The 72,089-nt window shown below is 38.4% G+C and overlaps 2 protein-coding genes across 4 annotated transcripts; one reads left to right on the top strand and one right to left on the bottom strand.

Annotated features, from left to right (window-relative positions):
* Positions 1-14,426: 14,426 nt before the first annotated feature.
* On the top strand, positions 14,427-50,056 carry LOC124154098 (fatty acyl-CoA reductase wat-like). 3 transcript variants are annotated; one of them, XM_046527612.1, is made up of 9 exons: positions 14,427-14,591; positions 36,381-36,808; positions 41,135-41,383; positions 42,705-42,850; positions 43,810-43,919; positions 44,618-44,876; positions 47,606-47,917; positions 48,012-48,269; positions 49,507-50,056. In XM_046527612.1, exons 2-9 carry the CDS (start codon positions 36,500-36,502, stop codon positions 49,604-49,606), a joined length of 1,743 nt encoding a protein of 580 aa, XP_046383568.1. In that variant the 5' UTR covers positions 14,427-14,591; positions 36,381-36,499; the 3' UTR covers positions 49,607-50,056. The 3 variants fall into 3 exon arrangements, with proteins under 3 accessions (XP_046383568.1, XP_046383569.1, XP_046383570.1); XM_046527613.1 differs by lacking the exon at positions 14,427-14,591 and adding an exon at positions 33,088-33,188; XM_046527614.1 differs by lacking the exon at positions 14,427-14,591 and adding an exon at positions 33,133-33,239.
* LOC124154100 (serine/threonine-protein phosphatase 2A catalytic subunit alpha isoform-like) lies at positions 50,044-54,044 on the bottom strand. The gene is made up of 2 exons (XM_046527615.1): positions 52,609-54,044; positions 50,044-52,498 (listed from the first exon to the last, which is right to left on the bottom strand). The coding sequence occupies exon 1, from the start codon at positions 53,654-53,656 to the stop codon at positions 52,727-52,729; it is 930 nt and encodes a 309-aa protein (XP_046383571.1). The 5' UTR covers positions 53,657-54,044; the 3' UTR covers positions 50,044-52,498; positions 52,609-52,726.
* Between the last annotated feature and the right edge of the window lie 18,045 nt (positions 54,045-72,089).

Here is a 72,089-nt window from a genome sequence, read left to right as displayed (position 1 = left end):
ATTGCCGTGCCGAGAAAAGATCGCCTTGCGTCTCTGAGATAGTGCAAGAAATTTCCACCGTTCCGCAATATGAACAACTATAGTAAGCTCACTTTTTACTTAGTCATTATGAGCAGATATAGCTACACAGGTGTCAGATATAATAATGGTCGATGAATTTATTTATGGCTAAAGAATTATCAAGGCGAGAATAATTATTATGCATTAGCACCTTCGAGAACTGCCCATTTGTAGTGGAAAAGAAACAACAAGTAATCTTCCATAGAATACAAATGCACACGGTACGTATATTCACTTAGAAGCGAGGAGCAACCCTAAGAAAGGTTTGTATTACGGTTGTGGAATACTAATATTTTTTTTATAATTGCGATCGATTAGTCGAAATTTCGAAAATACACTTCACATCAATGATATCAGTCAATCTCATCGCAGTTGAAGGAAGTCATTCCACTTACCGAAGGATTGCAAAGCTGTAATTTAAGTTGAATATACCAACTACAGTATCATCTTACGTGCCTACTATACTTTGAAGAGTATAAGAAGATTACAACGGCCTAATTAATGGTAATTTACACATTCGCAGGAATAAGGGTTGAAGGTAGTTGACGTTTCTAGCTATTCCCTTCATGTCACAAAACTTGTACGCTTCTCAGCTATGTCATTTCGTCACTTGCCAGCAGAAAAGGAAGCGGGTATTGATGAGGAAATATTATCACTTCTTTCACTTTCGAGGTCCCCTATTTTAGCGAATTTTTGTTAAGATAAGTTACAGCAATTGAATGCATGCATAAGAGTGGAGAATTCCCGAAAAATATTGCGTAATTCATGAATATAGAGAGAAGGTATGAAATATTGATTCCACAAAGTTACTTTTTAGAAAAGAGATAGTATGGTTCATAATGGGGTGCTCTCATAAAATTTAAATAGTATTTTTACATGTATAGATAACTAAGTTAAAGTTATTAACGTTTGCAAAATATGACTTCATAATTCTCAATATTCTTGTTGCTACAGGGCTTCAAAGTTGGCGAAAATGACTAAATTCTTACGCACTACAAGAACGCTCTGTGAAGTCAGAATGCGAGCAATGAGGTTCGCTCTATGGTAATAACAAACAGCAACGACGATAACAAACAGCAGCGAAGATACTAATTCATAACTTGAAGAGTGTGTGAAAAACAGTTGTGAATTGATTTTAATTAGATAAATAGAATTTAAAGATTTTACGGCATACGTAATTCACACTCCCGACTGACTCCGACTTCGTAAAGGCGAATCTTGGGAACATACGTAAGGCAGGTTAATTCATGATCGCGTATTTCTTCTCCGGCAATGAAGATTTCTCTGCTCGAAGTTGAGAAGCCACAAAATTAAAATGTAACATAAATTAAATCAACTATCTCGTTCGCTAGTAATCTAGAGCTTGGAGAATAAATTGTACTGAGAAAAAGGCACTAAGAAACACATAGGTTTTTCTAAAACTGGGAAAAATGGTCAATTGGCACCACGTAAACGGATTGTTTACTCGTCTCTGACGTCACGCTCAGCAGACATGGCGATGGGTCCTTTGGAGCCCAAGATTACTATACAATTTTCAAAGAGGAATTTTGCGAATAATACGCAGGTTAGAGAATAACTGCTTTCGATATAATTTTCAGTGTGGCGGATATTTTTTTATCACATAAGTAAACATACACTTTCAGTGGAATTCCCAATTGAACTTTAAAATGGGAGTGAGACTGCGTGTGAAAAAATACTGCCTTGCCCGTGACGTTATTTCTGATTGGCATGAGAGATTCAAGAATTTGATCATGACGTCATGATCACTCGGTGATTGCGATCATAGCGACCATGATTGCGACGATACGCAGCTAGACTCTCACTTGCTTCCATCGTTTGTGCTCTACGGTGATCGGTAGTGAACGGAAGTTTTCTTCGCTCACACCAGGAGCGATAGATCGGTGCTTTAACGTCAAGTCGCTCAGTTCCGTGACCTCACGCCACTCACTAACACATTCAATGCTAGTGTCTTGAATTCAAGGCAACATTTTCAGATGTGTTTTGGCCAACCACCTCCCTCGGTATTTGCTGCTAGACCTGGTGATTTTTACATTGAGAATACCGAAAAATGTACAGAAGCAGTTCATAATTTCCTTTGAATTTTGAGTCCTTCTGACCAATATGTGGCTAATCAGAACCTTCTCTGCCTTAACTGTCTAAATATGTCTTCAGTAGGAAGTGAAAAATTATAAATAATAATTGGCAAATTTTTACTGATCTCACCTTTTTCCTTTTTTGAAAATTTTCACTGAGCTCATCTATTTACAACTACTGTCATCACAAAAAATTACCTTGCCTTGTTAATTGCTTTTATACTTATTTTCAGCATTAAGTGTTTTAATTTGATATTGGAGGCGATCGCTCGGTGCGGCTGAGTTCACTACATGGCTCAAGATGGCCAAATGGCGTCGCAATAACCGCCTACATCGAAAGCCTCCTCACCAGGTTCCTCTACGAGCCAAAAACACGCTTCAGTATTTCAGGGATCCCAACGAATAATTTTACCGATGTTCACTTTAAGTCATCATTACTAGACTGAGAATCGGTCGTTGCGCCCTAACACATTCCTATCTCTTCACCAAAGAGAATATCCCACCTCGATGTGGCTATTGTGCCTGTCCCCTGACTGTGAGACACCTCTTGAAGGAGTGTGATGAGCATCAGCTTACACGAGACCGGACAGGCGTCAGGGGCAACCAAGAATGTGTTCTGGTTCTGGGCGATGACCCTGGCCGCCTATGCCGCGTCATAGAATTCGTTAAGAAAACTGGTCTTGTGAATGCGATTTGATTGGCTTGACGTTTACATCAATATTGTCAACAGTGGCGCACTAAAATGAAATATAATTTGATTGCGCGTGGTGCTAATGACCTTAGCTGTCGACGCACCCGTAACCCCAAACCTACTACTGTTCACTTTAAGGGTCCTCTAAGCGATGGTATAATTTTTTTTAACTCTTTCAAATCCATTTATCGATTACTATTGCACGGAGTCACCATGGAGAGTTACAATCCAAGTAGTCTATGGCAGACTCTACTTCCACATAAAATACTTTTTACAATATTGTTTTACATGATTCTTCTGATAAAATGAATTTTCCGTGATTAGAGGGCGAACTCCAAACCGAAGTAACAACCTGAAATTAATAAAGTGACAAGTATCTCACCATAAAAACAGTATTTTTTAAGCCAATTAAATTGCAGGAGAGATAAAATCATCAAAAAACTGAAACATTATATGAGCAGGAATTTAACGAGCAAATTTCATATTTGACAGCAGAAAGAGTCTACTGCCACTGGAACTACCAACTTAAGGGCAGAGAAACATACAGCGCAATGAATCAGCCACAAGTATAACGTCATTACGTCCTTAATGGTCTTGGTTTCGTAAGGGAAAAGTTTCGAAAATTATAAATGGGAAAATAGCAGAGACTGAGTAATAGAAAACTAACACTGTGTAGTTACTATTAGCTTGATATATGAGTGCAGTTGACGGTCTCGGGTATTCATGACTGCATTCCTAAATTTTCGGCCAGAGTTGCAGTTTCCCTAAAATAATGTCCTACCCTATGCGCGGCAGGCATATATCAGGACTATTAATTTTCACTTTCTTTTCTTTCCTTATTACTCGTTTCTCCATTTCACTTTCCGCTTTAACATCTCATTAATCGGATTGCCATGAACTTCTATACAAGCGGTTCTTAGCAGTGGTAATTAAAAAATCAAAGGTCACTGAACTACACGCGACTCGGAAAACAAAGAGAGAAAGATAACGCTGGGGAAAGTTTCGAACTTCACCGTGCTTCTTTTAGTAACAGAGATAGTATACGGGACTATCACTTCGACATGGTGATTCTAGACGGAGGGCTACCTCTTCGATAACCAAGTATTTTACATAAAATATAAGTTCATTTACGAGGAAATATTTATTCTGCTGAAGGAAGATAATGAAAATGCTGTATTCCTGGGAGATGAAATCAAAAAATACACCACTAAAAGCTATTGTATGGACTCGGAAAAGCATTAAATTGTGAAATGAAAAATATGTTAGTCATTCAATCCCCTCCAAAGTTGTATGTTTTAAGTGATTTCAAATATTACCAAATATTAAACTATTAGCTCCAAACCTTCAAATGCTGAAAAGATTGGTGTCATAATACAAATAATACCAAACATAAACTGTCTTAATTTCACTGTTTTGCCACGTTTTAAAATAGAAGTAAGGATGAGATCACAACATCAACGCATGACTTTCATTGGAAAGTGAAAATTAAGAGCAGAATTAAGCTCTTAGGTAAGAGTATAGAATTCGTAAAGGAGTAATTTTAAATGCCAAAAAATAAAAGGTCTATTTCTCCCTGTACGCTGACCCTCAAGTGAAATTTTGAAATGCAAGGGAAAATTTCGACGGGTACTCTGCGTTTTGAGACAGTAATTCCATCATTTATGGCACTTCCGTCTCTTTCTACGCGAGCCAATTACGATTTACTAAGAATTTCTGGCAACGAGTATATCCCGCAACTTTGTTTTCAACGGTTTCGTCTGGGTTTGAACCGGATAGTCTCCAACCAAAATCTCACCACTAAACATACCACGTCAGCATACAAAATGATAAAAAAACATAAAATCACGGTCAATTGAGCCGCTGGAGATACACGTAATATGGCCACTTCCCGAAGGATAGTAGGTTCTTATATTATTCTAATTCCCATCGTATTAACAAAATTAACTAACGATTTAACGCATTCAGAGATAATATCATCATCGTTGAAATATTATTGTGATCACGCCCACTCCACAGTTTATACTCAATACTATATGATAGTGAATGATATATGATACTCCATACTGAATGATTTACGTGCAACTAAATTCTGCACTATAGATTTCGCCACGCCGAAATGTTCTTATTTTTATTTACAGTTAGGACCCAACTACTGAACGACTGAAGAACCCATTAACCCAGAAAGTGTGCATAGTTACGATAAGACTTTGTAGACTCTAAGAAGCTTTGAAAGCGTTTTAATGAAAGTTTGTCAGCCCGGGGAGACAAAAGGAATTTGGATAATCCCGTACTACGATACTAACAATACGGGGGAAGAGAGGGGAGAGTTAGGATGAGGGTACGGATGGACGACAGAAACTCACAATGATTATTATTTAAAAATCCCATTTTTTATTTTTTCACCCGTTTACCTTTTTATCCCTTATTTTTACTTGTTCACTCCATTTTACATGAATGTTTAAGCAACGGTTTCATTGGATTTTATATTGGCGCTTGTATTTTTCACAAAAACTCCATTAATAGAGTTGAAATATAAGATAATTATCGGATTTTATCTAAGTCAGTGCAGACACAGAAAAATTCCTCGCATTGGTTAAGCATTAATATGAAACAACCTCTTCCAATATACCGTAAGCAGGGTTGATAAAAATCATGATTTTTTTTTAAATCATTTTTGTTGATTTTTTTATTTAAATCGGATTTAATTGATTTAAATCGGATTTTATTGATTTAAATGAGATTTTTACGACTCTCCATTCATCAAAAATTCAGTTATTTGCAAAACTAACTATTTGGGCAGCATATGGGAGAATGATCGTTTGCAGAAACAATAAGAGGCAACATACTCTAAACTTAATACGACATTTAGTAAATCAGGGGAGAGAACTATGGAAATGCCAATGGTATCAAATTAAAAATTACACCAGCATAATATAAAATTGCCATTGGAAGTACCAAATGTGCTATATTATGCGGTTCTAAAGCATATGAAGTTTAGAAAAATTCTGAAATTGCAACTTTGTATGGTGCCTACGCTTAGAAGTTAAATCAGAAAACAATTTTTTTTCAACGTATACACTAGTATTCTAACCAAAGCCATTTTTTTTTATTTTCATGTTACATGCATTCCTACAGATCATTTCTATTTAAGAGCCACCATTGTGCTGATAACTGTCGATTCATTGTATTAATTAAGAAATAAAAATCAAAATTATACACTTACAGCCTCCTTTTCTTGACTCTTTAAAAATCAAACATATAGATCACATTATGATTTGAATCACCTGATTTTCAAAAATAAAAATCAAGTGATTTAAATCGTGATTTAAATCATGATTTAAATCAAAGTGATTTAAATCAATCAACCCTGACCGTAAGTCGTCTTGTTGAGGTTAGAACTAATTCCATAGACTCAATAAGGGAAGATAGAGAAAATTTTAATAATCATGTTGGGTATCTATGCCTTGAATTTGAGGTAATCAGCTGATAAATGCGTCGTGTATCTGGGATCATCAATCGATATTATATGTACACACGAGTCTTGTATTGCAGTTATCGGAACTTCGTGGCCACATCCATTTCTAACCTCCAAGAGAAGGATATCTGTTCCGAGTTCAGTAATTCCCCGTGGAGTTTCCCCCGAGATTCCACGTGGGAGTCATTATAACTCTATTAAGAGCGTAACTTGAAGTATTAAGAAGTAGCGATAATAGTAATGGTCCCATTTTGTAGGAACCTGATAGTTTCTGCTCGTACACCGGGAAGTTGAAAATCGGTACACAAAACTATATGAGGGTGAAGTTGCATAGCAGTCCACGAAAGTCGCAGTTCTTTTTCGACTTGGGGTCTTGTTTCAATTTCATTTCACCGACATTTCGCTTCCATGCGTCACAATGACCTACCCCCACTTCCTCTTTTCACATCTTTCTCATACATATTTAGAGCCAACTCATTGCCAAGTTTTCTTTCGGTATGGACAATCACTGACTGACTTGATATTCATTAATGGGAATATTTAACGACATGAAGTACTGGTGTCTGACATCAGCAACAAGGGCAAACATCATCAGTACTCATCGTCTGGGTTGCTTATCCTTGGGTTTTCATTCTGTGAGTGAAATGTAATAAGAGCAAAACTATGAGGCTTTATCAGTAATTAATTTTAAAATATATCATCAAAAACTCTGGATTTTGGTTGATGGCTTCATAATATTTGTTTTGTTAAAGAAATTTCGTAGTCCAGAGGTGAGTACAGAGTACTATGATATAAGGTAGAACAACAGGTCTAATACCGCAATATACGGCAATTAAAAAGTGAATTTAATGTGAGGATGAGGTGATTAACAAAAATCACCATGCAAACCTACCTTCACGGGAAGAATAAATATAATAATAACAAATTAGATAATATATAGACATACCAGATGATATAAAAAGGTGAGTAGTAAAATTGATCTAACTGTTATATCCTGTCCTCGTAAAGTATAAAAATTTCCCTGCTAACTTAAGCTAATTAAAACCCTCCAAATTTACTTTAAGATATACAAAAATTAGTATTAGTTTGCGCAACCCGTTACTTTAAAAATTTTCAACATTAAACATGGGAAGAAGATGCATTACATAAGTAGCAGTCTGTCATTTCATTGCGTAAGCCGGAAGACAATAAATTCGGCGCAAAAAGTGGAGAAAATGGTTAAACAGACGAGAGATGATCAGCTGTCATAAAATATTCGACATCCACCTCAAAAGCATGACTCCTGGCGGTTTTCAAGAGATTTAAAATGAACACAATGACTTGTCATCACTAGACTTATTGTTGTGACGATTAGCCAAAGTCTTAACTGGTATTGCCTGCCTAAAACCAACAAAAACTAAATCGGAGGGACGCTCTCGACTAGCAGCAGCGGAGACTGAACAACGGCGAACAACAGCAACGGCTGAAGGAATTTCCTTCGAGTTCAAAGCCACGAAAATGTCTCCACACGCCTTGTTAATGATCTAAATTTTATAAAATTACATGAAATACCGAAGCTAACTTCGCTTAAGTCCAGTTTTAATGAGAAGATATATAATTTCTTAATTATGAATCCATAACAAATATTACACCTCACATCACGGGTGAACAACCACTCCGAGCGACTGGAATGAGCGAGTGAGAAAGGAGACTTAAACGAGGAAACACACCCCATATCAAACGATCGTATCTATTCTTTGTGTCGACGTATTACTTCCGTAAAACTTGCGTTACCATCTTGGAAATTTCATGTCGTATAAAATACACCATTGTCGACACACGTCTGTTTCTAAAATATAAAATAAATTTCATCAGAGAAAATACTTAAGAAAAATCTTAAAATTTGAAGAGGAGGCAAATATTGAACAGGATGTACTTAATATACCATGAAAATTTCAAAATAATGGAGTAGTGCATCACCAAAAAAAAACAATTGAGGTGGAGGGATATGTCCTATTAATGAAGAAAAAAGTACCGAAGAGGACCGCAATCTGGATGGTAAATATTCAGAACAACCTCTAAATAATGTGACAAAAGGAGATAATCACGGATAGGAACACATACTGCAGAGACGAGAGTTCAAACCTAAATAAATTGTGTGGCTTATTTTCTATCATACCGCCCGCCACGTGCGGGCTAATCACCAGAGTTTAGAAACCCGTTCCAAAATTTACTTGATTTCACCATTTCAAATAACGAATGAGCTAAGCAAGTTTTTAGTCATAATCATGCCACTGAAAGCACAATTAAGGAAATCAGGAAAATGTAGTGATAAGTAGACCTTTTTTATTTTTTTCTTTCTGGGGAACAAGAATTATAATAAATGAAATCGTAAAAGACGACACCATTCACCCGTTAACACTGTCAGTAACATTTTATGGAAACTCCATCACAAAAGTAGCAAATGAATTTATTTGCATCAAATTTCCGCCAAATACTTACTCAATTACCATAATTTTTATATTGAGAGGATATTTCATTACAAGCAAGTGCTCCACAATGATGGAGCACACAGAAGAACTTGAGGAACGCCAGAGATGACGGCACTTGAGAGGGTTAAGTTAAAAAAAAATATGAAATTATTTTGGCAAGTAACAATTAAAACGGAGGTGAAAATATCATATTCAACCACATAAAAAGAATTTTCACCATTAAAATGCAATAAAACATTTTATGAAAAAATTTCATCATTAACCACGTGGTAAAGTTAACACAATTTTCTGATAGGCGATCATGACGGAGGGAAATGGGATCATGGAAGTACGCGCTTTTATCCTCCATCGAATTTGTGTGAGCTGCAAAGCTAAGTATTCTGCGGCTATTTCCTGAAGTTTTCCAATGACTACATACGCCATTTTCCAGTGATTCCATAACCTCGGGACTCCGCCAAATTATGCGAATGAACACGTTTACTCGTGGCACAGTATGTCCCGAAGCATTGTACCATACTGCACCCCAAATCAATCAAAAAGTATACGAAAGAGAAGGTATATAGATACCTTTGGACAATTAGTTGATGCACTCAGCGTGAATTCTGGGTTGTGGGCTTAAGCCCTGATTAATACAAGCTACGAATTATCCGTAGATTCCAGAAACAGTCGACTTATGAACCAATGCAAGTACAATTAGATGATCACGCATAAACCTAGCCGCTGCCACGACAAAATTCTTAAGCCTGAATCACACGATCATTTTATCATCATTTCCGAGTGATCACTATCGCTATCACTAGAGTGATCACTCGCAAATGATCGTCGCCGGCAATTGTTTTTCGCGATCACGATCGCGATGAGGAATCCCATCACTATTTTTATCATTCGTCCGGTCGTTTTTTCCGTCGCTGAAACCGTCACTAAAGCCCCATCAGCCAATCAGAACGCATTCTTGTACGGAGCGATTGCAGCGCAACGTTTGAAAATCGTGGGAACGATATAGATAAACAAACACGCTATATATTTTCAGTATGCGGGTCCTATAACAACGAGCTGTGATATCGAAAGTGATGCGAAAGGCGACGGCGGGAGGGACCGTGTGATTCAGAAAAATGATCACTAGAGCGATGACTTTTCCCGTCGCGAAAAGCGATCGCTCTGGTGATCACTTTTCGCGACGAAAGAAATGATCGTGTGATTCAGGCTTCAACATTGGATTCTCACCCGGACAATGACGAGCCATCGATACGAGTTCAAATACTTTTTACGCATAAATACGAGCTCTACTTGAGAAACACAACAACATACTTCAATGAAAAATTTCTCGGGTTTCCCACCGGGTGTTGTACTGGGTTAATTCTCCCAACGTTTCAACGTATGAGTTTACCATCGTCTTTAGGGGTTTACTCTTTATGATACTTTTAACGGTACTCATTTATTATTTATTCATATACTTGGTTGCCCTTACTGTTGTGTGCAGATGTAGCGATTAATTATGGCATTCCAGGCACTGAAATCCACGTCCCCTCTGGCACTGAAAACCAAACTCCTACTGTACACATCATCAATGAAATCGCTTTTTTCATACGCCTCTCCACTATGGCTACATGCCGCCGCTGCGCATTTGAAACGTATCCAAACATGCGAAAATAAATGAATTAGAAAAATAATAGGAGCCCCGTGGTTCATCAGTAATCGCCAAATTAGAAATGACTTAAAAATTACCCCATTTTAACTTTCCTTAAGGCTGCAGTTGAAAATTTCGAATATTCCTTTAATAAACCCAATAATGAACTACTTAAGAAACTATGGGATTACGTAATTCCTACCAAACCAAAGCACAAAACACCCAAATGAGCCCTTAACCCTTCCCATATTCCCTTACCCACCTAACCCCCGCAATGTACGGTCTGAAACTTCAAGTAAGAAGCCAACTATAGTATAAGAAACTCCAAGAATACAGCTGATTGGCTGGGAGCTCGGATTAACGCTATAAAAGAAAACTCCGCTTGGCTTGGCTTGGAAGCCTTTATCTCTTTTTATCTCTCCTCCAGGCTAATTTTTTTATCGCCTCCTTTAGAATTCCCAGAATATATGAACGGCGAACAACCAAACATTAAATTCACAATGGAAGTTAAAAATCACCGATGCCTCCCCTTCTTGGACATCCTTATTGAACGAAAAGAAAATAGGAATTTAGGACAGAGCGTATACAGGAATCCAACGCACATTGAACTATACCAAAATGCTTCCAGCCATCATCACCCGGCACAGAAGAAAAGCGTCCTGACAACCCTATTCCATCGAGCCGCAGTCATATCAGATGAGGCTCACTTGAACCAAGAAAAAGCACACCTTAAGTCCACCTTTAGAAACAACGGGTAAAGCCAACGTGACATCCAAGCGGCATTTAAAAAGACCATTTTAATAGTGATTCAATAGAAGTATTTAAAAAAACGATAGCCACAGCCATTCTCCCGTGCATTTCCAGCATCAGCGACAACATAGCCCGGATACTCCGACAACAAAATATAGAAACAATCCACATACCTTTCACCAAGGTTAAAGCCTGCATCGGGACACCAAAATATAACTTCCTCAAAACCTCGGGAGTATACAGCGTCCCATGTGAGTGCGGTCACGTTTACATTGGGGAAACTGGCCGCACAATCGAAAAAAGTCTGACGGAGCATGAAAGATGCATTCGCGTGTTTTATCCATTGAAGTCGGCGGTAGCCGAGCATTGCTTGGACCTCGTTCATAGGGTGGCCTTCAAAAGTACGAAGGTTTTATGCGGCACTAGTGACTATTGGGATCGAATTGTAACGGAGGCGATTGAAATTAGCCTGGAGCATAAACCGATATAAAGACTTCAAATCAAGCAGTGCCTGGAATGTCATATTTAATCGCACCATCCGCACACAACAATAAGGGCAACCAAGGATATGAATTAATAAATTAGTACCGTAAAAAGTAGCATACAGAGTAAAGCCCTTGGTTAAAGTTGGTTAAAGAGACGTTGGTAGACTCAGCCGTGGAAACGTCGGGAGAATTAACACAATACCACACCCGGTGGCTAACTCGAGTAATTTTTCATCAATCTATACGCCGGGAAAACCTAAAATTTTACAACATACTTCAACTTTGAAAACAATTCGCATCGAAGAGATCGACTCTGGTCAGTATTGTCGAAAATAAAAACGGAAGAAAACAGGAAACTGTTGAGGGATTTCCCGATTCTTTCCTTATTTTCCTCTCTGCATCTTCTGTATTCGAACAAGAGCAGGAGCCGGAATTTTGAGCGCCATTAAGTAACAATTATGCACCGCGGGCAGACCGCCGGAGTCACGGAGGGAGGTAGAACGGGTTCTCCCTCATTTCCTGGTGCTTGACTGCGGCGACCAATAGGAGCGTCCTCATCCAAAAACATTCCCCCTCTAATCTTTGCCCGCAAAACGAAAGTCCAGTTCACGTCCAGGAGCACTCTTGCGCCTCTACTCAACCTCAACTTTGGGCTAGAAGGACCGTACGAGGCAGAAAGCAAAAGTAACAGAAGGGACTATCCGGTACGCGTGGATCGTTATTACGTTGGAAATTCTTTTTCATATGCTTTTTCTTCACTTGACTCGTCTGTTTGCTGGTTTCGTCGTTGGACTCATTTAGTTGATTTTTAACCCACTTTCCATTCTCGGATCGGCTTGAAAGTTTCAGTACAGTTCAGAATCAGATGACAAAACATTCGTACACTGTTTACAAGTCTTCAGAGGCAGTATGAGCCTCAATATTTGATAGTTAAAATTGGAAGTTAAATCACTGACACTTGCCCTGAAGCCGAGCTGAGGTAAGTATTTAGTGATTTCATCCTTCGCCAATTTAACCAGTGTCACCTGGCGCAACGGTTAACGCGTCTGCCTAGCGAACAGAAGATTACAAATTCGAATCCTGGATTAGGCGACTGATTTCCTTGAATATTTAAATTCTATTTACCCGATTATCAATGGATAACCATAGAAACAGTAGGGGAGAGCGGGGTAATACCGTGCACCATATTTTAGATCCGTTGGAGAATGTAGCGAGCGCTGGGAAGAACTGCTGTACATCGGAAGAAAAGCTGAACCGATAAAGACAATCTGAGAGCTTCTGCCTTTACGGACGTGTATGTGACGAAAGTTTCTCTGTTTTTCCAACTTTTCTTATAATTTTAAAGACTAACTCGAACTGAGGTGAGTGAAACGTGATTTTAGTGACTATATTCAAACTAGTGGTTTTGAATAGCCCATATCACGGGCTATATTTTAATATCAAACACAAGTCCTCTATTGTCCTTATTTAACGCTAGGGTTGAAAATGCTGCGCCATGTCGTTTTGGGGCAATTTCGCATACCTTGCATGGGGCAATACCGTATGAACATTAATCATTAAAATGTTTACGTTTTAAAATTGTTCATGTGAATTATGAAGGACCCCTGAATGGTTGAGTTGCCAATGCTCCCAAATACAGGCGAAACTCGATAGTCGGAACACCTCAATAATCCGAACAACCTTCTTCCGTCGTGTCGTCAGTTTGTCCGGGCTAATTATGGATTTTCATATTTTTATGCTACAATAAAAGATTTAATCGTAAATAAAAAAGGATTTTTGAATTTTGGTTTTATGTTAGCTGACTTTTATTTCAATAAAGATCGTAGGTTGGTATTATTTTAATTTTAACGTAAGCTAATACGCCATGTTTTATTCATTTTGATGATAGAATAAAACTTTAAATTACATTTTCCATCTTTGATTTTTCCCTCATCAGTTGGGGAAATACCATGCACTGTAAGTGTTTTGTAAAATGGATATAACACTCAAAGTAAGTTACGTTTTCAAAACATGGAGCAAAGAGTTGGTAGGAAATCGAACTTCGTTCAAAATAATATGATTGTCTCTTTCATTGAAGTTTTCAATTGAAAGACATAAACTTAAAATGCTTAATCGTACGCTATTACCCCGCTCTCCCCAATACAATTTTTCTATTCATCACTTCAAGTCCACCGATTATTGCCATCCATCCAGTTAGCGATTGCATCCCTCAATGAGCGACCCTCCCTAAACCAGCAAATGAACCAGAACTCTAATGACGTAACAAACTCATGAAATGTGGGCGGCAACCTACACATTTATTTTATGTAAAAGACTGGTAGAACGGGCGAACGAGGAAGATATTTTTCCGCGCTAACTCATTTTCCCCTTCCATCTCCGGCAATAAGTTAATGAACAGCGAATTCTGAATGATTTTCGGCCCAATTGTGGTCCACTGCTCCACACTCCCGAAAATCTTTGACCCCGCTCATCTTCACGGGGTGGCATCCAGCCACGCGCACACCCGACGAGGAGGTACACACATTGACGGAAATACAGAGAGCCGAGTGTATTGGTGGGAAACGGGGAGGAGGCGCTGATGGCGTGGTGCGTGGTTAGGGGGAAGTCCAGGAGGGCGCGCGATGATAAATAAGGGGTGGGGCGAGGGGGGAGGGCGGAGAGTGATAGGAGGGGAGAGGGACACCGCCGTCGGAGAGAAGGGGGAAGGTGTGGGAGACATACAAGAGGGGAAGTGGGGGATGATCACCTTGGTGGCTATGCTTTATATAAAGCGAGTGCCACACAAAAAATCACGCCATTCTAAAGGGCGACAGTGTGGTGGATGAGAAGACTTTGTGACTGTGACCAGTGCGGAGATCTTAACAAAGAGAGAGAGAGACAGTGAGTGAAAGAAGGAGAGGAGATCACCCCAGCTTCTTCCCCACTGGAGAGGACGAGAGGTATGTGGTGGTGGTCCGGATATCTATTTACTTAAGAAGTATTTTTGCGATAGCAAACAAGTGCGAACGAAAAGGAGAGTGTTACCAAAAGGGGATTCGCGGTGGAGACCATTGTGGAATATATATGTACACATCTCTTCCGAGTGTTATTGGAGGTTCCACGACTTTTCCCTCTCTTTGTGCCAACAATCGGACTGTTTGGGACACGGGGCGAAGCTGAACCGGTCCCACGTCAACCCCTGTGGTACATTCCATAAAGACCTTCGTGTTGGTCTCACACGAAGAAAAATCGAGTGAAATCGAGAAGTGAGGATCGATTATTTCTCTGAGGATTAAAAGTGCGCAATGGTGCGAGCATCGAGGTTTTCAAAATTCATATTCAGAGACTAAAAGTGATTTTATGAACGGAGGTTTGGCCAGATCCGCGCGCGGGACCTTGCCAATGAATTGGAGCCATCACGTCCCAGTATCGCAAATTTATGACTCCATTTGCAAATCTTCGAGTGATAGTTGGAACATGGATCGGGATGTTTCCAGCCTTTGAATTAAAAGAAATAAAATATTAAATATCTCCCCTCCCCGTTAAATACCGAAATTAAAGGAACGGATACGATTTAATTTTGCAGTTTCCACACAGATTATAGGGTAATTATCACAGTTAACATATCACTGCCAAGCGAAATATTAAAAAAAACTTAACGTTAACCTTTTCTGTGATAAATGCACAATCTGCTGATGCCTATGTTTGCGTTATTCGCCATATTAATTGAATGAAAATTAAAAATATAGTAACATTAACTTCATAAAATTATCTCTGATATTCACAAAAATCATATTAAAGGCAAATCATTATTGCTCACGGAGAGAATATTTGAGAAGTGTGATAAGTAAATTTCAGTAGATCTTCCTCGTAAGAAAAAAATTATTGTTAAAAATTTTGCCAGATTATATCTCTGAGATTATAAGAATGCACAATGAATAATCCTAATGAATCAAGCCATTCGAAAATATGTTTCAAATGTTTATGAGTAAAAATATTCCGATTTTATGGCAACGAAATAAAGGACAAAGTCGCGGTCATAAAAGTGCATTTCTTCCTCTATCAATATAACTACGGAAAAATAATTATTAATCACTTTCACTAATCCGAGCGGGAAAGGCAACATAACGAAAATTGAGCCTTTACACGGAGCAGTGCGCTGACAGCCGAGGCATGCTTTTTCCTCATGCGTGAATTTGCTAGCACAAACCGAGGCGATAAATTCTCCGACCATGGACAACTGGTTCACCTATCCTTGATCGAGTACAAGTAAAAACTGCTGCGTGGGAGACGGGAAATATCGAGAGCTTTACGACCGCGGAAATAGATAGAGAATTTTTCTCGCTACGCTATGTGAGAGATGTGAACATTGTTTCACTAGGTTTTATACGCTTGCTTAGATGAGGTAAATTAAGTTATGGCACATACTGCAGATATTAATTTTTCTGTGAGAATTTCACATAGTGCTGATGCCAATGTTTACCATTATTCGCTATGCTGATTAAATGTAAATTAAAAATCTAATAACATTGGCTCCATAAAATTATCTCTGATTATGACTAAATAATGGCAGACTACTCCTTTTCACACCAGAGAAAACATGAATTGATTCTACATCGAAAAATACATTTCTGCGACGCAGGGTGTTAAAACTACCAAACTCAGCGAGAGTGATCGTATTTACACTGGCCACGTGCTGAAATATCCTTGAAAAATTGAAAAATCCACGTGTTGTATCTCTATCCTTGAGTTAGCGCAATTTCGGGCTAAGTATGAAGGCTACCGGTCAACTTGTAATTGTACGGAGGGATTTTTCATTTTTATTTTGCTATTTTATATAAGCAAGACCACATACAGCAAAGGCGCTATTTTTCAGTGTCGAAGAAACAGTACATACGTTGAATTGACCACTTATCACTTGATAATCGTTCTATAACAATTTAAGCTTAAAATCAAAAATACGCTGGAGGGAATTCAATTCGTATATCCAACTGTAAAAGCTAACAAAATTGAGTCTTATTACAACTCTTTGGCTCTCTAGGCGATCATTACTCATCCACCACATGCTGTGAACAAATGGCTACGCTAATATGAGAAGTAAGGTCGTAATCTGACAGTACATGTGCTCGAACAATCATGAAGCGATAAATTAACCAAATACGAAAGATGATTACAAACACTTTCATCTAGTACGATCGTATTTTAATGAAGAAAAACATGATAAATCTAAATCCATAAGTTCTATTTTAATTCATGAGTGTTTTGAATATTTTTACGACGTTTATTACCATAATAATAAGTACTCCCTAACGTTTAATGCAATATTTCGTATTTCAAAACGACAAGGGTTGGTCTACGGTGGCTTAAGGTGTAAGCTGTCCCTCCATTTAAAAGTTGACAGAAAAAAAAGCTCAACCACATTCAACTTACCAGAAATCAAGTGATTTCGGGATATCAAGCCATGTTCTTGCATAAATTACTTCTTATCAGCAATCAGTGCAATCAATAAGACCCAATGCGTTGCTGACTTCCCACCAAAAGGAGTCCGAATCCAGACCCTCCAGCTAATAATCCAGGGTCTTAACACTCGCACCAGCTCAGTTAAGGCGTATGGAGTCAGATACCGTGACATAAAATACACAGGAATTGCCAGCTTTTCCCGGTGTGGGACAGCATTTTTTCGGGTTCCGTAGATGAAACGTGAAGACCTTCTCAAAGATTCAAGTGCAGATTCTAATTCCAGCCTTGGGACCTAAGTGTGGGATACCTCCCATCTTCGCACGGGCGTAGAATTGGGATAACGAGTTCCATCCGCTTTCCCTTTCATTTAAAATGCTACCTTAGGTCTCACATGGCTCTTTACCATCAAAGGAATGACCTTGTGGTCACAACCTTCGAAATTCATTTTTAGCAGGAGTAATTTCACAATTATGGTTATTTTTACGCCTCAAAGCGAAACGCCACGACAGCCGAACAACAACATATGTAAATTCACGGACATACTCGATGAGTCCGTAAGTAACTCCAAAACAGAGATGCTCTGTGACGATCCCACTAATGTAACAATGTTAATACAACGAACTAAGATTTGCAATATGATATGTGCCAAGTAAACTATTTCAAATTGACATCGCAGAAAGGTCGAAAAAAGTCTAAATTGCAACGAATCTGGTATAGCCATAGTAGTTTAAAAACAAAAAGAAAACCTAAGCGCTTGATAAGGAAAGTAGTAAAGTTGACAAGAAAAGAGGAACCAGTAGTACTACAATTACCAATGATTTAGTGGCTCAGATCAATCGTAAATTTAAGTTTCAAATGACTCAGCAAGCAATAAAAAAATCAAAGCTTATTAAAATAATTGCCATTTTAATATCACGCAGAAGACATAGGAATATCTACTATAAAGCAGTATGCATGAGTAGTAAATAAATTATTTCAATGATCGATAAGTAAAGAAAAAGTAACATTTTTGCAAGAAATTTCACAATTCATTATTTTGTTCATCAAGCATGGATGGTTACATTTAGCCATATCCACCATTTTCACAGTGGAAAGGAATTATAAATAAGGCATTATAAAAGTTCCATTAGTTATAAACGAAAAGAATATTTACGTCAATTAGCGTCATAATTAGGTATGCCAAAATATATAAAGAGTGTCTCTCTGAATTTTAGACTAGAAAAATGCAACAAGTACCGTTCTTTTTTCATAAGATATCGGTCAAGTATTGAAATAACGGCATGAATATAGGTAAAACTTGATGCGATACTTCACGAGGGTGCAAATAAATCGATAAGATACCAGACAAATTTTATTCCTGGGCGCAAAAATCCCCACAGCGGACGTTCACTCTGACGTATAAAACACAAAACTGTGGATAATACCCGAAAGCATCTTCCATTGGGATCAAATCACTGCCAACAAAACGACGTTACACCGGGTTCTTCGGTATGGATCTTTAAGAGGACGAGGAGGTGCTGTCATTTCGAAAAGCTGTCTTTCCAAGTATCAGTCACCGACATACTGATAAAAAGTTGCTTTCGATTTGGGCCAATGTCATCCAAAACATTCCACTTGAAATATAAACATCCAACAACCGTTATTGTGACTTGGAAAGTATTTCGACAGGATTCAATAGCACAAGGTAAACGTTCATTTAACCTTGCACCTTGGCATTGAACATCATGCTTTCTTTACGCCTACCCCATCAATGTCCAAAGACTTTCCTCGACCCTTAGGGTCAACAGATCGCTGACCATTGTTCTCTTCAAATGCGCAATGAAATGGTGACCAGCCACGATCATGCATAAAAATGCCCAAAGAAACAATGCCGACCTTCCACATAAATAATAAGAGGAACTTCTTTGGCCTTTGACCTCGATCTTAATTCAACTGTCGCTCCTGGCCATATTTAACGTCCTACGACATGCAAGCATAGCCTTACTTAGAATTTCAATGAGAGTGATCCGGATTGTGTGCATCTTACGAGAGCTTCTTCATCGCAGAGTCTCATTATACTCTTCGTAGTTCAAGAAAGACTGCTCCTCATTAGCGTATATCATATAATTAATCGAAAGAATCATAGTTTTCACTAATGGATGATAGATACCTTTACGAAAGCTTAAGACAACTACCGCGAGAAAAATCTCTTTTCGATAGTTACCGAGAGGGGTTTAATATTTTGTAAAGTTTTCTATGACTAACTAAAAAACCAAATATATAACATACCTGAACGGTTTTTGCGATTTTAAACTGACTTATCTATTTTTATAATATTATAAGACAAGTACGTGTGGGATTTTAACTTGTTCATTCAATTTTATAGACTTCTAACCGAAGGAACAACTTCCAGGGGCAAGATCCCCGGTTTGCCCCCAATATTTTTTGTAAGTCGGCGTCCCTGTGTGAAGAGCAAATAATGAAACAGTATCTCTAACACTAAATATTAAAAAATTTGACTTACGGAATTAAGCCCTTTCGACGGTATGGAAAAGTACGTCTGATCATTAGTTTTAAATTCTTGTGGTTTTGCAGTAGAATAAAAATACCAGGAAATAAAGAAAGGTTCCACAGTTGAACGCAACAAACATGTGTAGGTTGAATGCTTAAAATACGCCAGAATTCAATTCTTTCGTGGATAAAAGGAAACAGTGAGCACATTTGAAAAACCGCAGACCGCAGTATCAATCAATACGTACATAAATCCAAGCCGCGCCTTCCACAAGGCCACGGGAAAATTAATCGGATTCGTGGAACTTCCCCAAGCAATACAGAAAATCCCATCGGTCAGACAGCACGGACGTTGCTATAAGATAGAAACGTAAAAAAAAACTTGCATAAAAGTTCCATTGACGGTAGCAGTGACGTCTCCATATTGCAGTGGAGAGCCAATACGGTTTGCTTTGAAGGTAGAGAAGTTTTCGCTTCGGAAAAATTATCGGTTATATATGAAGCCTTTTGGCTATTCCCGAGAGATAGAACGGTAAGCTGAATCAGGAATACTTCCACCCTGAGGCGAAATGAGATAACCACATTCATGTTAGTAAGCGTAACGTTGGTAACTTTTACTACTAAACACTCAAAATTGATTCCCAACGGTATTATGAATAGAATCACTTACTTAGTGTATGAACTTGAAAGCTACCTGACCACTGAAGATTAGTTTTCCACGAACTTTGAAATAATAATCTAATCCAATAGTTCTGGCATCTCATCAATGCAACATGCTAACAATTAACATCATGGACATGACATGGATATAATGTGAGCTCTTGGTATGAAACTGTACAGTAAAATGTTTAATTCTTGTGTCCAGAAGAAAGAAATATGTTGATAGATAATGGCTATTTCCGAAATATCCTAGATTAGATTGAATTGATAAAAAATAATCAACAATTTAAAAAAACTATTCACAGCATTTCCCGTATGACAACAGTTGTTAATAGTTGAATAAGTGAATAATATTTAAAAATAAGTGAATTTTACGAAAAAATATTCCTTTCAGCTCCATGAAACAGGTTTTTTTACAGTATCATTCATGACATAACTACATGAAATCTTGTACTAATAGATACCTTCTTTCTTCACCTCTTGCCAGAAAGCAGAAAACGTCGGTTTTCCATAAAATTTCAAATGATAGATTTCCTTCATAATCTCAGCTTCAACCAAAATATCAATTCAAATATCTAAGATTAACAAAACCAGAGATATTTAAACACAATCACTGAAACAGATGTAATAATACATACGATCTTATGACATAATAAAATCACGACTCATGACAAAAAAGTCAACTTAAAGGTCATAATGGATATTTCATAAAGATATTGGAAAAGTTGTGACATCTATAGTTTAATTTTAATTTATCAAATTTTAGTCCTAAAATGTAAAGACAACTTATCGGCGGCCAATAAGTAAGGTAAAGGACTGTTTTAAGGAATGACGTAGATGGCATCTCCATTTATTTGCATAATTTCGGAATGGCCTTCAGTGAGGAACCAAAATTGGAATTTTAATCCTCATACAGCAGCAAGAGAAAATGCCAATCACTATCTTCTCGTTCCCGAAAAGAACGTAGTTGTCCCTGAAATAAGAAAATTCTAATTCGCTTATTTAGGTTAATTCACAACAGAACGTAATCCTCATGACATCGATGGTCTACCGGACTGATCAAGCATTGATCCAGGTCATTGGGAATGAATTGCAAAACGATTCGATGAAAAACATTCAATCGAATTTAAACTAGGTTTACCACTGGGGACTGCTGCAAAACATTCGCTTATATATTATACCTTATCTATACCAAACCGATGAGCAGATATACCCTCCATTTGGAATCTGGAGCATTGACCATTTCTGATTTTATAACACCACCACGAAGAGAAAATCTGGATTAATTGGATTAATCCTTAGGCATCTATAACACAGGATAAAATGAACCAAGGTCAGGGCAGAAAACCCATAAAATTTGTCTAAAATATTGTCCAAAATCATTTCCACGAGGTGCTCAACGCTCAGTGGTATTATCGTTGCACAGCAAAAACATTTTTTGAAACAAATAAAAACACATCCGGGCATTTTATAAGAGTGTATCCTGAAAATGACGCATAAGAAATTTATTAATTAAAACGTTAAAAATAATATTTACCTCAACTTTTTAGCATAAATATATTCACAGGACGTTTTACACATTGATATTTTTATTAAATATTTTTCACGCATACGCTATGAGCACCTACCAAGGCAATGTACATACTTTTCCTTCATTACAATGAATGTTTTTTCACGCCAAAATCGCAAAATAAGTGCACATGAGAGTTAATCCTAATATCATCACTTCAATATTATCAGTTACGTTTCTTCATTTTCTTATGGACGAGTGGTATTGTGTATGAAGGTCTAATCAAGCGATAGATGAAGGATATAGCCAACATCTTGCGAGTATTTAGCGATTATAAACATGTAGCCTGGTTTAGTTTTAAAGTTTTTTCATCCACAAATTTGTCAACAAATCGTAGATAAAAGCACGCCGATACCAATATTTGCTGTTAAAAAGGCACCCATCTGCAAGCCAGTTGAATTAAAGATTGTGTTCTTTCATTAGGAACAGAATCCATATTTTGTGTAAAGAGATATTATTTCGAAGTAAATAGCTACACGCGTCGACACAACTTTCCAATGAGAAAAGAAGGTAGATATCATGCTTGATAATCATTGAGACACTATCACTATCCGCAAATTAACTTCACATTAATTTGAACGCGAGTTAGTAATGGATACACATTAATCATCACAAATTTTCTCTCCTAATCTGAATGGAAGGTGATTAATTTATCGCCGAGTGAAATACTCACTGGACAGCTCAGCCCCTCAGAATAATTAGTCGACCAATTTCGAGGCTACGTTACTTATCCACTAGCACTCTTGTCGTAAGGGCTGTTTTCAAAATATATGCTGATAGCGTCGCGAAAGTTTAACAACAGATACTCTTTCAATGATACCCAACTATCTTACAAAATTCCAATTGGCCAATTATTAATGTTTCATGATGCCTAATCGTCAAGACCTTTCCCTTGGGCTACAACCTTGTCGCGGTGGAAAGGCTTGCGCGTTCCTATGACCCCTAGAGCTGCGCTGGAGGGATTAATTGCAATTATTCCCGGTAGATCCACCCATGCCAGATAGGTCGAAGGGTAGGAGCCAGACGAAAGGTAGTCCACGTGATGGTGTCACGTAAAAACACTGTTGGAATGGAAGTGGGAAACCCTACCCACTATCTCTTCCCTGAAAACATGGAGTTAGATCAAACTAGCCTCGGATGTAATGGCGGGACCCAGCCCTTAAGGGCGGGTGTCGTAGGTGGCAACGAGGTCGGCACTTCGTAAGCACTCCATGGAAACCTACCTTTAATCGGTAGAATACTTTAATAATAGCAGCACATAAAAAAATCGTCAAGAATCCTGTCATCACTATGTAATAAGACCAATTAAGGGACCTTGTTATGGGTGGTTGACATTTTATCTCACCTTGGCCCGCCCACCTAACACACCTTGTCCACATTAATGACTTGGAAAATGTAGTTCTCCGTCTCACTCTTATTTTCCGTTCACTAAAATTTATTTTCAACTAAGTTTCGATGGCCATCCTCCTGTACAGATTTCAGTATTTCTCAATGACGTTTTGTATTTTTCCCCTTCCTACACGGAAAAAAAAGATTTGATTGAAGCGATCAAACAGGTGTGATAGGGAGTATTTTTGTTAAATATACTTAAAATTTGAAGTAAATTAGTAAGCACTTCATTTATTTTATCAAGCGATCTTGATGAATTTCATCGAAAATTGTGATTTTTTACAATGCGGTCAATTGTACGAAAGAGTTTGGTAAAAATAGCTGCATAAAATCGATACGCTTCAGAGTTTGGTAACTTCCATCGAAATTATGATCAATTTTACGAAAGTTAACAAATTTTGGTTATATAGAATTTACTAATCATGTTTCGTATGCTTTCGAACGGACTGTCGTTCCTTTCTTGTTTATACCAATACATAATTGCAGTTGAAAGATTCCTAAACAGACCTTACTTAAAAGATTGGTTCGTAGAAATGATTTTATTTTCATTATTTGTGTTGGCAATAACGTTTTAATTTTGTTTACGTTCATTTTTCATTTTATTTCTGATTTTATGTGGAATGTTATCCGTAATCTGGTATATCAAAAATATTGGATACTAGAATGCGTAGGATAAGTGTAATTATGGGAATTTCATTTTCAATTGTTTGAATTACGAATATCACGTTTCATTGAGCGACTAAGTTATTTGGCTTTTAAGATTCACAACCTTAATAATATCTTGTTTATCTAAGATTGTTATCTCCTACTCACTAGATTATTTAATAGTGTATTATCATGGATACTAAAGTTGTAAGGAGATTTTGTTTATTCCGACATATTAAAACTAAAATTAGAGGAATACCTTAATTGCTATCATTTGCGATCATGATGAATAATCATGAAATAAAATTCGACATACTACACCCAATCAATGCCAAGGATCTCACCTAGCACGGTATAGTCAAATTACATCAATGTAAAAATCCTGCAAAAAAAGCTTTCTTGGGTATCTGCAACAGATAATATTGATCTTGTATTGATATAGTGTGCATCAAATATTCTTCTTAAGCTTACGAAGAGAAACTGTAGTCACACCTTATTCATATTTCAAAACAAAGGCTGAGTAATTAGAATATTAATATACTAAGGTGGTTCTGTCGAGTCCGTTGCTACCACGCGGGGGTCCCACGTTCTATGCTTCCTGCAGGCGAAATTTTCCTCCACTTTTTTATTTCTTTTGCACAAACTTACTTTAACTCTTAATTTCATTATTTTCAATAAATCAATGTTTTTCTGGATCGTAAATCTTTCACATGTGCACGCTACGTCGGTTTTTTTATCTTTTAATAGTTTTTATCGAACTGCTGTGGCCAGTTTGGTAACAATTACCAAACCAGTTCGATAGAAAATATCAAACTGGTTTGGTGACTATGATAGTCCCTGATAGAATTTATCAAACTGGTTTTCAATGTCCCATTTAACCGTAAAGTATGATAAATTTCGTCAGAATTTGATATTTATAACTACACTTTGTTCAGTGATAACCATGAGACTCACAATCATAAAAGATCAAAGTCTATGCATAGACCATTGCCGACAAATCCGATTGATTAATTACATCAATCGCAATTAAAAGAAGTGCACTAGCCAAGATGATTGTATTTCCTGAATATCACCCTGATAAACACGTTTCCACTATCCTACATATGTTTTCTATAACTTATAGCTCGCAATTACATCAATTGTATGATGACACCTTTTTACTCCTCGACCGGTCGTATTTTGTCTTATTTTCCGCGACGAATTACTCGCTTAAAACTTTCTCTGTGATATTGAAATTTGAAGAATAGATATCTAAGACATTACAGAAAAACATTTACAGTCAACATTACAGAAAAAAATTACATAAGAAAAAAATGCAGAGGGATGGTCTACTTTATATGCCCTGAATAGGTAGGTACTTCAAGACTATACCAAACGTTTAAACGAGTAATAAGTAACGAAAAAAATACCGGTCGCGAGTGAGAGCAACGCGTCTTCCTATGGGCTGAGAAACATGAGCTATGTACCAGAGAAGGATTCGTAGATATGTTGTATGAAAACAAAAGCGTAGAGATAAGCGTAGAGATAAGCGTAGGTGCATCAGAAAAAGCCTCACAAATTTCACCTACTTCTCTGTTATCTGAAAGCTTGCCCCAAGCAGGGGCGCAGCCAGGAATTAAGGCTTTGGGGGTTTAGGTACAACTAATGCCGGGGTGTGAGGTGGTATAGAATACCCACCAAGATAAGCGGTAGGTGCGAGATTTTAAAATAAACGGTTCAAAATGGTGAGTTTTACGGATTTCTGAGGGATATTTTATTAATCCTTACACTGTTATATTAGTAATACCAATCCTATTAAGCAAAATGGATTAAATTTAAATATTTCTCTGAGCTCTGGGGGGGTTTTAACCCCCAACCCCCCCCCCCCCCTCGCTGCGCCACTGATCCCAAGCAATTACCATTCAATCTCTCTCAATTGAATGATTAATTTTTAAAGTTTAAATTTTTTCGTTCAAAAATAACAACTTAAAGCGTCTAATCAACTTTCCCCAATTACTTGACAGTGGACATGGCGTGCAAATGGTGGCTTTACTTTTCTATTAGAGCCGAATCAATTCCTTAAAAGAGTTTGCAGTCGAAACGAGATACTTCTCGCGAAAAATTGGAAGCAAGTAAACTGCAAAATCCTTTTTCGATTATAATTTCATTAAAAAATATATAATTGAAGAACCATATTAGTGACATTAATAAACTCGTAGCTGGAAATAAATCATCAGGAAAGGGAATTTCCGATAAATACCAAAAATGCCCTTATATTTTTTAGGGTAGCTCGATTGCACAAGAGAAAATTCATGGAAAGTGATGCAAAAATTTCAGCGAAAAGTAATGATTGTTGAAGCGTGATGATTTTTAAATTGCAAGTGATACATTATTGTAAGGCTAAGGCAGGGATAGATTGGTGCAAAATGCAGTACAGATAACCGTTTAGTATACTCCAGCCTGTATCTAAGACTTCAGATAATACCCAGCAAGCAAAGGTATACCGAAATGGACAAGAATGGATGAATATAAGAGGCAGAAAACGGAATTACATAATCGTTCCAATTATGTCAAGAGTTTAAGGACAAGCCTGAAGCAGCATCTCTATGACGGTTACAAACCGCCAACGACAAAAGAAACAGTGTGAATAACGAGATCTTTCTGACATACGAATTAAGATGGTTTGACTTAACCCAACTATATGAAATATTTTATGGATACCATTTTATAAGCACACCATATCATTACGATTCATTTAGGATTTCCAAAGCATTTAACTCTATTATCCGATAGCGTTATAACTGGTAGCATACCCATTCAAATATTCCATTATTTGTGAAAAAGAGTTGAACATATCATTTTTATTGGTGTAGGTACATTTGAGCGTGGAATAGTATTGCTTTTAAAAAAATGACCTTGAAAAAAATGATAAAAAAAGAATTCATATACCATATCATTTTTTAAAAATATTATTGAAACTTATTTTTTTAATTAGGCCCTTGATAAACATTTCATTTTTAATGTAGGAGTAAAAGGAATAAAAAATTGCTTTTTCGCTTAAGGTGATTTATTTTGTTTGTTGTTTCGTTACCGCGTTTCATTAGCTTTTATTCCTTCGACTCCAACTATAAAGGATTCATCACCTAGTTACGCCCGCAAAAATTAATTACATTTTTTAAATATTTCTAGCATAATATACTACGTAACGAAGGAAAATTTGCCCCCACTTCGGCTATCTATTTAACCTCAGCAACATAATATGCATTACAGGCGCCTAGAGAGATCCAATACATCCAATACAAGGTATATCGCTCCCGTTGACCATGAATCGTCGCCAGCGGTTTAGTTCGACCTTTCACACGATTCACAAGGGCGTTTTGGTCGCATTAATAATTGGTATGATGATATAATATTTTTGCATAATTGATGCATCCATAACATATTACCAACATCTTCGATGGATCGGTCACTTAATTGTGAATCGATTCAGTAAGCTCGGCAACGTCCATTTCCCAGCTAAGCTTAGGATATTCTATATATTACAAGAGGAAATTTTTGCTTGGATTATAACAGACATCTTCGGGCGTAATCTCACTAAATAACCAATTCCACATTCAATTGAGTGACTTCCTCCTACTCAAAGCGGCTACATAGAGGAGACGCCAGTCCTTTCCGTTTAATCTACGTTTATGCTGCCACTAGTGAATAATTTTTATCGCTTTTTAAAGATGTCCTCAGCGCATCGATAAGTACTCCTAAATCCCTTATTTCAAATATTTCCAATAAAAAAATTTCCATCACTTGCAAATAGCGTTAAAAAGTGTTGACTTTGATAGATCATGTCACCACGAAAACAAATTATGTTTGACAGCCCTAAGTATACTTAATTTCCCCTTTAAATTCGGATCGCTCTTCCGCCAGTGACACGAGTGGTGACTTTATAAAACCATTTAAATGCGCGGCGGGTGACAGCACACCTAGTGGCCTTTTGAAGAATCGTACACTGTTATATTAGTACTCCTTATATTTAATGTTCGAATGCAGAATGAAAAAATGAAATGGAGTGATAGTATTTTATTTTAACTGTTTCGGCGCCCATCATAAGTCACTCACCTCGAGTGACACTTCACGGCCGACAAAAGTGTCGCGGTGGAGGATTTCTCCGCAGAGTCGTGTTTGCCTCGGCAAGGTAGACGAGTGTAGACAAATCCACGCCTTTGATCTTCGACTATCTGAGGATTTGCTTAAGCCGTCTCCCGAAACAACCAATTAAGCGAAAATCGCGGAAACAGTCTCCAAGTCCAGCTCACCTTGGCCTAATTCCGTAAGCGGAATTGAGTAGCTTACATTCTGACGATCCTGCCTCCTAACCCACGCGTCTACCGATGATCTCCGACGGAGAATTTCACGGTTACATGATTCCCTATCGTTTCGATCAAACGCGACGGCCATGGTCAACTTTCGATTTCTTCCTTCTCACGAAAATAACTAGAAAACGCTGTTTCTGGACCACGGAGGCGGCTCATAGGAGGAATCCGGCTAGCTTTGAAGCAACCAGTCTTGGAGAAATAACCTCTAAATGCCGCAACATGAAGCAAGTTCTGATACTGACTTTTACTTCCGCTGAGCTTGCTAATGAATACCCATTCCTTGTTCAAAACAGGCGATAAATTTAACATTGACAAAATCCATGGCATTTTATATTCAGACGATGATTTGTTTCACGTATCAAAATAAAAACTTTTATGGGCTGTTTTTTATCGACAAGAATATTCAGGGGCATATCAAAGACTTTATTTATGGAAGTAAAAATGGAAGTTTTGAAGACCGATTGGGGAAGATTCCTACTAAAAGAATAACCAGGGAGTTGATGTAATCTTTAGGTCAATTCTTAGATGAAATCCATTGCATATATCAAGCCTCTGAAAAAACATAAATGACACAAGGTAAAGAGACAATTATTTGATATAGGGAAAATTCAAATGAATTCATAGTTAAGAAATTCGGCCCTTTGCTATTATTAGTTGAGACTGGGCAAAAGTAAAGATAGCCAAGTACACATATAAAGAGGATGGTTTAAATACGTACAATAGAGACTTTGAACGCCTTAAGCACTGTTCTTAATTTTTAAATTTTCAGCATTCCAAATCAAAGCGTACATGCTTAAGGGAATCAGTAATTCAATCAATTAAACAATGAACATATAATAGGAACATAGATTGCTCAATTTATTGAATGGAGAGAGAATGAATTTCACGGTCCTAATCAAAAACTACTAGTGCTTTGAAGCCTCGTCATTATTAACGGCAAGGATGTTACGATGCCAAGCTAAACTGGAACATTCGAAGATTTAGCCCTTCGGGACCCAAAACGCTGAGGGAGGGAACCTCTGCTTTAACGAATTCATTTACCTTCCTATGACCATCGAAAAAACCTTCGTTTACGAAGGAGACAGAAATTTTATTTTTGGGAGTGGCAGACCATGGGCAAAGCACGGGGCAGAGCTACTGAGACGCATTAACCTGAGAAAAACTTCACATCTGAAGTTAATATTTGAGGACATTACTCGACGATTAAGCCAGCGAAACATGTACACGATTAAAAATGAACTATTTTTTCATCACACTTTTAAAATAAAGCATCTCCTTTATCATCATTCGATATTATAAATTTGAGTAAGGACACGTTTCGTGTGCTTCGGTCAATGAATGTACTAGGTGCATATATATTCAATTCAGCACCATTTCCAGTTGCCTGAGTCCACTATAGCTCAAAAATTATTTTTATTGAATAATTTTTTTTAACTAAGGTATTTTTTTCGCTAACTGGTTATTCACATTTCCCAAAATTTTTATTAATTTATTTTATGAAGTAACGATTGTTTTTACTAGCGAATTCCGAACGCTTGGTTCTCTCTTGTAGAAATTGACGTGGAAAATATAATTCATGCCCAACTGGGGCGATTGAAAAAAAACACACTTATGATGCGGGACCCGAACTCTTGACCACTCCTAAAAAACCTTAACATTCCTCCACAAAATTTACATAACTCGTCTCCATGATTATTCGAGTACTTCGCCGAGGATATTTCGACTACTAGCCTCTATTTTCGTCCCGATAACAGCGACGTGCAATATAATCAACTGCGTCATAGGGAAAATCACGACGAAGAGTAAAAAGAATTTTTTTTGTGTTTTCTTCGAACCCAAAAGCAGTATCTCGAGTCCCATATCGCAACCTTTCGGCATAGCACCAAGTTTTTACGATTTATAACGAGAAACTAACCCTGTCGTCCTTCGCGAGCAGCTGTCCATCTCACACGTTGTCGGCTACATGTTTCCCCTTATATAGCGAGGCCATCGTCCAAAGAATACCTTCTGTGACTGCGGCTAGGACTCACCTTAGATTTCCTTCTATACCGTGGGCCAATCGAAGCTATTTTTAAATGAACTTAGGTTTCTCATAATAGAAACCCATCGCATCTTATTTCATAAATAATGATAACATATCCCCAAGATTGTTGTTACAGTGTAATTTCCGCAATATAGCTAATTTCATCGAATATTTAGCATTAAAAATTCAAAATACGCCGTCATACAACATACTTCCTCCTTACTTGTAACGCCAGTATATGCATTGCTGCTTAAGCTCCACCCCTTTACCTGCACTGGCTAAAGCGATGCATGAAATAATGAGACAAACAGCGCCAACTAATGAGACACGTTTTCGTGAGGCATGGCTAACACCAAATCTTAAGGCAGTTTACTGATTCATATGAGTTGCATTGGAAATGCTCATTTAGAGAACCCTATGATAGACGGTAAACTCAAATATTGTCAATACCTAGTTCTTTCCGTCGAGGGCAACCAACTAGGATTAATTCATAGTAAACCGATGAAAAATTTTAGTATTTTTTTATTAGTTCTTTTTCCTCAAATATACCTACTTCTTCAGAAATTCAAAATTTTCTCTCATTGTAAGATAACAAAGTAAAAAGATTTCTTTAGTTAGAAAATTTCTTCCGGCAAATTTAAACCTAGTATATGTAACTCTGATGTAAACTCCAGTGCAATAACACCTAAAAAATTCTTTCTAATTTTCAAATGCACTAAAATTTATTAGGTCACAACTTTGATGGTAACTGTGGTATTTTAAAGGAACATATTTACGTCTTACTTCCCTTACGGTAAGCCACCAACGCAATTTTGCCACAAAGTCTGCTCCCGTAGCGAGCCAGAGCTCTGAGCGCCCACTCCCCTGACTGTGCCCAAAGTCCAACACAGGTTCAACGGTGCGGAATTGTAAATGGTGCAACTTAAGTTTACGAATTGATGCTGGGACCTACCGTTAAGGGCTGCCAACCCTGTCGTATTTTCCAGGAGCTGCCGTTTTACTACAATCATTTTCTCAGTGCGTCAATAGCAAAAAAGAAACAATTATTGATATGGCTTGGAAAATTGAAGGTATTTATGTGTACTTTTTGTGTCTTTGCTTGAATGCAAAATAATTATTTACCGTTCGCTACTCTAAAAAAAAAACTTAGAATTTTATCGGGCCTTTTTTTCTCCCGTTTTTCTTTTCATAAAAAGTCGGTAACCCTACGGCACTGCCTCAATCATAAAGCACACAAGGACGTGAACGGCGAACCCAGGATCATAACTAGGGGGGGGGGGAGGCAAGCCTTAGGATTTCTGAGATTATTTCCTTGAAAAAATAGTTTTATTTTAGTTACATATCTTATACTAATCTATATCATTTTTCGTGGGTTTAACGAAATTTTGTCGAATACTTCAGTTTCAATTCAGTAATGATTTTGCTTAAAGACTTTTGCGATTTTTGCTTCTAGGGGGGCAGCTGCCCCCCCTCTTGCCCCTCGCTGGGTACACCCATGAAGGACGTATGAATATGCTGAAATGATCGATGGGCCAAGTAATATGATTTTTTCCCGGCGAAAAGCGTCTTAAGCGGCCATTTACATTTCCCACCGGATCAATGTTGACATGGCTGCCAACATTTTAGAAACCGAGTCTGTTCAGCCCCGAAGAAGGGAACTGACTCCGTTACCGAAAATTCACCAGCTATACTAACATTTACCCGGTGAGATACCCGAGTATCCTCCCCAAGATCGAAGGGTACTCTAGAAATCAAAACGACCAAAAGACGCGAGCCTTACATTTTTCCGCGTCGGAACCCGAAGCGTTTCTCCATCGTTCACTCGTTGAAAAACCAAGCGAAAAAAAATGAGCGAGCCAATTTTCGTCATACGGGAAGTGCGACTCGCAACAAATCCATCAATGGAAATCGACAGGATTACCTCTCGACAGTCACCAGCTACACGCTGCACGCAAACCCGAACGGCCGACCTCGGTGGCGGCGGGGTAAAGGCCTTGCCTGCTACACGAGAGATCGCGGGTTCCAGTCCCGCCTGGATAGGTTGCCACTATCCAAGGCATGAATGTTCGTGTACCTTTGATTGCTAAGTTAAAAACTCCGATGTAAGAGGCCAACGGTGTTGTTTTCGGTGACACAGTAATAAATAAAAATGAATTCATAAACACGTAGACGCTAAATATGGGTAGGATTGTCCGCGAAGGTATACGTGGGAGAGTTTGAAGAGATATTTCCGCAGAAACGGTCTTTTTATGAGGTTCTCCATATTCAATAACCCGTTTTAAACTATATTTTCCAGAAAATTTTAAAGGGACTATTTGAAGTTCAGATGAATCCCGTCTGGGCATCTTGTCCCTCTCCAGGACATGGATGTTCGAGTGCATTTAATTGTTAAGTTGAAACCCCCAATTTAAGAGGCCAACGGTGCTGTTTTCAATGGTAAAAACATTGATAATTACCTGTCCCAGTGTCTCGGGGTTATGGCCAACGAGAGAGTTTCCTCTCATTGCCAACCATTTAGCCACACTTTGAGGACACTTGACAGGGCGGAATAGATAGAGACACACACACATACAGAAAAATGTGGAAGGTGCTATAGGGAATAAAACCGGTTTCGGTCCTACGTTCTTCATTCGGACCTCCAGAAGTATACGCACGTATTTCTTTCCTCATCCTACATCCCACTCCACATCGAGACCTCCACCCTACTCAACCGATTCTTCCGGTGTTATACGATCACTTCCCTATCTCCTAAGCGTGTTCCCCCCTCCTCCTGCTGCGCCCCCCCCCTTCCACGCGCGGCTCCGCGAACTTGATGGCCATCCACGGTCACTCAGAGCCTTCCTACACCACGGGGGCGCCCTCCCGAGTCCACTCCAGTCGCTCTCTGCACTGCCTCCTGGTCGCTCCTTTTGAACAGTGAGCTCCGAGAGCTGCGGACTTCAGAACGGTGCACGCCAACACAACGGCAACAGTGAAGTATCGTTCCTCGCTCTACTAGACCAAGCTTCCATCCCCCAGCAGGGTACCGGTGATTTTTTTCTTTCATTAATTCGCTTCAACGATACTGTGGACTTTTCGTACGTAAGTGCCGCGCGCCGCAGAGTGAACACCACACTTCGGTGGAATTGGGAATATACGTACATTACTCCGCTCGCTGCCCAGTGAATACTCAGGGGTCCGATAATGAAGTGATCAAGTTGCGACGAAGGCTAGGAGAGGGTTTCCAACCAATAAGCGGGGACAATCGAAAGTGCTTTCGTGAACGGATGAAAAGCGGCACGTGGTAGAATGTTTGGTGTATCAATGAATCGTAAAAAATCGTGACTTTGAGGCAGCAAGGTATTCAGCTACAGTTGATGTTGTCTCGTAGAATATTTTTGAACACTCAAGGACAGGTAAAAACTAACACACATTCCATTCAAATGTTCATCTCCATCAACAGAAGACGTCAATAATTAGACATCCACCAAAATCAGGAAATTTCAACTGTCATCGCAACAGCGTTCCACTACAGCCTGGCTATTCAGAAGTAGTTTCCAAACGGCAACATTGAATTCAAAAGTGTGAATATAGTAACTATTCTTGTAAATATGCAATATTACAAGAGCAGAAATTTTTCTCTACATCCCAGGACAGGTTTTAAACGAGAGTGCTTTAAAAAAAGCTAAGTTTCCATACAACACTCGCTTTTAAGTCCTTAGGCAGTTTAGATGATATGCGACATCAGTAAAATATACTTTATTCTCGGAAATTTTACATTAAACTGATACACGACGCCTAGACAAAATTAAAGCTATCGGTGACGAACAGCTAGTTCCATTGGATTATTACATACTGATATTAGAAAGGACATTAATGAGAATAGCTCCTGAATAGGACTTACTCCTTGGGTGTCCTCGAGTTCTGCATCGAAGATACTTATGCTAATTTCCAACACTTCAGTGCTTTGACCACGTAATACCTGGAAAAGTAGATTGAATGCTCCTTAAAGCTCGTAAGGCAGTAAAACGATCGAAAAACCATTCAAGTTTGACATGTCAGAGCGCGGAAAAAAGCTTCGCAAAATAGGTGCTGTCGATTCTTTGAGGATAGTAAAAGTGAGCTTCGCGAAAAACAAGTCCGTGTTATGGCTAAATCAAAGACATTCTCATTTCAAGGTTTTCCACCAAACGCAGAAAATGTACTCCTGATAACACTTCTGCATTTAAATAAACGATTTCAGTTGTTTTAATACGGAGAGGCATGTCGCCAGAAATTAGTCTCGGGGGTGCGTTGCCTATTCTGATATTGTTAATTCGCCCGCATCGGAAAACCAAACGTTTCATTAAATCAGCAATATATTGCCTTTTCCATAATTATGAAAAATATCGTTGGTTGTTTGCAGAGATTATGAAATATATCGATATCGAAAAAATGAGTGTCAAAGTGCCCCTGGGCTAATGGTCTCCTCAGCAGATGTATCCACCAGTCGCCTAGTGGTTAAACATCTCACCTCCATCCCCCGGCTACGTGTCCACTTATGGAGACACCTTAGGAAGTGTCGCCAATCTCCTGCAGCGGGGTGAACGGGATGAACCCAATCGAAGGACTTAAAGCGAAAGTGGAAAGGAGTTCGCTCAAGTGTATGTTTACGGAAAAGTGAAGCGAGCGCATGACGCCATCAAAAGTAGGCCGCACGTTCACGTGCGACGAGTGACGCAAGGAATTCCAGCCAAGAATTTCCCACGCCTGCTATACCCTCGCTCAATGATGGCAGAAGAAAGCAACCGGTCTTTAGCACCTTTAGCAAAGAGTTATACAGCGTAACAGCCGTCTAGGAAAAACGCTTAGAAACCAATTGACAATGCGTTGCACCTGTCTGGAAGAATTTAAAAACACTTCCACTGAATCGAGCAACTAAATTCTTTTAATCCATAAGAACGAAATTTGTAAGCCTTCAGGGTTGTTTTAACCCTAATTTTTAACCTTTTAGTAAACCCTATACACTTTCCCCAGTAAATACCACGACCCTGTGAAAACTAAATGGAGGATATCTGCTATTTCGGCGATAATGGTCATTAACTATTTTCGTCTTCAAAACTCTTATCACATCAGGTAACAAAAGACTGGCCATTTTCATTCCGTATTTCACGAACTACTTTCCTGGTTAATTTATAATTTACGGTAATACTGTAATTCAATTACAGTGGAAAACTGCGCATCGATTTAAAATCTATTTTATAGCACTTGGTATTGCTTTTACGAAGGTATCTAAAGAGGTCAAACTATTTCCCTCGGTACTGGTAAATTTAAAGAAAAATTTCCTCAACTCAATGACTATACAAAGTGCAGTCACACCATTTTAATTAGTTGTATCCCAAAAGACACTCTTTTTGAAGTATCAACGCCAAGTTGAGCCAACTTAATATTGTGAATAATCCTTAGGAGGACGTGTCACTCCAGATGGAATGGAATTTTCTCGCGACGCATTAGGTGGCTAAAACGTAGGCTATCATCTTGAACGTTTTAGTGTGCATAGGGAAAACCCTAGTCAACACTTAAATGAGCCCCAAAATTGACAAATTTACCGAAGTAATTTCTCAGAAGTAATTTTTTTGTACTTGAGGCACACGCTAATGTTTACCGAGGTGTACCTTACACACCCTAAAAATTTCAACATAATAGCTGAGGTGTGAGACAAGTAATTATTTATGAATAAATCAAAAATACGACCGGTTGAGGAGATGTGATGCGACCTCTTAAGGCCGTTTTACACGGTACACGGAATTGCGCAATCTGACGTACGTGCGAAGGCGCAATCAAAATTGCGTCGTGTAAAGCGGTGAATTGCTAGAACACATGCGAGAATGCGTGGATGCGAGACGGTAAAATAGCCCCTGTTCTAATTTTGTTCATGCATTCGCGCAATTCCACGCCATTTTAGAAATTAATGCAGCTCTAACCTGCGCAATTCCGTGCCCCGTGTAAAACAGCATTTAAGGTTAGTAACACTAAGGGGAGTACAGTAAACGACCAGGCCAACTCCGCCGCGGGCTCTAATTGATTTCCGAGAAAAACTCGGGCTTATCATCCCTCGCGCACGTTTGTGGAAAAAACAATCATCAGCAATTACGAAACGCATTTCGCTAACAACCATGTTTTTTGTTTCTCCCTACGCTTATAGGAGTCAACTGCAGTCTTGGAGACGGGGCGAGGGCCGGAACGAGTGTGTTTTGTTTTCCCCCCCGCGTGCGAGCGTCACCAGGACGCCACACTTAGAGGCTAGAGTGCGAGTCGCAAGTGATGGAAATGGGGTTGGGCCAAGGGGGTAACACCGCCGGGGCCGATGTGGTCGCCGACTACGATTCATCAGCAGTGATGCCGGAAGACGGACCGCCCGTTGAGGGCGAGGCCGCCGTCGTGAGGAGCCCAATCCAGGAGTTCTTCAACGGCAAGAATGTGTTCGTCACGGGCGGCACCGGCTTCATGGGCAAGGTGCTCATCGAGAAGCTGCTGCGTTCGTGCCCCGACACGAACCGCATCTACGTGCTCATGAGGTCCAAGAAGGGCAAGGACATCGGAAGGCGGTTCGACGAGATCTTCGACGATCCCGTGAGTACCTACCTCAACAAGTGTGTTGTGTTTACGGCAAGTGCTCCATCAATGAGAGATTCCCATATGAAATATTCCACACATTACGTCATACAGGGGCGCAGCTAGGAATTAAGGCTCGGGGGGGTTTAAGGGTATTGCATACCCGCCAGGGTAATCGGGAGGCGCGGAGGCTTTTCGCTGGAAAAAGGTTAAGATAAATGGTTCAAAATGGTGATTTTTACGGTCTTCTGAGGGATATTTTATTAATCCTCACACTATTCTATAAGCAATATTAATCCAATAAAGTAAAATAGATGTAACTTAAAAATTTCTGTGAGTTCTGGGGGGGATTTTGTCCCCCAATAACCCCCCTCACTGCGCCACTGACGTCATAACTAATGTAAATGGAAAACTTGGGGCGATCTTAGCATCAAGTTTGGGGAAGAGGGTCGTGACCTGGGTCCGGGAAGTATGGAATATCCCACCGGAGAGAGGGACGTCCTCCCGCGAAATTTTTAATACTAATTATTTATGCGTTTTGGAGCCTAAAATTTCATTTTATTCATGACAATAGATAAAATTTAACAATTTCAAACATTAAAGGGTACAATAATCATTAAAATAATAAAAAAATTGGGGTTGGAGGGGTCATGACCCTTGTGGCCCCGCTAAATCCGCCGCCCCAGTGGATATAAAGGGAGACCATGGATTCGTAGTGGGTATAACTCTTGGCTTTTGACCGAAGGGAACTGGGTTCAAATCCCGGTTGAAGCCTTCGAAGAGCCAAAATCAAATCCTAATTATGCAATTATCAGCTGAGTACAAGCCAGACGTAAATATGTAGCAATTATTATTAGATTGTTGTTAATTATTTATTGAAAAGTTATACAATCGCTATCATGGGAGCTTGGTTGTCTATTGGGTAGAGCGTTGGGCTTTTGACCGAAGGTAACTGGGTTCAAATCCCGAACAATGTATAGGAGAACACAAATTAAAATTCTCTAAGTTCGTGGTGGTCCAGGGATAGAAACTGGCACCCTTACCCGGAATGAGCGTTATTCACACGTCTGTGGCTTATTCTAGAGTGAGATCTACCCTCACCTATCGAAACCAATGTTAAAGTTGAAAAAAGAGTGAGGGAGATATCCAGGGCTGACGTTGGGATAGATTTAGAAATGCAATTTTTTGCGCAAGTTACCTTGAGCAAGGGAATTGCGGAAATTTGCGTGATTACTGCTGTGGTTATAATACATAACTTTGATGCCTGCAAGAGGTTTGCGGAATCGTCTGGTAGCTAGTGCACATCAACCCATCATCGCCAGCTTCCGAAATATTTTCTATTACTTTAAATTCTTCCCAAATTTTTACAATAGTCACTAACGCATATTGACAATGTAGCGCGAAATGTCCTTGTCGCAGGTGGCGTCATTTCTCTCGTTTTTATGGTTCCAGATTGTCTGCTCTCAGTTTATACCTGCCAGAGCGATATAAAAACGGACGCCATAATTCTCTTACGATTAGTTTCCCTGGATAATTCCCAATAATCATGGAAAAGCTTCCTTGCATCTTATGTAAAAATAAAAAGGGTTAATCGCATGGAACAAGTTCGGGGCACCCCTGGCATTGATGCGTGACGATAAGGTCAGGCTACAGATACACCCGAAGCTTTAATTCCGAAAATCCTGGGGAAAATCTTCGGATGCTGCAGCTCACACTTGTACAATAAAACGAATGCCTCACTTCCTGGGCGCTGCGGATTTTTTTATTTCGGCCTCCAGGCCGTGCGGATGACAATGACTCGGCAACTTTCGTAAAACAATATTCCGGGGGCGTAGACCTTGCGATGATTTCCTGTTTCTTGCGCCTCAAGGTGGTTTCCGTTTCAATAGGAGCCCGTAAAAGGAACTGAGACGAAATGAAACAAAAAGATGAAAGGACGGGAACCCTAATTACGGCAGAGTCCTTGAAATTTTGAGAAAGGAATTCTCACCCCCTCCAAGCACTCCATGCGTTTAAGCTTTGATCGCTTGCTGCTTGTTATTGACACGCAACCCTACCTAACATGACAACTCAATCGCGGACTGACATGCTACTCATCAATGGCTCATTGTAACGGTGATTTTAGTAGTTTTCTTATCAATGTGGCGAATGAAGGTAACGAAGGCCCCTCCCACTCGGATTTTACAGAAAATTTACAAAAAAACAACCATCTTTAAGGGGGCTCTTGAATGGAAGTTCTTATTTCACCACCTTGAAAAAAATTGGAAATAACTGATGGATAGATTGTAATAGCCACTGGTCTACCCTTTCAGAACTAAGACGCATTCCCGCTCATAGGTAACCCCCCAACAAGGAGAGGTGAACTCAAAAGGGGGTCGGGGGTCACGATGATCATGACCTCCCCTCTCCCCAAGACTTGGAGAACCGTGTTATAGTATAATACATTGTTCTCACGGTGTAATAGATACATAGATGGATAGAATAGACAGTGAGGTCCCATAAATCCTGATGTCTGTACTCGAGCTAGCAAATAACTATGGGAGTCTGGGCAAATTACTTCGTGTCCATAATCTACCACAGACACTGAATCGATGACAAGAAGACGTAGAGTAGGTACTAATGCACAACCACAAATTTAAATCACAAGAAAGGCAGCCCCACCATGAAAACTTTCTTTTTCATTCGGATGATTTAAATATTTCAACACTACTGATCCATCTGTATCATAATAATTCCTCCGTCTCATCATCGGCAGAGAAGCATACGGAATCTCCAACACTTACATCCGTAATGACAATTTGACACTTACCTTTGACTTGGAATAATCCTTCTGCTGCCGTCGCCCACCAACTCCGTACCCAATTCCTCTTCCCTTGATGGTGCTCTTTCCAAAAATACGTAAACTATAGTTACCATAACCATTTCAAGACCTTTTCTCGTCTTTTCTGCCACTTCTGTCTTCTCGACAGTCTTTTATTCAAATTGCGCTTTCGTTCGGCATATTCATTCCACCGAAGAAAACATGGTAATATTTCAAGGTTTATGGGCGAAGTTTTCATTTGAATATCTGATTAGTCATAAAATAAAAAAATGCTTTCGGTCAAGTGATTTGAATAAGAGATTATTTTTCTCCGCTTCATAATAGGCAGCATCGGCATTCACGGAACAAATTCACGCCGTTGAGCAGTTACAAGAAATGGTTATCAACATTAATTGAAAGGGATATTAAATGCATTCAATGAGTTTTGACAATTTTTCGTTCGATAATTTCAACGCGCCAAGTTTTTTAAAGGTTCACCAAATTATTATTTATATCATCGTATAAATGGGAATTTGTAATATATAGGGGATCGGGTTGGTGTGGTGGCTAGTGTTGGCTTCCCACCCGGCGGGTTTGGGTTCAAATCCCGGCAGTGGCAGAGAATTTTCAGAGACTGCCCGATCCCTGCTTGAGTGTTGTGTGGAGGACATTTCAAGCGCAACACTCCGTCCGTCGGATGGGACGTTAAGCCGTGGTCCCCTTGGCGCATTTCGTTAAGAGCAGGCTAATGCCGACGCCGGGTTTCTCTCCACCCTTCCTTCCATACCCTTCCCTCATGGCGCAAATGACCTCAGCTATCGGTCGCCTCCTCCAAATACCATACCTGTAATATATATGTTGCAATGGTGAACTTCAATGGGAAGTACAAGGTTTGGAGAAAGTGCCGTCGACAGCCAAACGATGAGAGAAATTCTAATTCTACGGCCGTAGCCATTATTGGGGTACTTGGATTTGGAAGATACATTTGAGGGGTTCAATTAAGACTGTATCTCTTAGACGGTACAGGGAATTTTGAACCCCTGAACTCCCTCCTCCCCCGGGGACTCAGCGGTCTTGCCCAGTTCTAAATTATAAAGAGCCTTGACATGCAGTAATATTGCAGGTAGGCAAGGGGGCATATACCACCTCCGGGTGTGCTGTGAACAGCATTGTGGGGCCTTGGGATCTAAACTGAAGGGACACTCAAGGTAGCACACATAAGCTACTCCAGTGACAGGGACTGCAACCATTCTTTGGAATGCTATTTGATGAATATAATTTAAGTTAAAATATTAGCTAAGTACTTACCTGTGTACTGATGATGGATTTGCCAATGACATAGATGCTAAAGTATCAAATGGTACCTATAGCAAAAGGACTTACTTTCAGCTCTTCTCCTGTTACCTTTACTTGCTTTTCATTTTAAAAATTCAATAAAAGTCATAGTGTCAAATATAATTATTTCCATTTGAACTAAATAAGATGTGAATATGTTCATAACAAATAACTAACTATAACCAACAATACATTTTTTTCCATTTCAGCTATTTGATAAGCTCCGATCTCAGAGGCCTAAATTCACGGAGAAACTGACTCCAATAAATGGAGATTGTTTACTGCCAGGGCTAGGACTATCAATATCAGATAGAGAGCTTTTATGTCAAAAGGTTGGAGTTGTTTTCCATGCTGCAGCGACGGTGAGATTCGATGAGAAGCTCAGGCAGGCTGTTGGTATCAATGTGCATGGAACAAGAGATCTTCTCGATCTCTGCCGTGAAATGAGACAGTTAAAGGTATGTGATTTAATTTTCTCTGCTTCAATTTTCCCTTATGTATTGTAAATTCACTCTTTGCAAAAATACTGCTTGTCAATATACCACTCATTTTTTTGTATGTATCCAGCGTTATCTATAGAGACTCCCAAAATAATAATTTTGTTGTATTCACAGTATAAGTTTCAGTATTCCCTGAACATATTTGAGACAAGCGTTTTTCCATTGAGCATTTCTCTTTTTCTACCATGTATTGATAAAAGCTTGTTCCTCTTAGTGTGTTTAATTCAGTTGGCACAATTTTGCAATGAGTTGTACCTAGACTTTTTGGGGGAACTTCAAAGGAGCAAAAGCAAAATTTTATTCATATTCTGTGCTTAAGGAAGAGCTTCAAATCCTCAAGTATAAACATATATATATAGTAGTTTATAATGAATATTATATTTTATTCCTAACAGAGCCCAGTAGTGTATTTGGCAAGTATCTATTGATGATGCCTGATTTCAAATTATTACCATCAGAAAAACACTTTTTCTAGTTTGTTTGGGTATTTGTCAGGGCTGGCCTTAGGGCGAGGCGACCAGGGCGACTGCCCCGGGCCCCGCACTTTGGGGGCCCCGCGCTCGTGAAAAAAAAATTAAAATATACGATAGTTTTGAATCAAGGTATCATAACGGCGTAATTACGAAGTCTGAATTTGGGAGGGGAACACATCCTTAGCCAGAGAGTGGTAGGGATTCAAAATGCTCGAGTTTGTAGATAGGGTATAGAGTTTAATATTTTAAGTGAAGGGCCCCACACTGAAGGTTCGCCCCTAGCCCCGCACGTGCTAGGGCCGGCCCTGGTATTTGTTACACTATAACCAATTTCCAGCATTCTCAACTTGCCTTCAAGCATTTTATATTCATTTAGTGTTCACAAAATTTTTGTGGAGGTAACTGTCACCCTTAAATAATGCCCATGATTTTTGTGAGAATGAAATACAGTCAGAATGTCAAGATTGAAAGAGTTTTTATCATATGGGTTAATTCTGTCTGTAGAAGGGATTAAATTCGTGCATGCATCATTGTACTAGCAACAAAGTAAAACCACACTTCTTCATATCAAGACTTGCAAAGGAATGCGAGCTCCTCTCACATTTGGAAGTAAAATCCTAGACTCATTTACTATCCCAACATACTTTCTGAGGAATGAAGAATTGCACCAATGGCAATTGTAAAGCTCCAAAATGGGTATCATCGAAGAACTATTCTCATCAAATTAACCCAAATGTGGTAGAAACATGACACTTCATACCTTGTATGATGAGCGGAAAGTTTTCACAGATTTTTCTCTTTTTCAGTCCGTTGTTCACATCTCCACTGCTTACTCAAATTGCAATCGAAAGCAAATAGAGGAAAGGTTTTATGTTCCTCCCCTGAATTACACCAATATTTTACAATGTGTGGAGTGCCTGGATGATAGCATATTGGAGGCAATGACACCTTTGTGAGTAATTCTATAAATCCTAGTTTATTTAAAAAATAACTCCATCACCATCATAATGTATACACAGGTTTTAATGCCTACATGCAACCCTTAATGTAGCATTATGTGTGACATGTCACTCAGATTAAAGTTCATTTCCACGTCACTTGCACGAAATCCTTTCCCAGTTCTGAAGGGACTTTGAAGAGAAAGTATCAATCCTTGACATTAGCTGCCGACAAAATTTTTCTTCTTAAAATTGTGGTTAAATAAAAAAAAAGTTGCATTGCTAAATACCAACACAACCCTAATTACACTGCTTGGGTCAACCTTAATACTTCTGATCCATCTTGCATTGGAAAAATTAATATAAATTAATAAAAGAAATACATTTTCATTCAAATAAGACAGCCAGTAAACACTCATTTTTAGCATGTGTCTTGGGCAGGAATAATCCAAGTGCAATCATGTGGAACAGTTTTTGTAAAATAATTGAAAACCAACATTACTTTGAAGAACCTCTCAATTAAAGACATACAATAAATAGTAATGTAAATATCAAAACATGAATTTTGGAATAGTTTCTAATGGGTTTACCCGATGACCCAAACATGAGTCATTTCTGGAATAAGTATTAGCCACAATGATAAATGAAAAAACTTTGTGTACGTCCACAGTTTTTGTCAGCATACGACATGTTTCAGCAAATCAGCTTTGCCATAATGGGTATTTGTACCTGATGATGGCGAAGCTGATTCGCTGAAACACATTGTACGCTAATAAAAACTGTGAACATACACAAAGGTTTTCCATTTATCATTGGAATATGTTCCACAACATCTCGCCGAACACCGTTGAATAGATTAGCCACAATTCCTATTTGGTACAGTAGCTAATAATTCCTTTTGAGCACAATAATTTTGTGGGTACTAGCAATATATTTCCTAATTCATTATTGTTTAAACCCTCTTTTTTTCCAGGATGCTTGGCAAATGGCCAAATACTTATACATTTACCAAGGCAATAACAGAGGACATGATACGGACCTATGCAAAAGACATACCCATCACCATCTTTCGACCAGCTATAAGTAAGTGCTTATTGTATAATTTAAAATTCTATAAATGGTGTATTTTGTGTAATCCATTACCAGTAACCATGACTATCACTCAAGAGTAAGAAGAATGACTTTTGCGTGATTCCTCCTAAAACTGAACTTGTTCCAGACTTATTATTCCTATTCTTTTTCGCCTAGGTAGAAATAATTGAGCATAGAGAGTAATCCTAAGAAGCCTGGTACTCAAAAAACATTCTGATTAACTACCAAAAAGTTTTTCCTCAGTTCCCGGCGAGTAAGGTTGCATAGTACTGTAGTCTCTGAGTGGTATATCAGTTGGCTTAAAAGAACTTTACCTACCTTTGTTGTGCTCCTTTGCTTTAAATATATGATTGCAAGCATATATCTCATATATTTACACTCTTCTAAATGGCTTTTTGCCAGTGACTAATGAACTAGCAGATCAATGAAATATGTATACATTTGATTGGTTTGTCGATGGCCTAACTTTATTCAGGTACATTATATGATGTCTTTTTAGTAAAAAAAAATATGTGGATAGGACAGAAATGAGTTGGATACCAAAGAGGTTCCAAGCACAAATTGTCAAAAGGAGAGTGACTTTTCGATGAGATTAATTTTTGAGATGGTAAAAGAGAGGCATTAAATGCAATTAAATTCATTCCCCCAATACTAACATTTAAGTGACAAGAAAAAATTGCTCCTTTCAGTTATAGCAACTTGGAGGGAACCAGTTTCTGGATGGATCGACAACCTTTATGGTCCCACTGGAGTTGTAGTGGGAGCTGGAACAGGAGTCCTTCGAACGCTGCACTGCGACAAAAATATCGTGGCTGACATGGTACCAGTAGATATGACAGTTGCAGCTCTCATAGCCTCAGCGTGGGCTACTGCCAAGGAGTATCAGAATCTGAAACCTATCATTCCTATTGATGCAAAAGTGACCGCACCAAGTTACATCCTTCCAAGGTATCTTTACCTTTAATTGTATTGTTTTATGTTACAGCACCAACTGCCAAATAATAATGAAATATATCATTCAAAAATTCATCCATCAGTTCCATTTATACATGGAACGTAATTAAAATTTGTTCCTTTTTAGAGACACTAATTGGAGATCAATATGAATTTTGTTATGCCACAATGTGACCAATAACATGCAGAAAAGCAAAGATTTGTGAAAATGAACACTCCTAAGGCAAAATGTTGTTAGAATCTTAAAAAATTAAACCCTTGTGGTGTGAGGTGTAACAGGGGAAGGAAGCCATCCTCCCTATCCTGAATGTGTGCCATTCACGTGGTTGTTGCTAATCCTGGGATGAGCTCTTTTGTCGCCCATACCTTGACCCCCAATCACTGACCCCATCAACCTAAAAAGACTAGATGGGCAACAAAGTGTTTTGATGTAACACACAGCCCATCAATTGTCAGATATTAATGTGCTGCCTCAGCATTAACCCATATTAGCGACAGAAATAGTTTCCCCATTAAAAATTTAATTGAAATGAAGCAGACAAAAAATGAAAATTATTTGCACCTAGTAAATTAATGTCTTCACACGGATGGAATGATCAACTAATACACATTCAGAATGAATTTCTGACTGAGGCATAGTTGGAGTCTGCAGTAGAGTCTCAACTGCCCACCGTTTGATTAATCATTCATTTGATTATCTGCCAAGGTATTTCTTCCCTGTCAGTCCCCTTGGATATCCCCCCTTTCCTATTGTCCTCTATTTTCCCTTTTCAGCCCATTTCCCACTTCAAAACTAATTGCTTTCTAACCGAATGGATGCAAAAGATCCAAAGATGTCATGGAAAACAATGAAAATGTTGAACGATTTAAATTTTTCCTGGTGAATGATATTCAGGAATTCTTCTTGGGCTCTACACCAGTTTCGTTCAGTCCTATTGGTCGGTGTTTCGGAAAATGATGTCTTCCATTCTCAAGATGAAGATCATGTCATTAGATGGGGAGATGCAAAAATTCTTTACTGTTCACAACACTACTGGGACCGTATAATCAGGGAAACCATCGTGATTTGCCTCAATCCAAAAAATTTCAATCGTGATACTTTCTGGCTTTCATCTAAGTAATACTTGGACACTTGTAATCAATTGCATAAAAAACATAAGTACATAAAGAATGGCAAAAGACCAATCACACGACACCTGACTTTTATTGATTTACTCACCAAACGGTCAATTCGGTTAAGTGTGAATTTGGACATTCAGACAGTAGCATGCCTTGAGAATGGAAGACAAGTCACTTCCTGAAACATCGGCCAATACAACTGAATTAACCTGGTGCAAAGTCCAAGAAGAATTTCTGAATGAAAATTGCTATGTAATTATTATTATAGTATTCTACCAATTAAGGTAGGTTTCCATGGAGTACTCAAGAAGTGATCTGGGAGCCTCCCTTTCCTTCGAGCACTGCCTTCTTCAATTCACTGTAAGGCCTACTCTCTTTCAATCTATCTAAAATCCTATTCTTTTCCTTCCCCTCCCTCGTTTCCCTAACATTCTACCCTCTAACACCTTTTTCAACATCCCCTCCACCCTAAGCACTAACTCCATCCATACCTTCTGTCTCCTCTGTATCTCATCTAAAAGCTGCCTCTCCTCGCCAACCATATCCAGCACTTCGCCGTTCCTTTTCCTCTCCGTCCATTTCACCCTCTCCATTCTTCTCCATACCCACATCTCGAATGCCTCCAATCTTCTCTCGTCTTCTTTCCTCATTGTCCACGTTTCCGCACCATAGAGAGCTACACTCCAAATCAAACTCTTCACTAACCTTTTCTTTAAACTCTTACATAACGTTCCTCTCAGAAGCTCCTTCCTGTTCATGAACACCTCTTTCGCTAATGCAATTCTCTTCCTGATGTCCTTATTACTGTATCCATTTTCCTCTAACGTACTGCCTAAATAGTTGAATTGCTCAACCTGCTCAAGTTTTTCACCCCCCACTTTTATCTTGAATCTCACATTCCTCGCTCGTGATGCTTTACAAAACCGCATTTGCTATGTAATACATTAATAAGAAATAATGGGTTACTGTCTCTTTTGAATGTTTGGTATTATTATATACTTTCTTTTCTACATTATTGTTTTATTTTTATGCAACTGCTCGTGCTTAACCATCTCATTGGAGACATAATTTAATTTCTTTAGTTTGTGTTGACAAGGGACATTTTGTTTTAACTTTGTACATTTGCTTGCACTATGTGCAATTACATTTTCTGGTGATGGAGGAAAACAACTACCTCTGCATTAAGGTATAGCTGGAACTAACCTTACTAGCAAGAGAATGTTTCCATGCTAAAACTTCACTACACTCTAAATGTTACATAAGTGTTGCTGGCAGAAAGATTGTAGTCAACTCGTGAATGGCCTTCGCCTCAGGAAAACGTGAAAATCACAACAAACTACCAGTGAAAAAATAGGAGCTAAATTCTGATATCAAACTAATTCTTTTCTTAATTGGAACATCTACATTTCACAGGAAAAAGCTGCAGTTTCAAATATGAGCAAAAATTATTCAGTTTTATCCGCAACCCATTATGATTTAGGCTGGCCATAAAAAATGTCATTTATGACCTATTACCTGCAAATTAAAGCTAAAATGATTGAACAGAACTAAAACATCTTTTTACATCGTAGTCCAACTTATCGACCGTTATTTTTTTGTTTCAGTGAGAGTAAGTCAGAGGAAGAAGAAAATATCATAAACGCAAGGACAAAGGATGAATCCAAAGAGGAAACCAAAGAAAAAGATGTGAAAATCTACAACTATGTGTCATCCGTTCAGAGGCCGATCACGTGGGGAGAATTCATGAACCTAAACATCAAGTACGGAATGAGAACGCCTTCCATGCGCTCCATTTGGTACTACACACTCACCCTAAACAAGAGCCTCTTCATCCACAACCTCTACGTTCTCTTTCTTCATCTACTACCAGCACTCATCGTGGATATCTGTGGCTACGCCATAGGGAAACGTCCCAAGTATGATGAAAATCACGGCAGAATACATGTATCGAATACTTAGCTCTTATAATGCAAGTTTCAAATTCACATTTTGCACCTTTCTATTTTTCAGATTACTCAAGATATACCAAAAAATCAACAAATTCTCCAAAGTCATCTCATATTTCAGTACCCAGTGCTGGAAGTTCGATAATGCTAATGTTGTTGACCTGTGGAACAGGTTGGACCCAATGGACAAAAGTCTATTCCAATTTGACATGAATGAGATGGATTGGGATAGTTATTTTCAGAAGCACATACTTGGTCTCAGGATATACCTCGTGAAAGATGATTTGAGCACCCTTCCAGAGGCCAAGAAGAGATGGAGAAGGTGATGAAACATTTTTAAATTATTAAATACATAATATGTACACTTCAACCTGAAGAAAGTGGCTGTTCACCCCCAACCTGAAGTCAAGTAATTTACTGAATTCTCAAAAGCTGTACTTGGTACCCTCATGATTGGCCTCATACCAATTATTGGATTAATATTCATGGTTATGTAATTAATACTAATGTATCATTTGCATAGGATATATATAGCTTATTAATCAGAGTTCATGCCCAAAGAAACCATTGCAATAACTTAATCTGAGTGCTGTGTATTGATGACAGGAGTGCAATCACTTGAGTGAATGCAATGCCTTTAGTCAATCTAGTCTTGGGATATCATACACAATGATACAGATGTTATGTAATTATTTAAAGTTTTAAAATTCAAAGCCCTGATGGCGGAGTACGTATATTACACTTCAAGACATGGCAAAGGATAGCAGTGTTCAATTCACAATCTTTCCACAAGAAAGCCATCAATACAACATGGGGCTACATTATCACTTAGTGAATTTTCCACAGCAATTTCCACTTCAGCTGTAGGCTCATGGGATATATTCTGCTAAGAAATTAGAACTGGAAAAAATATTTTTGGAGAAAGTCAAACCCATTGTAACACATCATGAAGTACATAATATTCCCCAAAGAGTAGACTCCTACTTACAAACTAGCATCATATCTACCATTCAGGTACAATTTTCATGCACTTTCTTGAATTTGTATTTTAAAATGCTGATTCCCGATTTATGGCAAAAGAATGAATGGTAAAAATACTCGTGAATGTAAAAAAAATCCAGTCCTCTTACAATATCCTATGTAATTATAAAGCTTACAAGTACGTCTAAGATGGAAACCCCATATCTACATTAAAGATTAGCTAATCAATTTAATAACAAATCAATAAACTTTACCAAAAGATTAAGATTAACAGCAATTGAATCACATATGTGCTTTCAAATCTGGAATGCCTACGAAGAAACTTTGATTTTAAGAAAATAATGGTTAAAAACCTCGTATATATCAGGATATAGGTATAGTTATGGCAAAAAATGTATCAATAAACCAAATTTGCAGGATTCCCCATTTCACATGCCATCCAAGAGATGAGAATGGAGGAAAACATGAACAAAAATGTACTTGAGAAAATGGAGGGAAAATATTAATTCTATCTAACTACTGTTAATCGTCCCTTAAATTAAATCTTTCTATTTTCTTCTTTCTTTTCCCATGTGCAGATTTTACTACATGCACCGGTTGATCCAGTGTGTCTTTGGTGTTCTGGTGATTAGATGTCTGTGGTTTGCAGTATCAACAGTCGCTACATATGTTTACTGATGCCACCATGCACCAAATGTTCATTATTGGACACTCCTGAATACAAATTTGACACTTAAGTGAAGTTCATACCATGAATAAGAAGTCATAACATGCAAGAACATTGAAGTGATGAAGAACATTATAGCTGACGTGAAAACTATAATGAAACTGAGCTCATCATAAGCATGACCACCATAATGCTTTAAGCATGCTATAGATATTTAAGAAACTTCATTGAGTTGCAAATACTAATGCCATACTTTTATGGAAGTATTTTTGCATCAGAAATGGTTTTATAGTCCAAAAATGTACTACACCCTTTACGGAGGTTCCTATTTTTAATTAGTATGTTTTAATTAGATTTTACTAATGATGCATATATTACTGTGTGTATTGCCTATTCTTAAGCCAAGTGTGTACATATCATAATTAAATTAATAAATATGAGGAGGGTGTATTTTATAATAATTTTATTTTTTTAATATGGACACCAAGTAAACACACACTTACAAGGATGATGAAAAGAATAGCATACATTCTATTGTAACATATATCACCATTACATGTTTTTAAAAGGAAAAACATTTTTCACTTGTTATCAAACAGATCACTGAAGACCTTAATGAACAAACAAAAAAGTTCACTTGAAGCAATGCATCAATGGACGAGACAAATTTACTTACTATAGCAAAGGGTCAAGGAGGAAAACTAAGAATTGAAACGGCCTAATTATCACAGTTACAACCTTAAATACAATAATTTAGTTGTTTATCAAATTGAACCGAAATGATATAATATTGATCATGATGGAGGAAAAAAGCAATTATGCAGCAATCATTTTTAAAGTCAGATTCAACTTTTTAAATGCTTTACATCACAATTTAATGACTTTTATACTGTGCACACAGGATACTGAACACCCTTGAAAAAATGCATAGACAGGATAAAACGACAAACCAAGCCCTAAAAATTAAGAAATCTATTCCATTTCTTGATGAGAACACTCCAACTAAATTTCCTTACATCACCATGAAATTATTAATATAATGGCTTAAAAGTAGCAGGCACCTACATGACAAATATTCAAGCCATATATGTTCAAGAAAACAAAACATCCTACTCCAATGATTCCAAGCAATATTTATATACTTAGGGCTCTCATTATTCCAAAGCCTCTCAGCAGTAATACTTCTGAAAAACTGGCAAAGGCTTTTCTTTCAATTTTCACTAACATGAATATCAGTCAATCTCCCGTGAAATAAACAATTTGGTTTAAGATGAATACTGGCAACATCTATTGTGGGCAACCTTACAGTTCCATTACATTAAATCAATCCAAAAGTAGGCAAATTTTGACAATAACACGGTGAAAAGGAAAAACAATCCATAGAGATGAGATCTGAAGCTACACCTATACTGTTGAAGATGAAATCCCTGCAAGCTGTACTCATCCAATCATAGGAACACATGGCAATGGGATAAATCTTACAGGATATACTTATAAAGCCTCCATTGTGCAAGTATATAGTAGTATAGCTACAAAAAAAACATCTTAACCCATTTAAGATTGACTATGTAAAAATACTAAGTACACCTCACTTCACTCCACTTATGACTTAATCCAATATGACATGGCACAAAAAAGAAATACAAGCCATCTTGAGCCCATTCACAAACAACTTTTCACCACAGAAACAATTAATATCTGAATCCCCATACTTGCACACATTAGTGACGGTGAAAAGTACTCTAGTTAGTAACTTTTATAAAAAGAATTAACATGTAATCAAGCTAAAATTGAACAGGAAAATCCCTTTAAAAAATCAGGAGATCAATAAGGACTAAAGGGAAGTTCACCACTCCATCAATGTGATTTTCTTAGGCACAACTACTTCGTTATTATACAATTTATTTCTAGGACAAAATTGACATAAGCAGCATACAGCAGGCGTCAATTTTGTCTAAAAGAGCCATGGAAGCTCCAATCAAGATTATTTCCTTCACAGGTCCAAATTCATGGTTCAATGAACTTCAAAGCTTTCATTATAGCAAAACAGAAAATACACCGCAGTTTACAGAATAACACCTATGGAACAATATCGTAACAAAAATGTTAAGATTCTCAGAATTACTTTCCAAACTCAAAATGTTTAAAATAACAGTGAAATATTAAAATAAAACCAAGGAATACATGGCATTAATCTCTCAAGGGCATCAATAATACTAATCAGGGTAGATATACACGAATTCTGAAGGCATCTGAAAGCCTTTATAAAAGACGGGACTGACTATAAAGCGTAGGGAATAGAAACTTTATTGGCATAAAAATTAAAAATGGTATATAGATAATAAAAATCACAGCTCAAATATATTCAGTCTCCAACGTAATGACCCATTGCCATTCATCAACTCACATGCAAGAATGTCAATCAGAGAAAATGAATTAATAAAATATTTTGAATGAACTGGATATTTCGAATAAATTACACTCACATATACAGTATCACAAATTCACTGGAGGTCTAAGCAACGTTGACGAAAGAAACAAGAACAATAAGGTACTCAGTGCAAACAACATACGTTTAGGCCACAGTACCATAATATTATAAATACCACTGCATGCACAATTAGAATAAGATGAACACTTCGCAATGAACACTTAAGTTCTAATCATCCAGTAATCGCCGGATTGAAAATTTGACTGTTTATCATCAGCCCTTATTAAGTTTTGGCAGTTCCAGTAGGTCGACGATAGGGAACACTATATACCAAGACTTCACTGATATGAAGAGCCATTATAGTAAGTACATATTCATTTAAAGGCCTTTCTGCATTCATGCAAAAGCCATTGCAGAATTCGGGATTCATGCCCGCGGCTTTGCACCCATTAAGTAGGTGAAAATCAGAATGCTGCAATGAATACATAACCATGATGAAAATTCAAACAGATCAGGGCAGCTATTTACTGACGCCATCAGGATAAGATGTATAAAGGATAAAACAAAATATGGCAATCATACCAAAGCAACGGCGAGCTCTTTCTTCAAAGTAGACCATTCAACACCGTACTGCTTTCACCAAATGGCTGCCAAGGAAGTATTACCAGAAAATACCGAGTAGAAAAGCAAGCATTGATAATTACAAGAAGTAATCTGGTGTCCTCTGAGTGACCAGAGGTTCTCCTCTTCTAGGAGCTGGATCAAACTGAAGAAAGGAGTATTTCAATGTGTCATCAAGCTCCATGATCGCTGCCTGATTTCCACAACGGTAACAATAGTTAGGAGCAGAAAATATAGTCACAACATTCTGGTCATGACACCAATTGAATCCTTCCATGACTAACTGATGAGCTCTCGACACAAGGGTGAGTCCATTCGTGTGGTTGAAGCATCCTGATATGTCTTGTCCAAAAGTATAACCGGCTCCTCTCGGGGATATTCCCCAACCCTCACGGTCATCAGGATCCGACCAAAGTAAGTCACACATTGGTCCCTCATGAGGAACTTCCTGCAGCCTGTCCAAAGCTCTAATATGATCAAGTGTGTCTATTGATGGCGAAAGGCCCCCGTGAAGACAGAATATCTGTGAGTCTACGAGGGCAGTTAGGGGTAAGTAATCGAACAAATCAGTGAAATATTTCCACACACTGGCATTGCCATATTTTCTGAGACATTCGTCATAAAACCCGTAAACCTGGGTTATCTGACGCGATTCGTGATTTCCTCTTAGTATAGTGATCCTATCTTTGAATCGTACTTTAAGAGCCACCAGAAGAGTAACAGTTTCGACCGAGTAATATCCTCTGTCAACATAATCTCCCATAAACAAGTAATTAGTGTCTGGTGACCGCCCACCTATACGAAAAAGTTCCATTAAATCGTGGAACTGTCCATGAACATCCCCACAAACAGTCACTGGACACTTCACTTCTTGAACGTTGGATTCCTTCGATAATATTTCTTTTGCTTTGTCACACAAAATTTTCACTTGGATTTCCGCAAGTTGTTTACACTCGTTCAGCTGCTCAATCCATTGATCGAGATCTTTCACATGCGACTTCTCTTCCATCTTCACAAATTATTTTCAGTCCGAAGTATTTAGTTCAATAATTTATGCTCACGAATAGCAACACACCTCAGTACCTTTGTAACAAGATAATTCACAACGAGTAAGGTGAACGAAAGCTCATCACTCACATAAGTGCGTTGACGTACAGAGTTGCATACCATTGCATACACATACGGCGGGGGAAATGTTCAACGTTTGGAGTGTTTATAGCAGTCATTCTTAGTTCCCTGACATCTTATCTAACACAGGATTAGCAAAAAGCTGAAAATTGGCTGGATAAACTCACTGGAAAGCGTCCTATATATGCTTGCACCGCTTGCACTAATTTTCACAATTTCGTCATCACTCCTCCACTATCAATTGTTTCCAACCGAAACACCGAAATGAGTCGTGAAAGGTTGGTAGAGGGAGGATAGGAATGACGTCATGCTGGTGCTTCAGATTTGATGTCATCATTCCCTTTATTTGTTTCCTCTGATTAGTCACATTTCTTGAGAAGGTAGATTATGTGTAATTCCTCTTAAGTCTGTTATTATATCTGATCATACTATTGTGATGAAGAGTGCGCCTTTAAATACTGTTACAATAGTGTCCCATAGTGTTACAATTTTGTCAATCCATATTCCTATTTGTTGTGTTATTATTACTGCTTAAAAATTACTTAAGGGTTAACAGCGTGAACAGAAATAACTATGAATTAATTGACCACGTATTCAAGCAAATGTGAAAACGAGGGTAGGGCTAGATAAATGCATGCATACAAAATGCAATGAGCTCAGTGCGTTTTGACCAGAATTTGTGTTCTAGACTTCATGATAGTAAGAAATTAAAACTCAAAGTGACTATTCTGCAATAGTATTTTGATTACCGTGTGGTTGCATTACCTATTGCAAACGTTGGAATCTTAAAGTTGAAACTGCCTTTTGTTTGTCATGCGCGTTAAGAATTGCAAAATTACTGCTCGGCCACAGCTTAAATATGTTCATCTCGCGAAAATTTGGAATATTACACAATTAAAGTATAGCGTGGTAACCTAGTTGTGGGTAGAACGCTTGGCTACCAATCGAGTGGTCCCGAGTTCATATACAAAGAGTTCTTCGGAGACCCCAAATCAAAAGTGCAAGGTAGCCCAGGGAAAGAAACTTGGCCTACCTACCCAAAATGTGTGATAATATACGCCCGTGGTTAATTATGGGGTGTGCTCCACTCTACTATCCAAAGCTATAGGCCTTCGAGTTGAAGCATGTTTTAATGTCGATTTCGGTGGATGTGAAGGCAGTTCGAATCCCAGTGAAACAGGAAGAAATTTCTATACAACCGACCTTTATAACTTAGGAAGGTGTCACCATTGGTCATCTGTCGGTGACACATTAGTAACGATTTCTTGCATCTCATGTATAGATCACGAAACTATAGAATTGGGGGTTTTTAATACCACCACAAGGCTTAAATTCACCATAGATCAAAACATTATTTGTATTGCAACAATTCCTCCAAGGAAGATATTACATTGCATCCCATGTATTGGCCTCACAGAAACTATAGAATTGAGGAGTTTTTAATACCAACGTAAGGCTTAAATTCGCCATGGATTAAAACACATTATTCTATTGTGTCAATTCCTCCAAGGAAATGAAGCTATAATAAGTCCTCTTCAGCATACACAGGATCAGTGTCGGATCCAGGATATGGACGGGGGGGCTAAGTGAGGGGTAACCTCCCAGCAGCAGTGGGTGTCCGAACAAAATTACCCTTCTATCTAGTGTTAATTGGATACCCAAGGGGGGTTACACCGATAGACCCTTTCTGTATCTGCGACAGGATTGTAACTTACCAAAAGCATATCAAATATACCCTAAGTTTAGAGCTAATTTATATTTCAATTTTTTAAAGTAGGTGAATATATTAGAAAAATATAACTAAATGCTTTTGTACAAAGAGGCAACCTCCAAGAATTTCGTTTTTATCTAGTGTGTGTTTTGACCCAAGATCTGTCACTGCACAGGATAATTCATGAATAGAAAAAATTATAAAAAAGAATTTTCATCGTAATTTATTTATTTTCAACTTCCCCATGAACAGCACGGCCTTTTACAACGAGGGTTTCCAATATTAACTAGTTACAACACAAACATCCATGCCCTGGATAGTGATCACCTACCCAGGTGGGATTCGAACCTACGACCAGAGAGGAGAGGTATGGTCCTAAGAAATTTCCTCACAGGACCTTTATGAATGGCAAAGGGGTACTGCATTTAAGTTGATAACGTTCGTATTTCTTTAAGTAGCAATAAAGATGATGAGAGCCCAGAGTCAAAAATGATGAAATAGGAATATTGCACTGCAGGGCAATTAAATCTCTGTCCACTTCTGGTAGTTCTTAGAAATAAAAAGTTTGGGCTGTGTTTGTGTAACTCTTTTTGTGAAATTGAGAACTGAGTTCTTGCACAATGATACCTCTGACATGGCAAGACAGACCTCAATACAAATGAGATGTTAAAATGTAAGCCTGGCTATCAGTCACACAAACATGAGTTACTTAGTCTGAAATTCAACCAGGATATCACTAAGGCAGCACCATATGAATGAGAAATTAATTTACTTCACTTAGACTGAAATTGGAGAAAACATTCTGATGGCTCTCTTCAGCCTTTACATTTTATACCATACTATTCAATTACCCATGGAAGAGATAGCCTAGTAGGAATAGTCCTGAAAGCACGAAATTAGCAGTACGTTGGGGAGTACATTCACATGATTGCTTATGTGTTTCCTACTCTAAGAGTCAGTAGCATACGCTATAGTGAGATAATGCATGCTCCAATATTGCTTAATCATGAGTATAAGCTTATATCTCCCCTAAATTGTGTAATATCTATGTGCCTTGAAAAAGAGCCTTTTTTTCCCGTGACCATGAATATTTTTTTTTTACTAAAAGGAACGCCGGACTCACGATTTTTTTTCATCAGGATCTTTGCTCATACATCAATGATTACTTTAAACTGAACCATGAGTCTGTATTCGCATGGTCTTTCCCTGTGGATGCTGAGAATGAAAAATGGAACAAGCGAGATTTTTTTGTAAACTTTATTTTTTTGCAGCTGAATTACTTCATGCAGTGAATATTTAATGATAATCGTGGGATCATTATGAATCACTTATCTTTAGAAAAAAAATCATGCCTTTTCATCTCACAGGAATGGAGTTATGGATGAAAATAAAAATCACCATGTGTTGCACGTTGCGGCACTTTAGGGGTCACGCCCAAATTTCAATTGCTCATATAACAATTGAAAATTGGTGGCTAAAATTGTACACAATTTCTAATTATACCAGAATGTATGACCTTGGCAAGTTTCATGAAAATCCAAGTCGGTGGGTGTCATGGCCTGGTTGATTTGAAATGGAATGACCCAAAAGTGTTAAAATTAGTTTCAAAACCATTACTTTTTACCCTGTTTTTCGAACGTTTTCCCCCATGGTTTTGAACCCCCCTCCCCGAACGAAATTCCTGGCTACGCCACTGTTGTGAGGTCTCCAATTGGGACTCTCAATAAACCCTGTGTAGTTAAAATTTACTGCAAATAATACCCTTTTTACCATTCCTTTGATATTTTTCTAAATCAAGATACCTACTTGAACATTTGCTGTAGTACTGGGTTGACCTATGTGCTTTTAATGACCAATTTGTGTTCTAATTCTTAATTCCTTTATTACCATGCTGACTAATCAGACCCTTATTTTCTTTCGTAAATCTTGATGTTCCTACCGAATTATCTTTAAAAGTACTCTTTCCAAGTTATAAATCTCTCTTAAGGCTGTCCAGGGGGAAGGGAAAAAGTGACACTGGGACCTTTAAGTCCTGGTTTCTAAGAGCCACATTTCTGTGCCTCCGTATTGTGGTGTCAGAAACTGCATTGTCAGACATTACACCATACAGTTGCAGGATGCATAAGATGCCCAGGAGGCAACTGCTGTGTGACCTGGTTCCATGATCATGCAGAGTTATTGCATCCCGTCACCAAACACAATGTTTGGAAACCAGTGGCACGTATCTCTTGTAATGGCAACTGGCATGAAATCACTCCATTGCACATCTCTCGGTCAGGGATGCATGGTTTTTGAAAATGAGGACTTTTGGGAGACCACAAAAGTAGTCTTACCATTAGGTTGAGGAGTGGGGATAAAGTAAATTGGCCAAGGCCTCCAAATGTCTATGGGCTGGCCAGACCTTTCTCCATCTTTGGTGATGAATATGGGAAATTGGATTCCTTTCATTTGCAACTAATTAATTATTTCGTATACCACAGTGAAATTTTGTAAAAATGTATGCCCTCAACAGAGCTTGTTCTTCTTAAATATTTTTCCAACATACTTGATCAGCTCACATTTCTCTCTTTCTTGAGCTGAATAGGGCTGCAAACTTGATATTTTCTTTTTCCATCCGTTAATGATTGTTATCTTCTCTAGTTCTTACAGTTTTCCTTTGCCATTCCATCCTCTTCTGTTCTTTCATCCAGAACATATTTACCATCCCTTTCTTTTTGCATGCATTCCCAAATCCAAGGACAAATATTATTTTTTTTAAATTATTGAATTTTTTCATTTAATCACCTATTTTCCCTGACTTTTTTTGTTTCAAACCTATTTAAAGTACACTAGATTCCGGTTAATTGAGACATATCGGGACATGCACACTTTGCCCCAATTAGGGGAACTCTCTCATAAATGGGCATAAAAAATGTTGAAATGTTAGAAAGAAGACTAAATAATGTTTATAATGTAAGCAAAGTTTATGAAACTATTAATTTGTTTAATAAATCAGCGAATTTAGTTAATTTATTATCATTTTTTAGAATTATATCAAATTTAGTTGAAAATATTTTTTGCAGCCTCGGGCGATGCTGTATGAAAGTCTTTTACTAGCAAGTCCTTTGTAAGTCCTATTAAAGAAAAAATTAATGGTTATTTAGTTAAGAAAATATGATTCATGAATATTTTATATAGTTATAAACATGCAGAGTACTTGCTGTTCAAATCGTATGTCCTCGTCTGAGGAATTTGTCTAATGTACTTTGTTGCATTCTCGTCATCCTTGGCACACAAACTAAGTTGGCACAGAAATCCAATGATGAAATTGGGCTAACTTCATCGCCTTTCACATGAAGAAGAGTCGAAACCCCTCTATGAACCTCCTTGCATCCTGTGATGTCACTCGGCTACACTCAGGTGCAATTTCATCTCCATCACTATCCTCACGTTCAGTTTAATCTTGTTGCCTGTATGATATGGTTTCAGCAATATCAACTTCACTGTTTTCACTGGTCCAAATTGCAGTCACTATTTTCGAACTCTTCATGGCTTGTTATTTGATAAAGTTTAGAGTAGATTTCACTCTCAGATTCTGCTGTAATGTTGAAAACTGTAGGAATGTTTGAAACCGCATTGAAAAAAGTAATTTCGAATTGACGTTTGCATTTCAGGGGCGGTGCTTGTTTTGAAAGGCTTTCCATTGTGGCTTCATTTTTCTCTTAGTTTATCCTGTTGCTTCAATAACCAAGCTATCGTTGATTTCTGCACTCCAGTTATCTCAGACAATCGGTGATGACTGGATTGGGGATAATCTTTAATTTTTCTGGATCCACCCCTGGTCTGAGAGTGACTGACTGAGGCCAAGCCTGTTGTTTGCTAATTGGCAAAGGGAAAGTCACCTGTCAAGAAACTTTCCCTTCCCTCACCCCCATTCACTTTAGCCACACCATCTCACCCGCAAAGTTAAAATGAACAGAGTCGAAAAAACCTTCCATTTCCTTCCTGGTGGTCAATTTTTTTGCCATTCTATCCTATTTTCTTGCATTTGTGCATACTTTTTGAGATCCCATTCCCGCTTCTGCTGTTAGTGACAGACTGTTTATCCAAGGGCCCTGGCGGCAACTTGATCCAAGGTGTCCAATGGGCAAATCCCACCCCATCAAAGAAAGTGAGAGGACACATGTAGGTGAGCATGAATATGACTTGCAACTTTTTTCGAAGAGAGCAGCACGCCAATTGGCATCTTGGTCCCTGTTTTTTGTTCAAAGGTTTGAAGGGCTGAAACTAAAGAGCTACAAAGGGAGTGGAAGGGGATCCATGTATCTTGATGTTGACAATGTTACAGCATCGATGAGTCAGAGAAGAAAGATGGTGCAGGGGTGGGTCTTGTGTTTTCTTTCATTTCACTGTTCTCATATTATCAGGGTCCAAGGGAAATGGAGGGTGATGAATGATCCCAGGGCTCCCTTAGGCAGTCCAGAGCCTTAACCCTCTCCTTCCTAAACCGCCCGAAACAGGCCGTAAACATTTCCCCGTCATGCACGAAGTTTAAATACCCATTTGCCCCACTGGTAGACCTATTTTTCTCCGCGATGTAGAACTGACGCAGGTTACTTCAATTAACTTACAATAACTTGAAAGATATTTAAGTGTTTTATTTTAAAATTCGTATACGTTTTAAGAATATATTGACTTATTGAAAGAAGTTTGCCTTACCTTATATTGAATTTAATTCCCTCCTTCAACTCCATTTCCTTGGTGATATTGATGATAACATCCTAATTTGCAAAGAGGTAAATCGCATCCTATGCATTTCCATGACGTTTCTATGCTCCGACCAGTAGGAGTTATTCTTTTCTTGGAGCTGCAATAAGCACACACTTTTTTTCTCCCCACGAACTTTGCAAGAGAGCGTGATGATTTTTCCCTAAATAGTTTTTCATTAAATTCATTACAACTTGCGTCCCAAGAAACATTTCAGGATTTCTTATATCTTTTTTCCTAGGTACACATTTCCCTGCAGAACGTAGCCATGCTAAAACCCAAACTTTAAATCCCCACTTTGTTGGCTTTCCTTGGATGTATTGTTTTATGTAATGACGTCCTTTAAAAGCAAACATCGCTGCGTCAACACTTAATTCCCTACCTGGTTTATACTTTTGATGAAAAGTTTCCAATACATCAAGAACCGGCCTTATTTTATGCAATACATCAAAACCCTCCTCTCCCTGTTTTTTCCTGAGTTATATCACTAATATGGATATATTTTGAAATTTTTGAGTATCTTCCAAAGGTCATACAGCCACGAACAATTGAGATGTCAATATCTTGGCTATGCCAGTAATCCCTGCTTTCAGGCAAATCGAATATTCCCATGTATACAAGCACTCCAATGTATGCCACCATTTCATCGCACGTAACATCTACCCAGTGTTTGTCAGCATTTCCTGAGGAATGCTGAAGATGTTCTGCATATTTGTTTGTGCTATTGACAATGTTGTAAAAAAAATCTTTGCCCCCCAGCATATATTTCAGGAAGGAAAATTCATTATCACCTAACACGAAATTATGAATAGGCCCTCTCTCTCTTCTTTGAACTCCGACGGTTCTTCAAAAATCAGGGTGTCCCTCCAAGAGTTATTCTCCTGAATATCACCTTTTAAATCACTCGCACTTGGGGTAACGTCATCCTTTAGTTCTACTTCACTTGATTTGTCACTATCACTGTATCCTTCTTCTCCATTCAAACAACTAGAACTATCTGAATCACTCGAAAATTCACTTCTGTTCACTTCTTCTGCAATAGCATCCTCACTTAAAGAAGCCATGGTCCGGACTGAGGAGTATTAGGTTTCTTTTCATTTGAGCTGAGCTTCGCCTCCTTGCCATATGAGATAGGAAAAGTGTGAGAGTGCGTGTGACCACCCACAAACAGAACTGAGGGGAATTAATTTTCTTTTCATTTGAGCTGAGCTTCGCCTTCTTGCCATGTGAGATAGGAAAAGCGTGAGCTTGTGTGTGACCACACAGAAAGAAATATCGCCATTAGATGTGACAGTCACTGTAAATAACACAGGGCAGGCCTAGGGTTTTCGTATCACACCATTTTAAAACTGGCCCTCGTAAAAATCCCATCGTGATAGCTTAAAAATCTTCTCTCACTACTTCTCAGTTAATGTGCCACGCTGGAACAAAGCACCTTATTGTCTCGGGATTTTAGCTCATGGTGACGACGTTCTGCTTCTTCTTAATGAAACGAGAGATAGGAAGGATGCTTGTGCTAGCAAAGATAAACACTCTCAAGATAAAACAGATGCCTATGAAGCTCAAAAGGCTTCCCCAAACAGAGCAGGGCAGGCCGGGCGGATTCGGCCGGTTTATGAAGGAGCGACTTAAATGGCGGCGGCCAGTTTCGGCCAGGTTAGGACGGAGCGGAGAATGAGGCATTTAAACTTCAATAGGGAGAGGGTTAAGCCCTGGGGCCTGGCCAGAGATTTCAGCTCACCCACCGTGGTCAGTCACCCTTTTCTGCAGCATCTGGGTTCAATTCTCATCTTCTACTACTGTTAAGATGAAACTAGTCTCTTCCAAGATCAGCCTCTTGGTTACTTTATTTTTTCTAAAGAGACTTTCTTCACTCCTTCCAAATGGCTTTGTAGCTTATCTCATTTTTAATTCATCATTCCTGCGATACCTATCTCTCCATTTTAGCAACTTTGATATGAGAGACATCTTCTCAAATCACAAATGGATGCATGGATCATGCTTTATTGCCTATTCATTTCCTCTGATTGTTTTTCTCATTAAAGTTCTTTTCTCTCATATTCAGATTATCTTGTTCTATTTGGAAAATTAAATTTCCATTATTATTTTGCATCTTTTCTTTGTGTAATGCAGGCTATTCTAAAGTTATTCACTGAAGCTGTCTTTGTTTCCATATCTTGCTATATTTTTGGGAATACATATAGCCTTGATCTGTTCTTACGTTGCCTATCCTGCTCTGGCTTTTTGCTGGTAGACAATGCTCCTCCCACTTGCCTTCATCATTTTTATTTCCCTTGTTGTATATGTTAGTTTATTAATTAGAGGTTTTAAGTTATTCAAATCCATACCACTTTTTCTCTCTGATATCCCAAATTTCATTTCCATGTTGTTTTATTTCTGTTCTGAGTGCATGCACCATCCTCAAATAAAATATTGCTCTAACAACCAATATGTGCTCATCCTTGCACAAACGCCAACAGTTGTAACATTAATATCTAACCTTCTATGGATTGCTTCTATTTCCTGTAAAGTGTGCTTTCATGTGAGTAGGCTCTAGGTCATAGGCGGATCTAGGGGGGGGGGGGGCACGTGCCCCCCCAGACCCTTTAAAAATATGCAAGATTTTTAATATGGTCCCATTAGCATTGCATTCATTTTGTATTATGAGGTATGCTTATGCCCCCCCCAGAACAAAATCCTGGATACAGCCTTGCTTGTCCCCCCCCCCCCTCCAGAAAGAAATCCTGGATCCGCCCCTACTCTAGGCTCATCACTGCATATCACCTTTTTTCTTTTAGAGTTCATTAAAAATATCTTTGAAACCAAGAAGCAGTCCCAAGTTTTTTGGGGGGTGAGGGTGGAGAGCACATGATTTCCTGAAAACCAACCAAAATGCAACGGGAGGAGCCTTGCCTTTGGGAAATTCAGTCACTTTCAGACCTCACTTCTATAAGCTTCGTGAGTGTAAGTTAGCTGTATTTCCTAGAGCAATGAGGGTTTTTGACCCAGTCTTTCATTTTGATGCACTGACAAAGACTTTTGAAAAAAACATATGGCAATGCCCACGCCTCTTTCTCCACATTCCTAGCGTTGTTGTTCCCATCTCCTGTCACAATGCTGCTCATAACATTCCGAGCGTGCACGACTTGATCTATTGCATAGGTATTTGAAAAGGATCATTGGGTCTATCTTATAGCCTTTGCATATTTCTGTTTGACTGCTAAGTAATGTTCTGAGTCAGTTTACCAGATCAGGTGGACTGACTCTTCCAGTCTAGTTGTATAGTAGTCCATCTTTACTTGTGTTGACATCCTTACCCATGGTATTACTTTGCTAGGGTTCCTAACTGGGTGCTACTATCTAATCAGACTCAGGTTTTAGCCATGACTGGAAATTTTGATACCATACAATTGACCTTAGTAGTTGAAACCAATACATATACCATGATCATGTGTATTTGTTTCCCAAGCTGACGCACGATACCATTGGGTGCTTCCCATTCATGCGACTCACGAGTCGACTAGTGTCGACTCACGGTAACTGTTCATAACTCTCCAATTCCCGCGCATTATCGTTTGTTGACTTTTGTCACAACAGTCGGCGACACACATAGAATGGAATGTGAAAACCGCGACGCAAGTCGACTTGTGTTGACGTGTGTCGATGAATGGAAAGCACCCATTGAATACGTACATATTTTATGTTTTGAAGCCTAGCATTTTCCTCTTTGATGATTGAACTTAAGTTCCCTTGCACCATAAATGGTTAGCTTTGATTCCCATTGCTATCTGAACTGAAAGTCATGTCAAATAGGGTAGTTTCCTTCATCAAAGAAAACGAAAGGCATTGATTGCGATTCGTTACCCACCATTAGAGTATTCATAATATACATATTATTTGGTTTTTAAAATACCGGTTTAGACGAATGGCAAGGGTCAAATTTTATCCTCATTTGAAAAAGGCCAGATTGGCGCCCATGCGATTCCACTCCACGTGACGTCACAGGGACCTAGTTTCTACACGAGAGGATAGGAGTTATACATCGTCTGAGGTTACCAATGCATGCATGAGGCACAGAGCTCAGGGAAACATGTCTTAATAATCACCTACTAAAACTGGCTAAGGTCGGAAAGTTTTCTTCGTTTGATAAGGTATTAATAAACCTTTTTTAAGCCAAGCGCTACCTTTCAGCAAGGTACTCAGCTACCCGCTGGCAGCCTGCGACGTATCAGCGCTAAGCCTCGCCTCAAGGTCACCTCACCGGGCGGGAGGGGGAACCAGAAATACGACGCACGGAGATATTTCCCGGGATTCATACTTGAGCGTCGCGTTTTCGCGCGCTTGAAAATTTTCACTTTTCATTTAATCGCGAAAAATAGATATTGTCGTTTAAAAATCTAAAAGCGTGAAATACGTACTCCAGGAGTAATAATCTTTCGATTAAGGCAATAAAAAAATAATAGGAAACCACCCTATTTGTCAAGCATGCTTGCTCATAACGTAAAGAAGATGTAGCAGTGTAGTCTTGGAGAATCCTTTGATGACCTGAATGCTTGAATACATATGTCTTTGCTTTAATGATGGTGCAGTAGAATAATTTACTATTTGGTATCCAGCACAATATTTGAAGCTGTGTGTAAAGTTTTTCAGATCAGCAGTGTGATTTGAAAAAAGTTCAAAGTATACCGGGACTAGCCGCGGTGATAACTTTTTATGGGAGTCACCCGAAATGCACAATCGTGCGAAAGATCCACAGAGAAAAAATCATTCGCCTTGACTGGGATTCGAACCCGGATCCCAGTCAAGGCGAATGATTTTTTCTCTGTGGATCTTGCGCACGATTTGAAAAAAACCTACAGTTGTGAAGATTCAATAATCGCTGCTTCATCTTTGTAGAATATTATCATGCTAATCGGAATAAAAATTACTTGTAGTAAATTTCCACACGACTTTTATTTAACCCAACCAGTTTCAACATTTACTGTGTTATTATCAACGCGCTGTGGACTTGTCCTCTTGAGAATGATACAGTTAGTGTCAAAACCAGTTCTGTTAAATAAACATGAAAATTACTAAGTTATTATTACTCCCATCAACGACATTTGAGATACATGCTTGTATGCAATCAATTAATTTGCAATTTTGAATTCTTCACGTAACTATATTTTTGCTTTATTTAATGGTGCATTCAGAAACAAATAAAGAGTCTTATGTGCAAAGTTTAAGGATTATATGTACCTCTGTGACGCAAGCAATTCACACATGGCTAATATGACCCCATGCTATGTCTTCTTCAGATAAATCTGAAATTTTAGATTAGATGGGAAAGTGGCTAAAGACTTAGCCAGCCAGCATCAGAGCAACCATCACCACCATTCTGCCTCTTAGGTTTTACTTCACTATTGATGGCCATAAAACAATTGTATTTATATGTACATGATAAGTCACCTACATATTCAGTTTTCAATGGGATATGGACATCTTTCTCCAAAACTCATTTCCTTTGTTTGATTATTAAGTCTTATGTAGCAAGTTAAAGACAAAGTTCATCTGAAGGTATTATAAAAATGTAAGACTATGGCAAGTTAACTCCATATAAAATCCTTCTAGGATAGAAAAATAGATAAGATTTATGTTTTGTAGTTCCCGAACTAAAAATGTACATAGTTCCCCAAATTTATCTCATACCTCAACTCGTGAGGATGGTGCCAAGGCAAGGACGTACCCAGGATTAAAGTAGGGGAGGGCAAGCCATGGTCGTTCAAGTTTTAAAATTTTTGCACAGAAAAGGTTAATGAAACCAACTTTTAAGAAAATTATGACAGTGATTTATTAGTTCTTAAAATGTTTCGCTGGAAAAAAACTATTTTTATGTTAGCTGTATGTTTAATGCTAATATCTCTTTTCATGGGTTTAAAGAAAGTTTGTTGAAAACTTTCGTTTCTATCCAGTTCTGATTTTGCTTCTAGGGATGGGCAGCTGCCCCCTACTGGGTACACCCATGTGCCAAGGCACACTTCGGCTGTTTTCAGTTTGCAAAATAATGAAGTCAGTATTGACTAATTTTGGACTTAGGCCATACTAATGTTGGCAGGCAAACATATTGCACCACAACGAAAAGTAATATGCACCCTCCAAAGCAACAATCCTAATCCTCCCTTTTATTAGAGTGAAAAAAAGAGTTCATTTTTTTTTAATTATTAGAATATACCACAAATAATTACATAATTCAATTGACACACTACAAAATTGATGGGAGTTGTTTTCCTTGACCATCAGTTTGCACCTGATTTTGTCTCTCTGTCGAATAGCTTTATATAGCAATTGTTGATAGTTGTAATATTTGAATTCATTACAGTGGGAGCAGAGGAAAACCATGTCAGCAGAACGGAATGATTACTTGATTTTTGTCAAATCGGCGTAACTTAGAGAAAATAATGGAGATGTATGAATAATCATTTCTGGTGGTTCATATCAACTTAATACAAACTTTATCAACCCTAGTATACTTAAAGATGCTAAAATGATGGTGCCTCTCATGTAACCCAATGGTGTAGTGCTGTGGTGTAGCTAAGAATATGCTTTGGGGGGGATGTGGGGGCTTTGGGGGATGGGTGAAGGGGGTTAATGGGGGCTACCCCCAGGAAATGGGGTGTGTAGAAAAATTTGTGAAAAATAATATGCATGCAAATGCATTTTACATAATTTTGGCACTTAACACTAGAACTACCGATGGAGTCACTTTGACTCCTCGCAATTCTTATTTCTCCGCCCTGACTAAAATTTTCCGAATTCTGACCTGAAATTCTGTGACTTTCATTCATTTTTGACACAAAAGAAGAATTAGCGATTAAAATAGTTCTAGAAAATGAAATAGCACACGCTTTCCAAAAAATCGCGAGGAGTCAAAATGACTCCATTGGTAGTTCTAGTGTTAAAATTTAGCTTAAAGCAGATGCACTTATTATACATCAAATCCAGGCAAAATTGTAAAATATATTTTTGATTTCTCTCAGGCTTATGGGGGGGGGATACATCCCCTTATCCCCCACCCCTTAGTTATGCCACTGGTGTAGTGACCTGATAAAAAGATCTATTTGTTCCTTTTTCAATAATGTGTACATACATCATCTACATATCTATGTATATTTCAAATATGTATGCATAATTATATTCAATTTTCTACCAATAGACATGCTAAAATTTTGCAAAATTATCCAGCTTTAGTGGTCTGTAACTTTATTGCTAATTTTTGTAGAGTTCTGAAAAATTGACCAATTTATTATGTAGAAGGGGTCCATCCAGAATATACCTACTACATATATTTGAATGGAATCAGAGTGGGTAGGATTTCAAAAATTACATTTTTGCATTGAATTGACATGGAATCACCCCCATCCCTATTCAAAAGTAGGTCACAAAATTAAAGCTCAAATCTCAGTTCTGCAGCCCTGATACCCCTTTACTCACGAACTATTCCATCCCCATTTTTCTATCCATGTTTAAGAAAACTTGGCCAATGAATTGTACCCCTACCACAGGTGCAACAACATGAACATCCATTGATCAAGGGTTGCCCCCTTGAAGGGGCACATCAGGATAAGTGGATGCACCCCACTTTAAATCCCTTGTCCCTAAGAATACAGTCAATCCAAGCACTTTCTCCTCTCCATCCAGTATAACAACTTTCACTCCTCAGCCATCAACAAAAAAATGAAATTTTCCCCAAAACCAAATTGAAAAAGTTTTTTTCTGAGGCTAATTTATAATTTAGTATTATTGGGAACTGAGAATCATGTATAGATTGCTCACAGATTTTTACCAGGAAGAGCAAATTAATAGGAAATAACTTAATTGAAAATACAATTAGTTAGACAGAGGGTCTTATACTCTCCATTCAGAACTCATTTATAGGTATTCATTTAAGGTTAGATTTTTGAAAAAAATCCAGAAACAAACACTTCTGCTCAAACTGGGTATACTTTTCAGAAGGCAGGTGATAATGGGGTGGTCATATCCCACCCCAGCTTAATTCCTTAGCTATGCTTGATGCCCACCACCGCCTGAAAATGCTTTTATCACATGTAACTTCCCTATCTAAATGACTTTCCTGTTCAACAAATTATACAGAATCGGCTGGAAGATTATCTTCTACGTTAAATGATCATCACATCATTTACTGCCAGAATAAGGAAGAACTTGTGGATCAATTGCGGGTTGTCTGCAATGTAGAATAATGACCTCCTGTGAGCACTACTAAAAATCAATATGAAATGAGTGCAGTGAGTATTTGATATTGAAACGGTGAAATAAAAACTGAGTTTGAAAGCCAGGCTTATATTCTCCATTTATCTATTTCCCCGGGTTATTGCAAAGAAAACAACGGTCGCCTGTGTCCTTAATCTAGCGATGCTGACCACTCTTTAAGCAACATGAAATTAAACTAAAAGTTGTGTTGAGTCGAAATTTTGAATCTTAGCAGCCTAAATTTTCTCAGAAAGTGATGATGTATTTGGAAAGAAAAGTCACATGTCTTTTACAGGGATAGTAGAGTTGTGCAGTGGAAGCGTGCTGGGCCCATAAACCAGAGGTCCATGGATCGAAACCACGCCCACGCTCTGCTAACTGCATATTTTCTCAGAGAAGAATTGGCATGACTGCAAAGGCACCTAATTTACCACTCCAACTGCTCCACCTGCATTTATCCCTGGACATCTTTTTGTACATAAGCATCAAGAACCTTTATTTTTAGGCTATCCTCATCCTCGGAATTTAGTTCTGCCTTGCCAAAGCCAGCTGGCTTACTCGATTTTGCTTGCTCCATTGGGAGGGGGGGGTGGCTCCCGGAAAAGGTCTGTGGCCTTTTCTGGTCACTCTGCCAGTTCTTACAATTTTTGTTGAACCCAATGACACAACACTGTATCTTTCTTCGTTGTAACCCTATCTCCCTCTGTTGTTGAAATAATAATTCATGAAATAGTGAAATTTCATGATTTGGCCAACATTAAATTGCTTCGATCAGTCTGAAAATAGGTTCCTCGACACATGTCATGGCGTATTCAAAATTTTATTTTTGAAAAATCGATTTTTTGACCCCAGAATTCCCCCAAACAGAAGGGGCAGATGACAGCACTGAAAAAGATAGAAAATTTAGTGTTTCAACCAGTGGCGGATACAGAAAAAACTCAAGGGGGGGGCGCAACATATCTTGAGTTGTCTTTACTTTTATCGTAATAAAAGATGATCAAGTCACAGGCAAAGTATATGAAAATTTTATTTAAAGTGATTATAAACATGTAAAATACAATGCCATCTTATGATATAAAAAAGTTACAATTGTGGTTTTGCAATGCTCGGCAATACAGGCGGACCCGCAAGGGGAGGGGGCGCGCGCCCCCTGCGCCCCCCATCTGTATCCGCCACTGGTTTCAACAATATTTGCTCGGGTTTCGGAAGATTTCGAAGGGGGCCGATTCTAATTGACTTCTTGTCTTTTGTCGTCGATCGCTCACCTCTACCATTTGTATGAATCAATCCGTCAGTGGTCGGATGTGGGTTTTTTATGGAATATAGTGAATAATACCTTCTCACAATTCAACCACGCATCCCTTCTGATTATCTCTTCTCGTGTTCCTCCCCCTCTTTTGAAATGCGGTTTTTTCCTCAAACGCTCGGCGTTTCTTGAACCATTTTCCAACCGTTAACAGTTTGAGTTCGACATCAAGTTCACATACCTTTCTTTCTCTTGGAACTCTTTCTTTGAGTTATCGTTTCAGAGCGCTTTCCCTTTTCTTAAGCCTTTTTTTTAGTAAACCTTATCTGTTTTTGTTTACTAGCTTTTTTCCTCTTTACAAGTATGGGTTACAGTGGGGTAACCACTTCTCTTCACTCAAAACAAATTTAAAAAATTATAGCGCCACGTCAAGTAAGTAAGAAGGTACACATGTCGTTGTTTTGGGGAGTTCATTACTTGCCTCGACGCCTTGGTGATATGCAATACCTCTCAACGGTAATCTCCGAGCTCTGATATGCGTAAATAAGTGGCTATTAGATATTCTTAAAAAAATTTTAAACATTTTTTGTCAAGATTGTGAAATAAAAATTTCCCTCGACAGACACCTTAAATTTTACCATCTTTTCAATGTTTTCAGCGTTTTCAGGCATAACAGGTACGGCCGCCATCGCGCGCCTTAACGCGCCTACAAGTACTGAGAAATTGATAAGTTTATAAATTAATTTAAACTCGCAAAATTTCTGAAACCTATAGTATTAGTACTTTATTTTATTAAACGTAGACTGGTGAAACAAAAACCTTCACTGAAGAGTAACCTTCAATTTTTCTAGAAATGACGGAAGAGACGGGAGTCGCCCCTTAATTCAGTAATAGTCTTAAACGATATTTATCAACTTAATTATTGATTCGGGATGGGATGGCGGGTTTTGCCTATCTAATCGCAATTGGTGATGAGATTCGTAATTTTTTACATTTTTCTTATCTGTAAACATCCGATTCTTATGGTAAATAAAAGGCGAGAAAATTGTCATCCGCCGTTTTTCTTGATGTACCACAGAATAACATTCAAGCGCCTTTCTGACGCTTGTTCTTTTTCTTAATCTTTGATCTATTAATTTGTATTAGCACACCTGTGCGGGTTGGTACCACTGGTATGCCTTCAGATTACATGGGAACGCTTGTGCCTAGTGCTTATCAAGCAATGCCACGACTCGTATGGCTATTAGCTCAGCGCGGTTGAGGTCGTAAGGTTGATCACCTAGAGATTTGCTAGTTGCCATCCTATTCTGATCAAATACGCCTTTCTGCCACTGATATTTATTTTGCCGAAGTTTTCCTTTAACGATTAAAAATGTATCAAGATTAAAACAAAATACTTTTAAAGGAGGAAAGAGAAGATAAGGAAAAGGCCGGTGCGAGGTTTTGTCACTTTGAATACGTAGTTATAGAATGAAAAATGTTGAAAATTAATGGTTCACTTTGCACAGTCTGAAAAAATCGAAAAGAAATTTTTTACCCAGTCTCAAATATTCGCTACCCTGAATTTTTTTGAAAAATGTTCTATTGCAAGTAGGCAACCCAAATGATACCTTATATTTAAGCCTCGCTAAATTTTTCTTTGAGGTTTTTAGGTGTTCCTATCCGGTTCATGTGACTAGAATGGGTGGAAAAGAATGGTGAATAATCCGTATGTAGATATACACCCAAGGAACGAAGGAGGTTTAGTAGTCCTAATTGGGCCCCGCAATGATAAGAGATAAGATAAGATTGGGCCCCCGGAGATAAGTGTGTACCCCCTCCAGATGAACTCTCCTCCAATGGAAACCCCCCTCAGCCGAAATTTTTTGTCAGACCACGGCCCTGTATCTGCTGGTCTTTGTTCATCGCTGTGTTGATAGCACGGTGGCGATTTACGATTCCTTGAATTTTAAAATAATTTTCGGGAATGCGCCTCCGTCTCCATCATCGCAGACTCGAGAACCCTCTTGCAAGAATTATTTAGTTATCATTGCTCCACTGCGCCAAAAATTCATTTGATAATCCTGACCAAGAGCGTAGGTACTTTAAAAGATTCGATAACTCTTGAGTTCTTGTTAGCTTAATTTATTTCCCTATTTCTCACTTCATCGCAGTAGCTGTAAAAATCGCTTAAAACATCAACCTTATTTCCGATGAATACGGTATTTGCAATTGAGAAAAATGTGTTGTCGACTCATACGTTAAGTAGCCTACAAGAGCGGCCAGAATCCGTAGGCGTCTGAATCAATCATTGCGGTGAAGCTGTAAATGCTGCCAATCATTGAAAAAAAAAAGAGAAGGGGCTTTGGTCTTGGCGTTAGTCCG

The sequence above is a fragment of the Ischnura elegans genome, chromosome 2 (genome assembly GCF_921293095.1).
Source record: "Ischnura elegans chromosome 2, ioIscEleg1.1, whole genome shotgun sequence".
NCBI lineage: Eukaryota > Metazoa > Arthropoda > Insecta > Odonata > Coenagrionidae > Ischnura > Ischnura elegans.
The sequence above is the reverse complement of the archived record's forward strand: the minus strand, read 5'-3'. Positions and strand labels throughout refer to the sequence as shown.

Bases quoted from the DNA above. Each gene is read 5' to 3' on its own strand.
- LOC124154098 (XM_046527612.1), top strand. From the start codon at position 36,500: ATGGAAATGGGGTTGGGCCAAGGGGGTAACACCGCCGGGGCCGATGTG. The intron at 41,384-42,704 runs GTATGTGATTTA...TCTCTTTTTCAG, and splicing joins GTGAAATGAGACAGTTAAAG to TCCGTTGTTCACATCTCCAC. The intron at 48,270-49,506 runs GTGATGAAACAT...TCCCATGTGCAG, and splicing joins GCCAAGAAGAGATGGAGAAG to ATTTTACTACATGCACCGGT.
- LOC124154100 (XM_046527615.1), bottom strand. From the start codon at position 53,656: ATGGAAGAGAAGTCGCATGTGAAAGATCTCGATCAATGGATTGAGCAG.